The 72,089-nt window shown below is 40.6% G+C and overlaps 1 protein-coding gene and 1 pseudogene across 2 annotated transcripts; both read right to left on the reverse strand.

Moving 5' to 3' along the window:
* Positions 1-6,195: 6,195 nt before the first annotated feature.
* Positions 6,196-39,956, reverse strand: LOC311187523 (protein LSM14 homolog B-like; annotated as a pseudogene). The gene is made up of 3 exons: positions 39,788-39,956; positions 7,352-7,447; positions 6,196-7,159 (listed from the first exon to the last, which is right to left on the reverse strand). The product of its transcript is annotated as a protein LSM14 homolog B-like (transcript).
* Positions 39,957-56,302: 16,346 nt separating this feature from the next.
* On the reverse strand, positions 56,303-58,235 carry GSPT2 (G1 to S phase transition 2; the record flags this gene model as incomplete). The annotated part of the gene is made up of 2 exons (XM_084258701.1): positions 56,303-57,856; positions 57,935-58,235. 2 exons carry the CDS (start codon positions 58,233-58,235, stop codon positions 56,352-56,354), a joined length of 1,806 nt encoding a protein of 601 aa, XP_084114827.1. The 3' UTR covers positions 56,303-56,351.
* Between the last annotated feature and the right edge of the window lie 13,854 nt (positions 58,236-72,089).

The raw sequence follows: 72,089 nt of genomic DNA on the forward strand, positions 1-72,089 counted from the left end.
TATTAAAATGGCCATCCTTCCAAAAGCAATATACAGATTCAATGCTATTCCAATCAAAATTTCAATGTCATTCTTCAAAGAAATAGAACAATTATTGATGAAATTCATATGGAATCACAAAAAACCCCGAATAGCCAAAGCTCTCCTGAAAAAAAAAGAAGGGAATGGAGGCATCACACTCCCAGACTTCAAACTATACTACAAAGCCATAATCATCAAAACTGCATGGTATTGGAACAAGAACAGACATACAGACCAATGGAATCGAATAGAAAATCCAGAAATAAACCCACAGATTTATGGTCAACTAATCTTTGACAAAGGAGCAAAGACTATGCATTGGAGCAAAGAAAGTTTGTTCAATAAATGGTGCTGGGAAAACTGGGTCGCTACATGCAAAAGAATGAAGCTTGACCACCACCTCACACCATACACAAAAATCAACTCAAAATGGATTAAAGAACTAGACATAAGACCTGAAACCATAAAATATATAGAAGGAAATATAGGCAAAACACTACGTGATTTGCACATCAAAGACATCTTTACAGACACATCACCCAAAGCAGTGATAGTGAAGGCAAAGATAAACAGCTGGGACTATATCAAATTAAAGAGCTTTTGCACAGCAAAAGAGACAATAACAAAAACAAAGAGAAACCCCACCAACTGGGAGAACATTTTTGCACCCAACACTAATGATAAAGGACTGATCACAAAAATCTGCAAAGAGCTGATGAGACTCAACAACAACAAAGAAAAGAGTCCAGTCAAAAAATGGGCAGAAGAGCTTAAAAGAAACTTCTCTGAAGAGGAAATGCAAATGGCCAACAGGCATATGAAAAAATGTTCAACATCACTTGTCATCAGGGAAATGCAAATCAAAACTACCATGAGATACCATCTTACACCAGTGAGAATGGCACATATTAAAAAAACTAGCAACAACAAATGTTGGCGAGGGTGTGGAGAAAAAGGAACTCTTCTGCACTGTTGGTGGGAGTGCAAACTGGTCCAACCACTGTGGAAAGCTGTGTGGAGATTTCTGGACCTACTAAACATAGAGCTTCCATATGACCCAGCAATTCCACTCCTAGGTATGTACCCAAAGGACACAGAAACATCAATTCCAAAGAACACCTGCACCCCTATGTTTATAGCAGCACTGTTTACAATAGCTAAGCTTTGGAAACAACCCAAATGCCCAAAAATAGATGACTGGATCAAGAAGATGTGGTACATATATACCATGGAATATTACTCAGCATTCCAAAAAGATAAACACATGCAATTTGCTGCAACATGGATGGCGCTGGAAGGGATCATGCTCAGCAAAATAAGCCAAAAAGAAAAAGAAAAATACCGGATGGTCTCACTCATAGCAGGAATCTAGAAAACTTAAATAATGGACCAGGAAAATGAATAACTATAAGAAAGTGAAAATCAAAATCAACAAAAAACTATGAACCAGAGACACTTTTAGGGGGGCGGGGGCGGGAGGGGAGGGATTGGGGTCAGAATGGGGGGCTGCAATTGTATGGGGAATATAACAATAAAATTTATAAAAAAAAAAATAAAAAAAAAAATAAATAAAAATATGCAAGCAGGAAAAAAAAAAAAAGGGTGAATTGCAATAAAAAAATAAAAATAATTCTTAAAGATAAAAATTCTGAAATTGAAAAGAACAATAAATTAACAAAAATATTCATTTTCTAAAAAACAGCTCAAAGTGCAGGTTTGAGCTGGCATAAGAAGGAGTTACCAAATTTGAAAATAAGAAAATTGAAATCCAGTCTCAAAGAGAATGAAAAAATTAAAAAAAATACTTAAACAAAATTGTGATATACTTCTCATAAAATGATACTTTTTAAAAGAAAATGAAACAGAGTCTCAGAAACCTGTGGGACAACATTAATTATACCAGCACGGGCATAATGTGAGTCCAAGGAAGGGAGGAGAAAAGAATGGAAAGAAATAATACTTAAAAGAAATAAGTGCCAAAAACTTCTCAAATTTGATATAAAATTAATTTTCATATATACAAACCTCAACAAAATCAAAGTAGGATAAAGTCAAAGAGGTGCAAACCTAGACATATCACTGTCAAAATGCATAAAGATCCTCAATAAGATTAACAGCTGATTCTCATAAAGAAACATCAAGCATCTCAAGGCCAGAAGGCAGTGAGATAAGATATTCAAATTAATGAAACAAGAAGATAAGTCAACCAAGAATTCTATATTCATCAAACTATTCTTCATGTATGACAGAGTAAGACACTCCCAGGTAAACAAAAACTGATAGAATTTGTTGCCAGCAGACATGCCCTACAAAAAATACTAAATGGAAAAGCATTTCCATTAAGACCTGGAAAAGACAAGGATGTCCGCTCTCACCACTGCTTTTCAATATAATACTGGAAGTCCTAGCCTGAGCAATAAGACAAGAGAAAGACATACAAGGAATCCAAATAGGGAAGGAAGGAGTCAAACTATCACTATTCGTAGATGATATGATAATATACAGAGAACCCCAAAAACTCCACAGAAAAACTAATCAAACTAATCAATCAGTAAAGTAGCAGGGTACAAAATCAACACGCAAAAGTCAGTAGCCTTCCTACACACAAACAATAAATCTGAAGAAGAAGAAATCAAGAAAACCATCCCTTTTATTTTCGGAACAAAAAAAAAAAATCAAATACTTGGGAACAAACCTAACAAAAGAGGTAAAGGACTTATACAAAGAAAACTATAAAACACTGTTAAAAGAGGGCCTCCCCGGTGGCGCAGCGGTTGAGCTCTGGGTTGCGAAGCTGCCCGCGGCCTCTGCGGCACCAGTTCGATCCTCAGCTGCTCCCCGGCCACCGGAGGAGGGTCCCACATGGCGCGCAGACCTCTCCTGCCGCCCGCTGCTCCCCTCAGCAGTGTACTTCAGTCCTTCTGCCTGCTCTGCCTCCCGCTCTGGCTCTGGTGAATTCTCTCACCCTCCTGCGCTTCTGACTGTACCCAGTGCATGTATAAACAAACAAAACAAACAAATAAAGAAAGAAAGAAAGAAAAACATGCCTCTATTAAAAAAAATTAAAAAAAAAACACTGTTAAAAGAAATAGAAGAAGACAGGAGGAAATGGAAAGACATCCCTTGCTCATGAATTGGAAGAATTAACATTATCAAAATGGCCATCCTACCAAAAGCAATTTACAAATTCAACACTAATCCAGTAAAAATTTCAATGACATTCTTCAAAGAAATAGAACAAATATTGATGAAATTCATATGGTGCCACTAAAAACCCCAAATATCCAAAGCTCTCCCGAAAAAAATAAAAGAAGGGAATGGAAGTATCACATTTCCAGATTCAAACTATACTACAAAGTCATAATATTCAAAACTGCATGGTATTGGAAGAAGAACAGACACACGGACCAATGGCACCAAATAGAAAATTCAGAAATAAACCCATAGATTTACAGTCAACTAATCTTTGACAAAGGAGCAAAGAATATGCAATGGAGCAAAGAAAGTTTGTTCAATAAATGGTGTTGGGAAAACTGGGTTGCTACATGCAAAAGAATGAAGCTTGACCACTACCTCACACCATGCACAAAAACCAACTCAAAATGGATGAAAGAACTAGACATAAGACCTGAAACCATAAAAGATATAGAAGGAAATATAGGCAAAACACTCCATGACATACACCTCAGCAACATCTTTAAAGATTCATCAACCAAATCAGTGATAGTGAAGGCAAAGATAAACAGCTGTGATTACATCAAATTAAGGAGCTTCTGTACAGCAAAAGAGACAGTAACCAAAACAAAGAGACACCCCACCAATTGGGAGAAAACTTTTGCACACAACACTATGATAAATGACTGATCACAAAAATCTACAAAGAGCTGATAAGACTCAAGAAAAACAAAGAAAATAATCCAGTCAAAAAATGGGCAGAAGAGCTAAAAATAAACTTCTCCAAATAGGAAACGCAAATGGCCAACAGGCATATGAAAAAATGTTCAGCATCACTTGTAATCAGGGAAATGCAAATCAAAACTACAATGAGATACCATCTTACACCAGTGAGAATGGCACACATTAAAAAAAATCTAGCAGCAACAAATGTTGGCGATGATGTGGAGAAAAAGGAACTCTCCTGCACTGCTGGCAGGAGTGCAAACTCGTCCAATCACTATGGAGAGCTGTGTGGAGATTCCTCAACCTGCTAAAGATGGAGCTTCCATATGATCCAGCAATTGCACTCCTAGGTATTTACCCAAAGGACACAGAAACATTAATTCAAAGTGGCACCTGCACCACTATGTTTATAGCAGCACTATTTACAATAGCTAAGCTGTGGAAACAACCCAAATGCCCCAAAACAGATGGCTGGATCAAGAAGATGTGGTACATATACACAATGGAATATTACTCAGCAATCAAAAAAAGATAAACACATGCAATTTGCAGCAACATAGATGGCACTGGAAGGGATCATGCTCAGCGAAATAAGCCAGAAAGAAAAAGAAAAATACTGGATGGTCTCACTCATAGCAGGAATTTAGAAAAGCTAAATAAGGTACCAGGAAAAAGACTAATTATAATAAAAAAAAATCAAAATCAACAAACAACTATAAACCAGAGACACACTGGGGGGGAAGGATGAGGGAGTAGGATCAAAATAAGGTGGGTGGGAATTGTATGGGGACTATCACCAAGAATAAAATGCATACATCATGCAAAAATGAAAAATGATGTAAAAATATGTAAAATTAAAATAATAATTAAAAATACTGAATGGATTCCATTGGGCTGAAATAAAAGGCCACTATACACTAATTCAATTTCACATGAAGAAATAATCAGCACCAGTAAAGGTAATTAAAGGTAAATAAACATACAAATAGTATATTTTGTTTATAATATTTTTATCCTATCAAATTAAAGCACAACTGCACTAAACAATTATTATAAAAGTGTTGACGAGTTTATATTACATAATGATGTACGTTTTTGTCTCTTTTAAGTTTTTTGCATGTTTATTTACAATTACAATTTATATTTCTCCAGTAGAGCAGCCCCTGCTGTTACATTTCAATTCTTAGGCATGAAGTCCTACAAGAAAAAAACAAGCTTTTATAGAAACTTAACAGAGAGTTAAAACCTTTCTATCCATTTAAATGGATTTATTGTAGTTACCAAGGTGTTTATGTTGAACATAATGCCCTGCTGACCAGAAAGTAGCAAGCTTCTACTAAAGGTCTGACCCATTAACTCATACAACAAATTTATATTCCACCCTCTTTCCATCTACCTATAAAACAAAAACACAAAACTATTTACAATTGAAAAGAAATATGCTCTTGGTCAATCAACCAACCTTGCAAAAAAAAAAAAAAAAGACTGGCTCGTTTCTAAGTGGATAAGACAGAGAAGAGTATTCGGCCTGATTTCAACTCTGAACAACCCCAGTCAAGGCTGGCAGGGACACCGCACCACAGTGGGTCTTGTCCTGGTCTTTGACCCCTAACATCCTTCCCTATGGAAGCCAGGCTCTGAGCCACAGCTCCAAGCTAATGTTTGTGGCTCTGTCTTATACTTCCGTGAATTCTTCATCCCTTCCATCCCCTCAGCATCAAGGTAATCTGGCTTAATTACACAATACGATCCTCTGTCCTGGGCCCACCCACCTCCCACACACCTCTGGGCTGGCCCAGCCTGACTACAAAGACCCCATCAGTGGTTGTTAGAGTGCTAGGTAGCAGCAAAGTTTCAGCAGAGCAACAGAGATGTGTTTGGTGCTGTATTTGCCAAATGAGATTTGTTTCATTTTAAAAAGCAAAGCTTTCAAAAAAATGTCACAAAGTAAGGATCAAGCTTTTGCTGTGGAAACTGTTTTTGCAAAACACCAAAACCTCAGATTTAGGTTGTGCATAACTAATTAGGAAAGACAGGTGAAACACCTCAAAGAGACTATCTATCCATGAATAATTCCCCCCCAACCAAGTGATTCTAGCTCAGACCATGTTGAAATTCAGCAAAGTACTACACAGAAGTATTAGCAATGGAATTTTTCAAACTCCATAAAACAACAAGACCCACATCTCCCTCAATAAGTACGGTGTCTCCTGATGTCCTCACAGACCCAGCTTCACTTCTGTGCTGCTTCAGCAGGAGCCTTCAGCTGCAGCCTTACAGTCTGCCAGTCCCAGCTCTGTGAGAAGTCAGGTTGCTAAGGGTTGTACTGTTGCCCCTGCCACCTCAAAATCTGCCACAGAAACTACAACTATGAAGAGACCTTTCTGGCACCCCAAAGGTCTCTGTTGAGTTTCCTCTCTTCAACCCACATAGTCTACCTGGAACTGTTCTTGAGTTGAGAGGAGATGTTGTCAAAGAAGGGCTTGGGTTTGAAGCATTTGGGTCCCAGGTGGTCTTCCTTGGCAGGGGCTCACCCTCACTCCACATCTCCACTGCTGGGTCTTTCTCTTCCCTTCTCCCAGCCTTTTTGTCTTTAAAGTTCAGTTTTGTCTTAAAGTCCTTGCCCAGATTCTCTTGGTTGAACAGGGTGTTTCCCTCTCAAAACATCAGTCACCCCTACACTTCACTGTGTTTTCCTTGACATTAGGCAGTTTTGCCCTCTAGAGTGTTTTCTTGGCCATCCACTCCCTGATGTCCTCTTCTGAGGTCTTCTGTTTTTGTCATTCATCTGTCTTTGAGTTTGCACTGCTGCTGGCTGAACTTGATCACTGGCAGTCTTGTTGCTTGGCGAGGCTGGGAGGCAGTTGAACTGCCTCCCTGCATCCTGCAATGCCCTTGCCAGGTAACAGCTTTCTTGCATTCAGGTTATCAGCAGAACTGGTCTGCACAGCCTGCTCCACCATGAGGCTCTTGCCACTTGGGACAGAGGCAAATTAGCTCCCTTGTCAGAGAGCTGATATGGCTCTGAGTACATGTCAAGTTCTGAAACAGGTTGTGGAGATGGAGAAGAACTAGGACTGGAATCTGCAGCTGAGGCTAGAGGGCTTACTAACTTCTTTAGCTCAAAGGGCACGCATACTGCTGGCTAAGCAGGGAGCTGGTGGCCGGCAGGCTGTAGGGCAGCATCCCTCTGAATGGCAGCTCTAAGATACAGAGGGCTGGAAGTAGGAGGCCCAGACTGAGCCCGGGGTAGAATGAATGACATCAGGATCCTGTCAGAGAGCATGTGCTGGGCATTCAGAGGTTCACACGCAGTAGTATCTTTGATATCACGTCACCCCAAAATGAGGTACTCATGAATTTCCTGGGAGGTAGGGGGAAATTCTGTGAGCTGGTCTTCAGTACAAGAGGACCTCACACTGGTGAGTACTAGGAGGAGTCGCTTATGTTGTCAGTGCCAAGGATGCCCTGTAGCAGATCTGCACCTTGGAGACGAAGCTGATCTTGCTGCCCAGGTAAGGAAAGCCTGCAGAGCAGGTTACAGTGGCGGCCACTCTGCAGGGCCTTGCCACTCACTGCTCACTTTAAGCAGTCACGCCACCTACACCAAGATGTAACTTTTTGAAATAAAAATACAAAAGAGGGGTATGAAGCAGAGATGTATTGAGAAAACCTTTTATATACTATGAAAATTAAATTAATATTAATATGAATGACATTGTTTCAGATTAAGATGACAATTATGATGAATACTGCAAACATTAATAAAAAATTCAAAAGCATACCAAGAGAAAAAAAAAGTGAGTTAATATAGTACAATAGAAAAAATAATCCATTCAACACAAAATACGAGATAAATGAAGGAACAGGGTAGTTTTTAAAATACATAACATATACACAGAAAAATAGCAGACATAAATCCTTGAAAGTAAATATATAAAAACGATATATTGGGGGGGGGGGCGGAGCAACATGGCGGCGAGGAGACGCTGCGAGTAAGATCTCCCATTAAAAAAAGTTAATAGGGAGGAAAAGCGGCAGGTCCCAGTGAGAACTGGGACACGGAAGATAAACGGACGACTCCAGCAAACTGCCCGAAGAAGAAAGTTGCCATAAAAGAGGACGAGAAGGGAGGGAAGCGCAGAACCCTGCTCCCCTCCCCCGCCCACAGAGGCGGCACTCTCCGACCGGCAGAGACGAGGGAAACAACAAACCAAAACGCCCAACAAGAAAAACGGATGCAGCAAGTGGGACTGTGAGTGGAAAGGAACTATTTCAGCCACCACACCCCGTGAACGGGAGCTGAGGCGAACCCTGCAGGATCCTCCGCGCAGGTGAGCTCCACGCGCCATTAAAGAGAGCCCCGCCCACCAGGAGGAGACCAGCACCAGCACACAGCTCCGGCCGCCCAGTAAGCTTGCGCGAAAGCGGCACTCGGATTGCAGCTGCCCAGGTCCCCGCACCTGCGACCTAGGCTTGTGGGGAGACGGCGGAGGCCCTCCCTGAGTGAGCAGGAACAAGGCGCCCAGGCAGGGGAGCGGGATTCAAAAGGCGCCATTCCCACGCCACTGATCTGGGCTACAGCCCGCGTCCTGGAACTGAGGGCTTTGGAACTGAGACCCGGGGCACGAAATTAGGGGCGTGGGTTCCCCACGACGGTGGGGCACAAGGCAGACACAGCACCCCAAAGCCGTTGAGGTGTACCCTACCATCCCCGCTCTGCTCCCTGTCCCACGGGGTGGAAAATCAGCTCCCCAAGGGCTCTAGGAGAGATCTCTGGTGCCACCTAGCGACTTGACCCCAGCACAGGCTACTAAAGGAGCTAGTGGCCAGCTGGGGAGTTAGCCCACACCGGGCCCCTTCTGAACAAGTAGTCTGAGCCCACAGGGAGAGCGAGCACCCACAGCCGGGGCAGACCAGGCGCGCAGAAGAGTGTGCCTGAGACCAGAAGCGCAGGGAGTGTGTCCCACATCACCATTTTAGAACAGGGACATTTCTTCAGTAAAGACTACCTGCAGAAGGCTTCCTCAGGAGCCAGAGGTGAGCGGGGGAAGTACGCCCACGCCAGACCCCCTCTGGCCTGCAGTCCAAGCCCAGAGGGGAGCAGGAACCCACCGCCGGGGCAGACCAGGCGCACAGGGGAGTGTGTCCCCACATCGGCATTTTAGAACAGGGACCTTTCTCCAGTAAAGGCTGCTTGAAACTGACAGATGACTCCTGGAAGAACCAGAGGGGAACAGAGAAGCCCACCCAAGATGCCGGCAAGTCCCAACAACACAGTGTCCCAACGCATACAGCAAATTAGAAAACAGACAGTAGGGAGGAGAAGAACCACACGCAACCTAGCAACTCTCCAGAGAAAAAGCACACCACAAAAAGAAAGCCAGCCCCCAGATTGCAACGACAATAACTTGGAAGAATTTCTGAGCCTTCCAGAAAGAGAATTTAAAATTGCCGTGATTAAAAAACTGACAGAAGTCATAAAGGAAAACAATGATAAGGGAAAAATAATCAACGATCAGAAGAATGCAATTGAGTCCCTAGAGAGGGAAAACAATGGTCAGAAGAAAGAAATTGAGTCCCTAAAGAGGGAAGTAAAAGAAATGCAGGAGATCAAAGAATTAATGGAAGAACTAAAGAATTCTGGGAAAAGCAATGAAAGCAGAATAGATGAAATGGAAGAACGAATAAGTAATCTTGAAGACACAGAAATAAAAAGAACCAAAACAGAAAAGGAAAGAGAAGTACGAAGGAAAAAGAACGAAGAAAGACTTCGGGAACTATCTGACTCCATGAGGAAAGGAAATATAAGAGTTATAGGAATACCAGAAGGAGAGGAGAGAGATGTAGGAACAGAGAAAATATTCAAAGAGATAATTGAAGAGAACTTCCCAAATGTGAAGAAGGAGCTGAAAATTGATATACAAGAAGCAAGAAGAACACCAAACTTCCACGACGAAAGGAAAAATACAGCAAGACACATAATAGTAAAGCTCCCAAGAATCCAGGACAAGGAAAAAATAATGAAGCTGGCAAGAGGGAAGAAACAGATAACATTCAAAGGAAAACCAATCAGGCTGACATCAGACTTCTCCGAAGAAACACTACGGGCAAGGAGAGAGTGAGGGACATAGTCAACAGACTCCAAGAAAACAGATGCCAACCAAGAATACTCTATCCCGCAAAGCTCTCCTTCCTCTTTGAAGAAAGAATATGGACCTTCCCAGACAAACAGAAACTCCGGAATTTCATTGCAACTAAACCCCCACTCCAAAAAATACTACAAGGAGTCCTAAAGCCAGAACCTCAGAGCGACGAATAACAATGAAAGAAGGCCAAAAAAAAAAAAGTTATTAAAAGAATAAATAAATAAAATCAAAGGAAAGACAAACACAATGGCAAATACAGATGTTAACATATCAATATTAACTCTAAATGTAAATGGACTAAACTCTTCAATAAAAAGACACAGAGTTGCAGCCTGGATTAAGAAACAAAACCCAACCTTTTGCTGTCTCCAGGAAACACATTTAGCTACAAAAGATAAAAATAGGCTCAAACTTAAAGGATGGAAAACAATCCTACAAGCAAATGGACCAAAAAAGAAAGCAGGAACAGCTATACTTATATCAGATAAAACAGATTTCAAACTCAAAAAGATAAAAAGAGACCCCAATGGTCACTACATTATGATCAAGGGGACAATACTTCAAGAAGAAATAACACTCATTAACATATACTCACCAAACGAAGGAGCACCAAAATATATCAGACAACTGTTGTCCTCTCTGAAAACAGACATCAGAGAAAACACATACGTAGTGGGAGACTTCAACACACCACTATCAACAATGGATAGATCAACAAGACAAAAAATAAGTAAAGAAAGCAAAGCTCTAAATAAAGACCTAGAGCAATTGGGCTTAACAGACATCTATAGAACACTAAACCCCAAAAAAACGGAGTACACATTTTTCTCAAGCGCACACGGATCATTCTCCAGGATCGATCACATACTGGGGCACAAGACAAACATCAACAGATACACCAAGATTGAAATCATATCAACCATCTTTTCTGACCATGAAGGCATCAAACTAGAAATAAACCATAAAAAGAAGGCAAGGAACTTTCCTACCTCATGGAGATTAAAAACCACACTACTGGAAGACCATTGGACTAATGAGGAGATCAAAGAAGAAATTAAAAAATTTTTTGAATTGAACGACAAGGAGGACACCAATATCCTAAATGTATGGGATGCAGCAAAAGCAGTAATAAGAGGAAAATATATAGCAATAGAAGCTCACATCAAGAAACAAGAAAGAACGCAAAGAAACAACCTAATCTCGAAGCTCAAAGATCTAGAAGAAGAAGAACAAAAAAACCCCAAAACCAGTAGAAGAAAAGAAATAATAAAAACCAAAGCAGAAATAAATGAAATTGAAACTAAAAAAACAATCCAAAAGATCAATGAAACCAAGAGCTGGTTCTTTGAAAAAATCAATAAAATAGACAAACCCCTAGCCAGGCTCACAAAGGAAAAAAGGGAGAAAGCACAAATAAACAGGATCATCAATGAAAGAGGAGAAATCACAATGGACACAGCAGAAATCAAAAGAATAATCAGTAACTACTATGAACAGTTATATGGAAACAAGTTTAACAATCTAGAGGAGATGGACAAATTCCTACAACTCTACAATCACCCAAAGCTAGATAAAGAAGAAATAGAACACCTAAACAGACCAATTACAATTAGCGAAATTGAAATGGTAATCAAAAACCTCCCCAAAAACAAAAGCCCAGGACCTGATGGATTTACAAATGAATTCTACCAAACATTCAGAGACGAATTTGTGCCTATCCTTCACAAACTCTTCCAAAAAATTGAGAAGGAAGGGACAATACCAAACACGTTCTATGAAGCCAACATTACACTAATACCAAAACCGAACAAGGACAACACAAAAAAGGAAAACTACAGGCCAATCTCCCTAATGAACACTGATGCAAAAATCCTCAATAAAATTTTAGCTATCAGAATCCAACAATGTATCCATAAGATAATTCACCACGACCAAGTTGGATTCATTCCAGGGGCACAAGGATGGTTTAACATCCGAAAATCAATCAACGTTATCCAACACATCAACAAAAAGAAATATAAAAACCATATGATAATATCAATAGATGCTGAGAAAGCTTTCGACAAAGTGCAACACCCATTCATGATAAAAGCCCTTGAAATTCTTGGGATACAAGGAACATACCTCAACATCATAAAGGCCATCTATGACAAGCCAACAGCCAGTATCATTCTCAATGGTGAAAAGCTGAAAGCAATTCCATTAAGATCTGGAACAAGACAAGGATGTCCACTCTCACCATTGCTTTTCAATATAATACTGGGAGTCCTAGCCAGGGCAATAAGACAAGAGAAAGACATCCAAGGAATCCAAATAGGAAAAGAAGAAGTCAAACTATCACTATTTGCAGACGATATGATATTATACATAGAGAACCCCAAAAACTCCACAGAAAAGCTAATTCAACTCATCAATCAGTTCAGTAAAGTGGCAGGATACAAAATCAACACGCAAAAGTCAGTAGCCTTCCTATACACAAACAATAAATCTGAAGAAGAAGAAATCAAAAAGACCATCCCTTTTGTTATTGAAACAAAAAAAATCAAATATTTGGGAATAAATCTAACAAAAGAGGTAAAGGACCTATACAAAGAAACCTATAAAACACTGTTAAAAGAAATAGAAGAAGACACAAAGAAATGGAGAGACATCCCCTGCTCATGGATTGGAAGAATAAACATTATTAAAATGGCCATCCTTCCAAAAGCAATATACAGATTCAATGCTATTCCAATCAAAATTTCAATGTCATTCTTCAAAGAAATAGAACAATTATTGATGAAATTCATATGGAATCACAAAAAACCCCAAATAGCCAAAGCTCTCCTGAAAAAAAAAGAAGGGAATGGAGGCATCAGACTCCCAGACTTCAAACTATACTACAAAGCCATAATCATCAAAACTGCATGGTATTGGAACAAGAACAGACATACAGACCAATGGAATCGAATAGAAAATCCAGAAATAAACCCACAGATTTATGGTCAACTAATCTTTGACAAAGGAGCAAAGACTATGCATTGGAGCAAAGAAAGTTTGTTCAATAAATGGTGCTGGAAAAACTGGGTCGCTACATGCAAAAGAATGAAGCTTGACCACCACCTCACACCATACACAAAAATCAACTCAAAATGGATTAAAGAACTAGACATAAGACCTGAAACCATAAAATATATAGAAGGAAATATAGGCGAAACACTACGTGATTTGCACATCAAAGACATCTTTACAGACACATCACCCAAAGCAGTGATAGTGAAGGCAAAGATAAACAGCTGGGACTATATCAAATTAAAGAGCTTTTGCACAGCAAAAGAGACAATAACAAAAACAAAGAGAAACCCCACCAACTGGGAGAACATTTTTGCACCCAACACTAATGATAAAGGACTGATCACAAAAATCTGCAAAGAGCTGATGAGACTCAACAACAACAAAGAAAAGAGTCCAGTCAAAAAATGGGCAGAAGAGCTTAAAAGAAACTTCTCTGAAGAGGAAATGCAAATGGCCAACAGGCATATGAAAAAATGTTCAACATCACTTGTCATCAGGGAAATGCAAATCAAAACTACCATGAGATACCATCTTACACCAGTGAGAATGGCACATATTAAAAAAACTAGCAACAACAAATGTTGGCGAGGGTGTGGAGAAAAAGGAACTCTTCTGCACTGTTGGTGGGAGTGCAAACTGGTCCAACCACTGTGGAAAGCTGTGTGGAGATTTCTGGACCTACTAAACATAGAGCTTCCATATGACCCAGCAATTCCACTCCTAGGTATTTACCCAAAGGACACAGAAACATCAATTCCAAAGAACACCTGCACCCCTATGTTTATAGCAGCACTGTTTACAATAGCTAAGCTTTGGAAACAACCCAAATGCCCAAAAATAGATGACTGGATCAAGAAGATGTGGTACATATATACCATGGAATATTACTCAGCATTCAAAAAAGATAAACACATGCAATTTGCAGCAACATGGATGGCGCTGGAAGGGATCATGCTCAGCGAAATAAGCCAAAAAGAAAAAGAAAAATACCGGATGGTCTCACTCATAGCAGGAATCTAGAAAACTTAAATAAGGGACCAGGAAAATGAATAACTATAAGAAAGTGAAAATCAAAATCAACAAAAAACTATGAACCAGAGACACTTTTAGGGGGGCGGGGGCGGGAGGGGAGGGATTGGGGTCAGAATGGGGGGCTGCAATTGTATGGGGAATATAACAATAAAATTTATAAAAAAAAAAAAACGATATATTGTATGAACAGTAAAAATAGGGAAAAAGAAGCAAGAGAACTGGAGTAATTACAGCAGTAGCAGAGAAAATAGACTTTAATAGAGACCAAAAAGGTATTTTATTTTATTTTTTAAAGATTTATTTATTTATTTATACAAGCACTGGGGTACAGTCAGAAGCGCAGGAAGGTGAGAGAATTCACCAGAGCCAGAGCAGAGAGCAGAACAGACAGACTGACGAAATATACTGCTGAGCGGAGCAGCGGGCAGCACAAGAGGTCTGCGAGCCATGTGGGACCCTCACCCGGTGACTGGGGGCTGGGGATTGAACCGGCGCTGCAGAGGCCGCAGGCAGCTTCGCAACCCAGCACTCAACAGCTGTGCCACCAGGGAGGCCCCAAAAAAGGTATTTTATAACAAAAGGCCCAATCCATTATAAAAAATTAACAAAATTAAAATGTATATACCTATGGAAAAGGCCCCAGAATAGACGAAACAAAAACTAATGTAAATACAGGCATAAAATGATAAAAAGTATGTTTCAGACTTTAATATATACATATATATATATATATATATATATATATATATACACATACATATCCATTAATACAATGGATAGAACACAAGGTAGAAGATCAACCAGGGGATAGAAAAATTGAGCAACACTATAAACTGAACTGACCTAACAGATATCCACAGAACACCCCACTCAACAATAGCAGAATAAATATTATTTTTAAATGCACATGGGATATTATCCAAGACAGGTAATATACTAGGTCATGAAACAACTTAAACACATTTAAAAGGATGGGAATCATACAAATTATCTCCTCCAAGCACTATGTAATGAAATTAGAGAAAATAACAAAAGAGAATTTAGGAAAGCCACAAATGTGTGGAAATTAAACAATATACTCTCAAATAATCAATGATTCAAAGAAAAAACTCACAAGGGAAATTAAAGAATACTTTGAGGTGAATAAAAATGAAAGCAAGGCTTAACAGAATACATGGGATATTGCTAAAGGCATGCTCACAGGGAAATTTATAGCTGCAAATGCCTATATTAAAAAAACAAAAGGGAGTTTTGGTGGTGGGGGTATGGTATGGTGACATCTGAGGAGGTGTGAGCTTATTCACCTAAGTTATATGCAGTATTGTGAACCAATATCACTTCAATAAAAATTAACTAATACATTAAAAATTTTTAGTAAAATAAATACCTTAACACAGTAATGTAAACCTCTACCTTAAGAAACTAGGAAAAGGACAATTTCACCCAAAGTGAGCAGAAGGAAGACTAGATTAGTATTAATACTAGAGTGAGAACAAATGACAAGGAAAACCAGTAGAAAAAAATACATGGTACTCAAAAGTTAGTTGGTTGAAAACTCAAAATATTGATAGACCTTTAAGTACACTGGCATAGAAAAAACCAAACACAAATTACTAAAATCAGGAGTGAACGAAAGACCATCAATAAATCTTACAGAAATAAAATATGAATATTATAATGAAATACAATGACCAATTAATTGTATGCCAACAAATTACATAACCTACATTAAATAGACAGATACTTTGGAATACACAAACTATCAAGCTAACTAAAAAAAAAAAAAGAAACACAAAATGTGAATAGATCTCTGATAAGTAGAAAATAAATTAGCAGACAAAACATTTCCCACAGGAAAACCCAAGATCAGTTGGCTTCAGCAATTTTACCCAATTGTTTAAAGAAAAATTAATACTAATCCTTCACAAGCTCTTCCAAAAAACAGAACAGGAAGGAACACTTTGCAATTCATTCTATAAGGCCAGTACTTCTCTGATAAATTTCAGGGCAGGGATATTATTATATATAATACTATAATGGTGGATGCATGCCATCATACCTTTGGAAAACCCATAGACTACAGGATACCAAAAGTGACCCTAATGTAAATTAGCGACTGTGGGTGTTAATGATGAGTCAATATAGGTTCATTAATTGTAATAAATGGACAAACTATTTTGTGGGATGTTGATAAAGGAAGAGGCTATGCATGTGGGGGCAGAGGGCATATGGGAATTCCCTGTACTTTCAGCTAAATTTTGCTGTGAAACTAAAACTGCTTTTAAAAAATTCTAGTTTTAAAATGTAGTGCAATATTTTGCACACCAAAAAATACCAAAATGTTGAAAGAAATTAAAGATTTAAATAAATTCAAAGGTACCCCATTTTCAATGAACTTTCAAAAGACTTAATAATAAGATAATAATACTCCTCAAAGTGATAAAACGATTCAAAGCAATCCCTATCAAATATTATCTGGCTTTTAAAAAAAATTGATCCTAAAATTCATATATAACAAACTGATCCTAAATTCATATAGGAATGCAAGAGACAAAGAAGAACCAAAATAATTTTGAAAAAGAAGAGTAGAGTTGGAGGACTAATTCAAGCTATCTGATTTCATAACTTACTACAATACAAAGCTATAGTAATCAAAACAATGTTGCACTGGCATAAGATAGGCATACAGATCAATGGAATAGAGTCAAAGGTCCAGAAATAAATCCTTACATTTATGGTCAATTGATTTCTAACAAGGGTACCAAGAACAATCAATAAGAAAAGAATAGCTTTTTCAACAAACAAGGGACAGCTGGATTCCCACAAGCAAAATAATGAATTGGATTCCTACCTATTACCACATGCAAAAATTAACTGAAAATTGATCAAAGACTTAAATAAGTGCTAAAACTACAAAACTCTCAGATGAAAACATCTGAGTAAATCTTTGTAAAGGCTTCTTACCTATGATTCCAAAGCACAAACAAGAGAAGAAAAAACAAAATAAACTGGATTTTATCAAAATTGAAAACCTTTGTGCTTCAAAGCACAAAATCAAGAAAGTGAAGACAATGCACAGAATATATATATATATATGATTTGGAAATCGTATATCTGACAGTAGGTGCACCAGAAAACATAATGAACTCTTATAACTAAGAAAAAGACAACTTAATTTTTTTTTATTTTTTTAAAGATTTATTTATTTATTTATACAAGCACTGGGTACAGTCAGAGGCGCGGGAGGGTGAGAGAATTCACCAGAGCCAGAGCGGGGAACAGAACAGGCAGACTGACGAAATACACTGCTAAGGGGAGCAGCGGGTGCAGCAGGAGAGGTCTGTTGCACCATGTGGGATCCTTGCCGGCGGCTGGGGATGGAACTGGCACTGCAGAGGCTGTGGGCAGCTTCGCAGCCCAGTGTTCAACTGCTGCACCACCAGGGGAGGCCCCATTAATTATTTTTAATTAAGGTAGTATTTGGATACCCCCACCACATATTATCACCATAGTGCAACCACCACCAAATCACCCACACTGCACCATCATAGATCTTTGTGTTTCTTTCCCTCTTTGTTCTTACTCTTTCCCCCATTCCCTCCTCCACATGGTGCTTCAGTTCTGTAGTCAGCTATCAAGGGTTATTTTTTCAGCTTGTTTTTAATCTGGCTCTTAATTTACTTACCTTATATTCTGCATATTAGTTGCACCATCCAGTATTTATCTTTCTCCTTCTGATGTAATTTCACTTAGTATTATCCCTTCCAGTTCCATCCATGTTGCTGCAAATGGCATGAGTTTTCTTTTTTCATTGCTAGGTAGTATTCCATTGTGTATATGTACCACATATTCTTTTTTTATTTTTTTTTTTGATCCACTCAGCTGTTCTGGTGCACTTAGCTTGTTTCCATAGTTTAACTATAGTAAATGATGCTACGATAAACGTGGAGTGCAAGTTTCCTTTTGAATTAGTGTTTTTGTATTTTTGGGGTAGATGCCTAGGAGTACTATTACTGAGTTGAATGCAGATCCTTGTTTAATGTTTTGAGACACCTCCACACTGCTTTCCCCAAGGGCTGGGCCAGTTTGCATTCCCACCAGCAGTGCAGGAGGGTTCTCTTCACATCCTCACCAGCACTTGTTGTTTCAGATCTTTTCAATATCGGCCCTTCCCACAGGTTTGATATGGCATCGCATTGTGGTCTTGATTTGCATATCTTAAAAGAGTAAATTTTTAAGAATGTATTGAAGCTCTATGTCATTCTTTTTTGTCCTAAGAGAGAACAGTGTTCAAGATGTTTGTGACACAGTACTAGTGTAAGTGCAATCATTTTGGAGTTAAAATTGGGTTCAAGTCCTGCCTCTCACAAACTGTGAAAGTACAGAAAAGTGACTGAAATTCTCAGTTTCAGTTGCTTCATCTCTGCAAAACTGGGATAATATTACATCCGTGGATGGCTGTCCTCAGAACAAGAGATTTGAAGTATAAATCTGTCTGATCATCTCTCATTTTTACATTTTCCTTTTTTAACACCCCCTTCTGTTCTTTCTAAAAATGCTTTTAAGTATTTCCCACACCCTAAGTCACCTTCCCTTGCATTTTCCCCTCCAATTACCAAACTCTTTTCCTCTTTTTTTTTTCAAATCAAGTACCATCAAACAAAATAAACTTCCTTGATTCACACTTCAATTTAATTCAGTCTGGCTTCATTCCCTATGAACCACCAGCTGCCTCAACTAACAGAGCTCTCAGTAAGGTAACAATGATGTCCTAATTAGTGAATCCCAAAAGAGACATCTCTCTGGTCTCATCTGACCTTACCTCTCTAAAGAACCACGTCTCTCCTTCCTTTGTGTCTGTGATTCTATTTTTTTCTCCTGGTGACTTTCCAATGCCTCTGAAATGTCTTTCTCAGTCTCTTTCCTGACTAGGTTTCTTCTGTGCCTTTAAATGTTAGCATCCCCTAGGTCCCACCCTAGACCATAGGCTCATCATCTTCATGTAATAATTGAAGCTCATGGCTTCACCTGATACTAATAGTTGAGGTGGCTCCCACATATATATTTCCTGACTGGAGCTAATTCCTAACCACTAAACTAAAATGTTCAATTTTCACAAGCACCTCTAACTCATATCTCATCTCAGTGCACTCCCCTCATCTGCAAATGTGTGTACACCTATGTATTCAATTCTTTTTTTCTCCCACATTATGTTTATTGAAATAAAGTAGTTTTATGTCTTTGTATCTGCTTTGGGGGTTATAGGTTCAAACTTCTACAAATGTGTACTTTCACACCCTGCCCATCACTAGTGCCCCCAACAGTCCTCCAACATGTTTCACTGGGCCCCTTCACTCCCTATATTCAATTCTTAATTTACTATACAAGCATTACTGAGCCAATCGACACATAAACTTCCCCATATCAAAGTCTGGATGAACCCATGCCTGAAGTCAAGAAGCAGCAGGATTCTGGTGAAAAATCAAATTAGGAGAGATCAGTAGCACTTACAATCATAGGCATCAGCTTCAACTAAGTCCCAGATAGTATCCAGTACACTTACGATATTTACTATTTTGAAACTCTCTCTTCAATTACTGTAATGATAATTTATAACTTTAAAATTCCTTGAACACCTCATCTCCTTGCCTCTCACTCTCAGAAGTTGGCCATACCTTCTATTTCACTGAGAAAATAAAAACCATAAGGAGGGAATTTCATCCAAACTACCACATCTAAAAACATGCCTTCATCTAAATCCACAATTGTCACTTTCCCTCAATTACGACAGAAATGTCCTTGACCACTTGACACTGCTATTTGGTTGATCTGAAGGCATCTCAAAGTCGGCATGACATGATATTCACTGCCCCACTCCCTCCGTGGTCCTTCTTTAGTCATACCACTATCTATCCGTTTGCACAGGCCAGCCCTGGCAGTCACGTCTGACATTCTCTACAATGTTAAGTTCTACCCACATCAGCCCTGTTCTTCCATCAGTCATTTATAATGCAGACAGAATGTTCAGCAAAACTGATATCATATATCACAATGATTTAATACTTAGAAAACACACAAGCACACAATCTCCTTACTATAATTTAAACATATAAATGTTTCATCCTTTGAACTATTATTTCATTCATTGAATAAAATTAGAGCTGTCCTAGATGTTAGAGAAAGAGCAGTAAACAAAAGAGGCACAAGCGTTATTTTTGAATAATGTGTGTGCACCCTCCTGGCTGTAAGATAACATGAAGGCAGTCTTGGCAGACAGATGCCAGTTCTCAGTCTACCAGAGAGGACTTGCTAAATGTAGGCTCATAGGGCATTGGGAGATACATTCTAGAAGCCACCTTCAGGAACGCCATCTGGACAGATGTCCACACCTCTAAGTACAGCTCAGAAAAACCCGGGCCAGGGACTACAAACAATGAACTCCCCCATCATCTGTACCCCCTTTTGAAGAGAATAAACCTGTGAAGAAATCTACCTGTTATACAAAAACAGTGTGATTCTATCTCTGAGCTTGTCGACAAGGAGTTAGGAAAAGTCGCCTGAAAAAACCTCCACACATCCACCCCTCCTCCGCACTCCCAATCCCACGCTTGCACCCTGCCCACCATCCACGATCTATCTCAGAATTCAGGACACGTTGCCATCCTCTGTCCCAGGTGTTTAAAAACTCTGGCAGGAGCAGCCCAAACCCACCAGCACTTGAGAGAAAGGGCACACACCCCCGGAAGTGTTGCCCCTAATTCCCACAACTTCCACTGCTAAGCACTTTAGTTGCCCCTCTAGGAAGCTGGGAGGTCTGTTTTTTTAGGTGTTCCCTTGGTTACCTTGAGTAATTTAGAAAGTACACACGGAATTGAAGGAATCGAGTAAATGAAGTTCAAGGGAAACAATGTGGATTACTGCAATGGTTAGGTACGTAGTCTTTGGTACCACACTGGCATGGGGATCTTACCTTGCCACTTAGGTGCCCTGTGCCTTTAGGTAAGTTACTTAAACTCTCCAAGCCTCTGCTTTTTCATTCTTAGAATGGAGATCATAATCTCTTTATCATTAGATTACCGTGAAAATTAAATATCATGTAAAGCATTTAGCACAATACCTCGCCACAGAGCAAATTCTTTTAAAACAAGTTAAAAAATTAAATTTTGCTTGAGGGCGAAGCAGTACTCTCCTTACACAAACCATTGCACTCAATCATTATACTTCTTTGCCTCTCCATCTCACACCACTCTCCTACTTGGACTTCATACTTCAGTCATAAAAAATCCTTTTCAGTTCCTTGAACCTGTTGCAGTTACTCTAACCTTAAGTTCTATGTACATTCTCTACCTGCAGTCAGGACCAAAAAGTCATTAGTGTCCTGCTCATCCTTCAGACTTCAGGGTTAGAGCCACTCAACTGTCTTTGACTCCCAAGTCTCGATTAGACTCCTATTATCATGAACTCACAAGAAGTGTGCTCTTATCAGAGCAATTAAGTCATTCTAGAATTAGAATATTAGATTACATTATGTTAGATCAATTTTATTTTCTCTACTTAACTGTAAGCAGAAAGAAATATAGGATGCTATCTAGTTCTGCTCACGTCTGTATTATTTGTAACTAACATGGACACACACAGTAAATGTATGATACTGTGTGGATCTGATTAATTGTGGGTATTACAGAGGTGAGCAGTAAGAGGAAAGGTAGACAGAACACTAGGTGCATGTTACCATGGTAAGACAGAAAATAGCATGTTTGATGAAATCATAGAAAAACTGACATTGTATATGTCAATATCCAGTTAAAGAGCAGCAGAAATACTCAGGTAGTTAAATAATTGGGGTTATTATTCATTATAGAGAAGAAACTCACAATATGAGAAATAAACTATGGATGTGTTTCAGGAAGACATGTTAGAAATAACCATTATAAGAATTAAATTTTGGTTGGGTGATTTAACTGGATTGCCAACGGGAAAGTAACACTGTATAGCACCATGTTATCAGCAACACTGAGGCCTAGTTCAACATGTCAGGCAAATGCCAGATGTCTGGCCCTACTTTTCTGTGATGATAAACAGAAAAATATTTGAGGGAAAGTACCACAAGAGCCTGTAGGTAGGCAGGGTGAGGCCATGAGTGGCCTAGAAGACCATGTTAGAAAGTTGACCTTGACCTTTATCCTAAAATCAAAGGGAAATAAAGGAGTGAAATCTGTGTATAAAGGAATGGAAGGTCTGAGATTTTATCCTGCTTACAAGATAATTTGACACAGGCTGATGGATGCTGACACCTGGGTGAAAGACAAAGACTCACAGTAAGAGCAGTAGCCAGAGCTTTATGTTTATGCTGAATTCCATGGAGGCAGTGCAGATGGATTTACCTGGATGTCTATATATGAAGAGGCCTGTTCTTGGGGAGAAACCCTGAACTTGTGAGAGTTATTGTTTTTATAGTGAAAAATAGCAATCCTGCCCTTTGGAGCTATTACTTCACCCCTCAGGATTGCTCAATACAAATACAGCTGAGAAATCTCTTGGGTAAAGAGCAGTTAAGGCTTTCAATTCTTCGAAAGCCCTGCCAAAACATGAATGAATATTCAGGACCAATAGTCGCATTTTTCTCTCAACACAATGTTTCTTAAAAGGTCAACATTTGGAGAAACTGACTCATTACATGGAGAAAATTGACACCAAATTGCTGTGTTATGTCATATTAATATATGATTCTCTGCCATCAGCCTATATATATGCTGTGCTTTCACACTCCCCCCACCAACTACCACCCACCCCATCACCCTACTAATGTGGAAGGGGAATGTAACACACCCTGGAATAACTGATGAGAAGAGTGTGTTCAGGGATGGTAGCACATTGATGAGGGAAAAGGAGAAGTACCCAATTTTATAAGGAAGGAAGAATAGGTGGAGGCAAAGAGGAGGGTGTTCTGAGCAGGTGACATGGATGATGCCTGAACCTGTGGGCACTGGTGCCCCATGAAAGCATGAAAATCACACTCTAAGAGGTAGTTTTTATGTAGACAGGGTGTGGACCTGGGTGTGAAGAGCATATTACCCAGAAGAGAGGAACCAAACCATTCATGAACATTCAGGTTTGCGTCTGACAGATTGCCATACCCTGCATAGGAGCCTGCTCACTCTGAGATACTGGGTTGCCATGGGAACTCAGGTATTTGACCCAGCTTTTGTGAACGGAGTGTGCCTCACCAGGATAAACATTTCCCAAGACGATTCACCATTCAAATAGTTTGTTCTGAACTTGCTGATATTATCTGCAGAGGAAGGGACAGCAGGCATATTTGGGTTTTAGGGATGGACTGGGAAACATTACTTAATATAAAAGGAAGAATACTATAGTTTAATTTGGTGTGGTCCTTGGTTGTGTCGGTTGTGATGCTAGCATGTATGATAAAATACATTCACTATTTTAATAAGTGGTTAATAATTATAAATTCTGATATAATAGCATACATGAATTAGATCAATAAAAATGTAGTGATTATACTCAATATGTAATGTTTTATTACTATGTACCAGACACTATCCCAAGGATTTTAATATCAAATCACACTGAATAATCACAAAGGAAGCTATGTGTGTTTGTTTGCATTTGACAAGCACCTAACGAATGAATAGAATAAATCCCCAGAGAAGTCAATTAATGGAAGACAGTAATGACCTGGTAGCAGGACCAGCTTCAAGGGACTAAAGCCAGTGTACTCACACCCATAAAACCTTTTTTTTTTTCTAAAGATTTATTTATTTATTTATACAAGCACTGGGTACAGTCAGAAGAGTAGAACTGTGAGAGAATTCACCAGAGCAAGAGCGGGAAACAGAACAGATAGACTGACAAGATACACTGCTGAGGGTAGCAGCAGACATGGGAGGAGAGGTCTGTCGTGCCATGTGGGACCCTTGCCCGCGGCCCACAGGGACTGAACCGGTGCTGCAGAGGCTGCAGGCAGCTTCGCAGCTCAGTGCCCAAGCGCTGTGCCACCAGGGGAGGCCCAACCCATCAAACCTTTGCCAAGACTAGGTAACTGGTTTTGTTGAAAAGTGTTGCATTCTTGAAATTCTGTACATTTTACATGGGATATGTGATCTCCAATGATGTCTGATGGACCAGTGAATCCTGTGCTGCCCTCCCACAGTCCAGCCCCACCGCCTGCTGAACTCACTGGACAGGGTCTCAGCGGCCCTCTACCCAGACTCTCACTCCATTTCTTGCACAAGCCACTGTGCTGCACTCCTCCCTCTCAGGACCAGCCTGGGTGTGGGTAGGAGGGTCAGGGTGGAGAGTGCCAGGTCACAAGATGGTCCCCTTACCACCTGCCAGGACCTTCAGGATATTAAATTGACAGCAAACAGAAATCACAATGACAGGTCAAAAGGGAAACTTTGGGGAGAAAAGAGAGAAGCTTTTCCCTGCTTTTTGAGTGAGAAAAGGCACTTTTCATTTTGCACTAATCCTAATAGCTGGACCCATGTGGACAGAAGTGGACACATTCAGGATTGCACAGCTCCAGAGCCTGTGCATGGGGGTTTTCTATTCTGCTCTTGCCTTTGACAAGCAGAAAAGAAAAAAAAATGAGTAGGAGGCACATACACACATGGCATAAAATCCCAAGGTTTCACAAACATGTGATCCAAGGTATTCCTCTCACGCCAGTTGCAGAAGAATCTAGGTGTCCTCCCCAGAGGCAACCGCTCTTCCCCACCAGCTTGTTGGATGTCCTTCCTCTCAGACTCACAAGACTCAGACAGACACTTCAACCTCTGCTGGCACATATGAGTGTTACTACCACAGTGTTCTGAGCCTGCATTATTTCATGCCTGATGTATCTTGGAGAACTCTCTGTGTGCTCCTGGAAGGGCAAAGGTTGCAGAGTGCTGGCATGCCATTGTTTTAGTGCCTTAAGCCATTAATTAAATGAGTCCTATCAAACCCGAAGAAGGAGCCACTGCCCTCATTTAATGACAAAGAATCCTAAACACAGAATTCAAGTGACTTGCCGCAGGTAGGAAGCCTATAAGGGGAAAGAGCCAGGTTGGACCCAAGCGGTGTAGCTCCAGAATGGGCAAGAGCAGTAAGCTAAACAATATTCTCATTTTTTAACCATGACTGGTCGCCACATGGTCTCCCGGTGTCTGGGTGCGTGTCTGTTCTCTTTTCTGGAGCTGGAAGTGTGCTACCGCGGGCCACTTCCGTCCTTCCCATCCTGTGTGGTTGCCGGCGGTGCTGCATTGAAAGCGCTTGTAAGCAGCAGCATCCCGCACGCGGGTAAGTACAGCGAGTGGATGAATTCACAGAAGTGGGGGTTCTGGAAAAAGAGCAAATTCACACATAATCCCGACGGGTGTTGCTAACTGGCCCTTTCCAGGCGTCAGTCAGCTGACACCTGCACTAACAATGCCGGCGAGTTTCAGTTGCCCACATCCTCACCAGACGCTGTGTTCCAAAGTTTTCATCTGTGGTGATGTGATTAGTGATGGATGGCACCTGCTGCGGTCACAACACAGTCGTCTTCTCACTATCGAGGCTGGGAGTGTTTAGAACAAGTACAGGCGTGTTGCATCGTCCCTCCTGTGAGCCTTGTGTCACGTCAGTAATAGTCCAGACAGACTGGCTTTCTCCAGTCGGGTCCCTTTTCCTCCCGAAGTTCCCCAGGCCTCAGCAGGTAATCGTGACTGCTGGACCGAGTCCTGGCCAGGGAAAGTGGGCCTAAGTGACGTCCCACGCTGCCCAGCACGGCTCCTCACGGTCTCCCGTGAGCGCCTCCGATTCTTTCTGCCACATCTGCTGGCAAGGTGTTCACACCGAGCAACCCACGCTGCCGGGCCGCAAGGAGGCAGAGCTGCTGCCGCCCTGCTCCCTGCATTAGTTCAGAAAGCAGGGCAGAGCCAACCCCCGAGCCGCGCGTCCCTTTGAGCTTCACTGGGCAAGGATCATGTCAAGTGCCAGCCACTAAGGTTCCGGAGTTCATCTGTTACAGCAGCTGGTGTCACCCCAAACGGTAGGTTCTCACGGCTCCTCCTTGCAAAGGTGGATCAGTAAGACACTATTTCCCTTTAGGGAAATCGTCCCTTTGAGAAGTGGGGAACACATACTTGTCAAAACCTTGCCATTGAGTGTTCACTGTATTTTATGGAGATTTAGGTCGCTGAATACATTTTCAATTTTCATGTACTCAAATTTATCATCCTTTTTATTATTTTTATTTTTTTGGTTTTCACTTGCTTTTTTAATATTTTATTTTATATAATTCTTACATCAGTTTTCATCTTTGTACAATGTATGCATTTTCATTTTGGTTATATTCCCCACACAATTGCATCTCCCCCCTTATTTTGACTCTACTTCTTCCTCTCCCCACCCCTCCCTAATCCCCCTCCACCCCAGTGTGTCTCTGGTTTATAGTTGCTTGTTGATTTTGATTATTACTTTGCATGGATTAGTTTTTTTCCTGGTCTCTTATTTAGGTTTTCTAAATTCCTGCTATGAGTGAGAACATCCGGTATTTTTCTTTTTCTTTCTGGCTTATTTCGCTGAGCATGATCCCTTCCAGCGCCATCCATGTTGTTGTAGACTGCATGTGTTTATCTTTTTTGATTGCTGAGTAATATTCCATTCTGTATATGTACCACATCTTCTTGATCCAGTCATCTGTTTTTGGGCATTTGGGTTGTTTCCATATCTTAGCTATGACATTCTTCAAAGAAATAGAACAATTATTGATGAAATTCATATGGAATCACCAAAAACCCCGAAGAGCCAAAGCTCTCCTGAAAAAAAAAAAAAGAGAAGAGAATGGAGGCATCACACTCCCAGACTTCAGACTATCCTACAAAGCCATAATCATCAAAACTGCCTGGTATTGGAACAAGAACAGACACACAGACCAATGGAATCGAATAGAAAATCCAGAAATAAACCCATAGACTTATGGTCAACTGATGTTTGACAAAGGAGCAAAGAATATGCACTGGAGCAAAGAAAGTTTGTTCAATCAATGGTGCTGGGAAAACTGGGTCTCTACATTGAAAAGAATGAAGCTCAACTACTACCTCACCCCATGCACAAAAACCAACTCAAAATGGATTGAAGAACTAGACATAAGACCTGACACCATAAAATACATAGAAGGAAATATAGGCGAAACACTACATGACATGCACCTCAAAGACATCTTTACAGACACATCACCCAAAGCAGTGATAGTGAAGGCAAAGATCAACAGCTGGGACAACATCAAATTAAAGAGCTTCTGCACAGCAAAAGAGACAATAACCAAAACAAAGAGAAACCCCACCGACTGGGAGAACGTTTTTGCACATGACACTATCATCCTTTTTAAAAATACAATTCTCCTTCGTCAACTACCTAAAAAGATCCTGTTCATTCCAAGAGTTATCTAAAAATCTCTCCGTCTCTTCCACTCTTTTTCTTATCTTCTTAGAAAGTTGTTTCATTCCAAATGAACATTGACTTTTAACAGCATACGTTTCTACATCTGTTGGGGCGATGATATTTTTTACTTGCTTGTCTCCTTACTCTGTGAAGTAGGTGAAGGGCATTCTTCCATTTTCTTAGGTGAGCCAAATCCTGCTTTCCTGGGTAAACCCAAGTTGGTCAGGATATGCCATCAATTGCATGTTGGTGGCTTTTCGGCCAGTATGCTGCTTAGGATACTTTCATCTATGTTGATGGGAAAATTGGTTTGCGATTTAATCTCTTCTAGTTTGGACCCACATGTGTTTCATAAAACACAGGTGTGTGGGTGCCCTGTATCTGTGTTCTCTCAAACTCACATCACAGTGGACAATTCGCATCACAGAGATAATTAAATAATTATCTCTTATTTAAGTGTGGACGGGATTTCTTTATGAAGGTATTGGGCCACATTTCCCCTGGTTATTAAGTTACACGTTACTGTCCACATCCTCTAAATTTTCAAGTTTATCCATTTTTAGCCTCTAGTGATGTGACCAGCCTCTCAATCCTGGAATCAGTAATTTGTGACTTTACTCCTTTTACCCACTTTCACAGCACCACTGCAACACTTTGATAAAATGATTCATTGTGTGTTTCCTTCTTCACTGTTTCTGCTTCTATTTCTGCAGCCTACGCTTAAAGACTTACCACTTGGATTCCATAGGCCACGGGTTACGGTGACTCACATGGACGTGATTTGGTTCGACAGGGTGTACAGAAGTCTGTCCAGGGAAAGGGACTTCACGGTGTGTCCATGAGTTCACTGTAGGATCATCCACTCTGCAGCATTTAGCTAAGTGTGTCCTTTTAAGTGTTTATCTTTCACATTTATGAACCATTGGCTATAGATCTGTCTTGGGAGTCAGCATGCACTCGATTTTCTTTGTAATCCAATGAGAACTCAGTGTTATTGATTCCTGATGATAGAGTCTCCAGTTTCCAAGTATAATTGTGATTTTTCCATTACTCCTTTCAGCTCTGTCGTATTTAGTTTGATGTGGTTCCAAGACTGGCTCTGGCCACATACACATTTATGACGGCTGAGACTTCTTGCTGGATTTGTCCTGGTGCTTTGAAGTAACCTGGCCACCTGTGCCTAGTATAACTTCATTGCTTCGAACTACACATTCTCTTGCACCAATAAAGCCAACCCTTTAAAAAAAATTGTTAATGTTAACATCTCATTTTCCCCATAAAGCTATTTTCATCAAACTATGTAGTTGTCATTGGAATACATTTCTTATATTATATAAGATATAGATATATTTCTTATATAAGAAATATATAAGATATATTTCTTATATAATAAATATATATATTTATATCTTATATAAGATTTATTATATAAGAAATATGTATATTTCTTATATACATTTCTTATATTTCTTACATTTCTTATATCATCAATTCTGTCCACCTCTGTCTTGAATTGGTGTGTCTACAGAATTTACAGCTAAGGTAAATATTCATTGGTTAGGTCTTCAACTACCATTTTACTTTTTACCTTCTTTTGCTTTTTGTTTCTTTCCTGTATTCCTTTGTTTGCATTCCCCAGCTTACATGGGTACTTTCTAGTGTTCGTTTCTGATTCCCTTCTGTTGATTTGGGGTATATCAACTTGTAATTGCTTTAGTGGTTCCCCAGGGGTTATAATGAATAACAGAGCACTCCTGTCCTTTACACATCACTGTCATTCATCTCCCTCATCCCCCCGCTGTCATCAACAGACATGTTGTTGCTCATTTGTTGAAGCAGTTATTTTTACATCAATTAAGATTCTGAAAATTAAAAGATTAATTAATTTTACTTTTATTAATTCCTTCACTGACCCACATCCTTACTTTAGGTCCATTCGCATTCTGACCTAAGTCATTTTCTTTCCTCCTGAATAAAATCTTTTCCCATCTAACTTGATTATACTTCCTCATTTTTTTAAAATATCATTGAGAAAGTATTGACTGCATTTCTTAAGGATAATTTTGTTAGATAGGTGCTGATTGCATGTTGACTAAATGGTTCAGTTTTACTTTTTTACCCTAGCGCTGTCCTGGGTACTCATGTTTTGCTACTCTGGTGATGGGTAAAAAGTCCACTAGTTTTTTCTCCTTTTTCCTGTGAAACTGTGGAGGGTTTCTTTTCTCATCATCTTGTTTTCTGGGCTCTATGAAGATTGCCCTTGTCTTTTCTCTTCCGCACATTGAAAGTGATACCACCTGAGGAAGCTTTTGGGGTTAATATCATGGTATCCTGTGACCATTCTGGATGGTTGAGCATGGCCTATCACTAGCTTTGGAAATTTCACAGTCACTGTGCATTTAAATATTTTCTCTGCTCTGTTGTCTCTGACTTCTCCAATTTTGTGTACCTCAGATCTTTTGAAGTTGTCCCACGGTTCTCAGATGTTCTAATCTGGATGTTTTTCTTCTTTTCCTCTTTGAGCTTCACTTGGGAAGTTTCTGTTGGCCCAACCAGGTTACTGACTTTGTCCTTGGGCAGGACACATCTACCGATAACCCCATCAAGGACACGTGTCACAGCTCCTAAGGTCGTGTGAATTCTGGCATTCCCTTTGTATTCTCTCTTAGTTTCCATCTAACTGCCTACACCACCTATGTATCCTTACCTGCTACCAATTTTTCCACTAAAATCTTAATGTACTAATCAGAGCTTTTCTAATCACCTGCCTGATAATTCCAAATTTCATGTTATATCTGAATTGGATATTACTGATTTTGAGGCTCTTTCTGGAACCCTGATGATCAAAATGTTAGGCCATTTGTTTTCTCCCCACAGCTCACAAAGTCTCTGTCAGCTTTTTTGTTTGCTTGTGATCCCCTGTTTTCCAGATGAGCACATCACATCCTGTTCATCTATGCTAGAGCTCATTGGCTCTATCTTCTCTCATCTGCTTTCCATTAAGGACCTCAGGTCACTTTTCCTTTTGTTATTGCAGTTTTTAGCCTCGTAATTTCCACTTGATCCTTTCTACAATATCTGTAGCTTGGCAGAGGTGTTCAACTTTTTATTTATTACACGGTAATGAATCTATAATGACTTGTTCAAGCAGTTTTACAGTGTCCACGTCAAAATCTGAGCATCATCTCAACATCTGATACATCTCTCTTTGTGTTGTTGATTGCTTTTTCTCATTCAAGTTGTAATCTTCCAGACTGCAGTCACAAAGAATGATTTTTTTAGTAGTGTGCTACATATTTTGATTATTATGTAAAGAGACCCTGTGTCCTTTTACAGGAAGTTACCTTGTGTCAATGTTTGCCCTGTCACTTCTGGCCTCTCACAGTTTGTCCTCCTGATGACATTTACTTAATGAGCCTCTGCAATGCATTCCTGGCATCCTCTGTCCTTGTGTCTCCAATGGAGTTCCTGCTAGGTTGTTGCTAGAGGTGACTGCAGGGGCAGGGAGGGCTTCCACAGGCCACCTGCTGTCCTCAGGTGGGGGTGTGAGGTTCAGGACCCACAGAACACAGAGCATCTCTTTCTGGACAATTCACCCAGTACCACTGGCTTCCCCGTTCTCTATATGCCAGTATGTCCAAGGGAAGGAAGCAGCCACGTGAGGAACCTGCTACTGCTGGGAGCATTTAGGAGCTCTAGGCCAGGGTGTCTGTCTGCCACTGGGTGCAGTGTTGAGAGACACCCACAGGATTCGCTTCTGGTGCGGGATGAGGATCTCAGAAAAGCCAGACCAGAGTGTTCTCGTGTTGAGCAGAATGTCACGAGCCTCGTGTCAGTTGGCCGTCTTCTGGTGGATGACAGAGGTACAGTGGTCTTGGGTCACCTTCCACACTGAGTGGACCCTGAGGACACAGGTGGCCTGTTGCAGTCGCCTGCACCGGTTAGTGGTGCACCTGTGGTCATGCTGAAAAGGGCATAGATGGTCAGCACTTGAGGAACAACTATAGTGATGCTTTGTGGGTGTGGAGCCGGCTGTGACTTTGATTTTGGGTGTGACTGGGTGTTCCTGCCACACGGTACTGGGTTACCTCTTGTGCTGCCCAGGGACTGCAGCTTGCTACTTCCATGTGGTATTCATCTCTCCCTGTGGCACCACTGGGTTTCCACTTTTGCACACCTATACACACTGACAGCAGCCCTTTTTCTTTAGGTTACATTTATTTCATATTTTCTCATTTTCTTACTTTTTTTCCCTTTTTTTTGACTGTGATTTGGTGTTCCTTGTTGCACCTTGATTTTCTCCATGTGAGTGTTAAAACAAAAATTCAACAAATTAACCAGTCCGTGGGTCTTTATATTTTTTATTTCTTTTTAAATTAAATTTATTAATTTATATTGTTACCTTGTTGATAGTTTTTGAACAGTATTTGATTTCTCCCCTCAGGTGTAGTTCTTGTACTTCTACCACCATTGCACCCATGATCCATCACCAGAGTCTCTTGTGCTCTTCCCTCCCATTTTTGATCCCTCTCCCTCCCCTTCCCCTGCTGGATGCCTCAGATCTAGGGCCAGATTGCAGCTTTTATCTTTTTCCTGACCCTTTGTTCAGCTTCATGTATTCCAAATATAAGAGAGACCATCCACTGTTTATCTTTTCCTTCTGCCTTTTTTCGCTGAGCATAATCCTTTCTAGCTCCATCCATGTTGCTGCAAATGGCATGAGTTTATCTTTTCTGATTGCTGTGTAGTACTCCATTGTGTATCTATACCATGTCTTCTTGAGCCATTCATTTGCTTGGGGGCATTTGGGTTGTTTCCATAGTCTGGTTATTGTTAATAATGTTGCAATAAACATAGGAGTGCAGGTTTCCTTTCCAATTAGTGTTTTTGTGTCCTTTGGATAGATTTCTAGGAGTGGAAACACTGGATCATATGTTAGATTCATTTTTATCATTTTGAGGAACCTCCATACAGCTTTCTATAGTGGCTGGACCACTTTACATTCAGTGTGGGTCTTTAAGTCCCCTACATGCCTCACCTGGTCTTTAAGTCCCCTACATGCCTACTTCTTTCTGTCTTTTCCTCTCGTGTTATGTTTGTTTGTTCATATAATCCCGAGGCGATTATTTGAATTTGGGGAGGATTTCAGGTACAAGTGAGTCTTACTCCACTTACCCTATAAATCAACCCCTTCCAAGATTTTTTAGAATTGCAATGTCATACCATAATCTTAATTTTCGGTTCCTTTAGATAGTCTTATATTTTTGTGGTAAAATATACATGACATAAAATTTACTGTTGTAGCCAATTGTGCTTTTATAATTTGGTTGCATTAAGCATGTTCCCATTGTCGTACAACCATCACCACTACCCAAACATGATTTTTCAATAATATTATCGACTATAGTTTCCAGCTGTACATTACATTCCTGTGAACCATTTATGTTAACACTGAAAGCTTGTAACCTTTATTCCTGTTCATCTTTTTCTCCCACTTCTCATCCCCACCCTTCTAACAAACATAATTTGTTTCTGCACCTATGAGTTTTGGATTTTTTTCATTTGTGTATTTGTGTTATTTCCTAACCTACACATATAAATAAATGAAATCATACTATATTTGTCTTTTGCTATTTTACTTATCATAATACTCTCAAGTTCCATTCATGTTGTCACAAATGTTAAGATTTTATTCTTTATTAATGGGGTTCAGTCTTCAAGTGTGTGTGTGTGTGTGTTACAATAGATAAAGACATGAAATATCATATCTTTCATCTTCTGATGGAGACATGTTATGTTCATGTCTTTGCTTTTTATTGTAAAGTACGCAGCTGTGAAATTCAGGGTGCATATATCTTTTCAAATTAGTGTTTTCATCTCTTCAGAAAAATCCCCAGAAGGGGAATTGCTGATCCTGTGGTGGTTCTACTGTGGATATTTTTAGGCTCCTCCATAAATTCTCTACTAATGCTTAGCATGGGAAACCTCAAATTTGGAAATCCCTCATCATTTTCCAACCCTCTATGTTTACCTTAATGATGTTGATTGTATTGATGACTCTTTCACTTGACTTTCAAGGTTTGTGCAGATTTAGCTTACAAGCCCAGTGCATTTGCCTTTGATTTTCTGTTTTTGGTTGACTGAAGCTCACATCCAATCAAACTCTCTAAAATAGCCATTAAACTTCCCTAGTTAGCTCATGTGCAAAATGATTCACCTACTGTTTTTATTCTTTATGTCAGATTGTTATGTGAAAATTTCAGGGTTGCATGACCTTCCAATGGTGATTTTCTGCCTTAGTTTCACCAAAATGTATTCTGATATATATCTGGCAGAACAAGCAACAGAGAGCAAAATACAAGTTTAGTGAGAAAGAGTAAGAAGGAGATGAAGAAGAAGAAGAGGAGAAGGAAGAAGGAGAGGAGGAAGTGGAGAATGAGGAAGAAGATGAGTTGGAGGGCAACGAGGAGGAGGACAAGAAGATACACAAAAGATCCCGTTATTGGGATGATCAGACATAGAATATTGTTGTAGCCCCCTATGGCGTACAGTGCTGAGACATGGAAAACAGCAGGGTCATGGCTGGAAGACTGGGCATGGCTTAAAGACTGATCGACATGGGTGGGAGGACTGGCCCGTGTGCAGATCAGGGTGTTCTTTCTTGTGTCTACAAAAACTATGTCTGGGGGACAAACTAGATGAGAAAAGAAACAGAATAACCCGATAGCGTAGAACCTTGGTGGCACATGTGTGTCTGGACAAGGCCAAATGCTAAGGGGATGATTCATTGTCTAGTAACTAACCAGGAGGGAGGGTGGTGGTTTGTATCAATAAAAATGAGTTGCACCGGGCCCTCTGGAAGCTTGAGCATGAATGAGAGGCCTTGCGTCCCCTGGCTCCTGCTTCTCTTAAACTCTATTTTGTGTCTGTCATTTCTTTATTTCCTCGGTTCAATCAGATTCGTCTCTCAAGTCTGTTCACCGGAGCTGGAGTCTGGCAGAGTAAGATGAAATTATGACCTTAGGTCAAAAGTATGGAAGACATCCTACCCAAAGCAACTTACAGATCAATTCAATCCCAATGAGAATCCTAATGCATTCTTCAAAGTAGTACTACAGTTATTACTGAAATGCATGTGGAGCCACAAGAAACCCTGAATATCCACAGATCTCCTGACTCAAAAGGGGGAAAATGGTGCTTCCAGACTTCAAACTATACCGTAATCCTATAATAATTAAAACAGCATCGTACTGGAACAAAAATACACTTACCAAACAATGGAGTAGAACTGAGTGCCTGGAAACAAAACCACACATACATGGAAACTAATCTATGAGAAAGGAGCAAAAACCATATGCACTGGAATAAGGGAAGCCTCTTTAATACATGGTGCTGGGAAAATTGGACTGCCACACGCAGAAGAATGAAACTAGACCACTCTCTTTCATACCATACGTGAAAATTGCTTCAAAATGGATAAAAGACTTTGATGTAGAACCTGAACCATAAAATACATAGAAGTAAACAGAGGCAAAATGCTCTTTGTTATAAACTAAAACATATTTGAGGATCCACCTCTAGCAACAAGGAAAACAAAGGAGAATGCAAACATCTAGGATTACATTGAACAGAGAAGGCTTTGCACAGTGAAAGTGACAGTACCACAATGAAGAGAAATAACCCGATGGGAGAAAATATTTGCTCACCATACATCCCAAAGGGGACTGATATCAAAAACCTGCAAGGAGCTCAAACAACTCAACAACAAAACAAACAAACAAACAAACAACTCATCAAAATTAAGCAGAAGAGTTAAAGAGACATTTTTCCAAAGAAGACATACAGATGGTCAACAGACATATGAAAAAATGTTCATCATCACTTACCACCAGGGAAATGCAAATCAAAAGCACACAATGAGATGCCAACTCACAACGGTGAGAATGACTGATAATAATAACAATAATAATAATATAAAAACCAGAAACAAGTGCTGGTAGATTGCGGAGTAAAAGGACTCTTCTTACACTGTTGCTGGGAATGTAGACTAATCCAGCCCCTATAGAAAGCAGCATGGAAATGCCTCAAAAGAATAAAAATGGATCTACCGTAGGACCCAGAAATTCCCATCCTACATACCTACCCAAGGAACACAAAAACACTAATTCAGAAGGCAACCTGCATTCCTATGATTATTGCAGCACTATTCACTGTAGCCAAATATGAAAACAAACTTAATGCCCCCAAACAGAAGAGTGATGAAGATGCAATATATATACACAATGGGATACACTCAACAATCAAAAAAAGATAAACTCATGCCACTTGCAGCAACATGGATGGAGCTGGAAGGGATTATGCTCAGCGAAATAAGTCAAAAGGAAAAAGACAAATTCCAGCTGGTTTCACTTATACACGGAATATAGAGAAACCAAACAAAGTCTAAGACAAAGACAAATCTTAAAACAAACCCTTGAAAGCTGACCATAGATCTGAGTCATCCAGGAGGGAAGGGGGAGGGGAAAACATTAATGGCAGGCAGGGACTGGGAAGGGACATAATGGACTACAGTGGAGGTTTATGAGTGCTTTGATGGTAGGAGAACTACAGTGACTACATCTCAGCAGAGAAATCCTACACTCAAAAAATTAACAACAATGTAAGAAAATGATTATGTCATTCAAAAACACACCTATATATGCATTGCATAATGAATATGCTTGATGACTCTAAGGAGTCATACATGATTACTGGTGATATTGTTTTGGGTTCTTTATATTTTATTTGAATGTGTCTGTAGAATGTAGAGATAAAGGCTAAAACAAATTTATACAGAAGATACTTACTAGAAAAAGAATAGGGATGACAAAATGGATATCATCCGAATTCTGTAACTTCTTATCAATCTAATAGGTAGATTCTGAAATGAAAAATTCAGTCACACAATCAAGGATTCAGCATTTGAACACAGGAGCAGTTTGGAAGAGCAGAAGATGAGGGGGAAATAGAGAGAAGGGTCAGGCTTAGGGCAAGCAGAAAGCTGAGAGATATTTAGGGTTTGTCCCCAGACCTCAGAGATACACCTGCATGTAGTAGGGACAAGGACAGACTAAGGCATTAAGTGCCATTTCATAACTGTGCCGCCCTTGCTGTGTGTCGGCCAGTTGGCCTGGTCTCTAAAATCATGGTCTAGGGACCGATTTGGTAGCCTTTCTAGTTGGCACATCTGACCAGGTTCCCTTCAGAAATCAGTGTCTCCTGATTAAAAATAATAATAATAATAAGATTTTTAAGAATGTTGAATCATGGTAAAATATATACAGCGTGAAATTTGCCATTTTATCCATGTTCAAGCATACAACTCAGTGGCATCCAATCAACTGACAACATTATGCAACCATCAACATTACTTCCACCACTTTTTTCAACACCTGACCAGAAATTCCATACAGCTGGACATGAACTGCCCCTTTCCCCTCCCATCCTGCCCTTGGTATCCTCTCATCTACATTCTCTCTCTATGGATTTGCTTATTGTAGGCATTTTACATAACTGGAAGCATACAATATTGGTCTTTTTTTTTTTTTTTTTTTGGTCTCAGTTCATTCCCTTGGCACTATGTTTTCAAGGATAACCACCCAGCTTTTGTAAAGGACAGAAATAGCAAGAAAGATCAAGGTCTCCATGTTCCTCCAAATGTTGGTAAGAAATATTTGGAGCTCACCACAGTAGCCTGCTGTAGGTGTGGATGTGCATAATTTGTTGTATGTCTCTTTAATCACATATCCCATATCTTAGGAAAATGTCGTGGCAAAGATCACAGATTCCCCCACCCACCTCTGCACAAGCCTACAAAGTAATAGAGGTGGTGTTTAAATACAGGAGTGAGATGTCTGCATTCCACAGAACAGAAAAGATTAGGGGGTGATTTCATCCAAACCATTCACTTTCTACTCAGGATTAAATTAAGAGAGATAAGAAACGTTTTTGCCTGGTGTCTCAAACCTTTAATAGTGAAGGTTTTTTCCTTAATGGTAAATTGCTTCAGGATCAGAGCAGAGAAGCTGTATGCTCCCCTGAGCCCTTACCAAAGAAACTCAGCCACCTCCGGAGGGGAAGGAAAAAAAAAAAAGTTCTTTTTCCCCCACCAGTCCATCTCTGTGGACACTCATACTCGCCATTTCTATCCCTGAGGTGACCCCTTTCTGATATACACGAAGGTGATTTCCAACAATAGCCCCAGGCCACTCTTTCACTCGTCCTTTCTCAACTGGGTATCTAAAGGGTTTGCTTCACCTATTGCAAAATAGAGTTTATAACTAGTTTATGACTAGTAGAGCTCATAACAAGCAACGATCAACAAGATAAAAGAGTTAATATAGAAAGAAACCCACTATCAGTTCTCTGCCCTGGCCCTTTTTTATCTAGTATCCATTATGTGCAGAACAGTGTTTCTTGAAACACTTGAAGCTTTTCATATGTTTTCAAGGTTAAACACCCCGCCCCGCATTGTAAAGGACAGAAACAGCAAGGAAGATCAAGGTTTCCATGTTCATCTGAATGAACGCGTAGTGAACTATAGGTGGAACATGAAGTATCCACCGAGCAGAGCCGTGGTTCCCTAGAGAAAGTTTCCTACAACCACAGTAAGTTTTCAGAGGAAGGAGGAAAAGTTACATGTTGACTGGCGCGTGTGCAGGATTATGATGTCTCTGTGATGTGACATGCAAAATCATCCGTTAAACAATGAGTGGTATCTTTTTAAAACATACAGACTTCGATCCTGAGTTGTTTGAGGACCGAGATCTCTCCCCGTGCACGTGTTCTTCAGAACATTCTCACACTTCAGTCAAGCCCAGGTGAGGAGCCACGTGCATCCACTGCACTAGGGGGCGGGGAGCTGTCACCCGGCAGGACCCACGCCTCTGGACCCGAAATCTTAAAGGGTGGCGATGAAGGACAATTGGGGCATTGAATCACAAAATTCTGGTGTTTGGTGAAAATGGTGGGAGGGCAAATGTGCCACATGAGAGAGCAGTTCTCAGCCTCCATGAATGGAAACTCCATGGTGTGGAGAGAAGGGGAAAAGGAAGGTCTTCTGGGAACTTTGATGTTCTGGCAGGGCCTGACGTGGGTTCCCAGGTGCTCATGGGACCAAATGCACCCCAGCCTCATTCCTTGCAAGTAGGGCCAGACCTGCTGGCAGACCCACCCCCTTGGCAGCCACCGCTGAGAATGGATGGTTTGTCCCTCAGGCCTCACACAGCTTCCCTGAAGAGAGGAAGTCCCTGCACACCTTGCCCCTGCAAGCTCGAGTGACTGGTCCCACAACCACATTCAGTCCGGCTGTGCAGAACCGCTGTGGTGCAGGGGGCGGCTTGGGGCAGTGGCTCACTTCGCAAGGACTACCACACCAAAATACCACAGGCTGGAGACTTGAACCACACATGTTTATCTTCTCGCCCCTGTTGAGTAAAGAAGTCCAAGGTGACGGTGCCAGCAGTGCTGGTTTCTCTCGAGGCTTCTCTCCTTGACTTGCAGGTGGGCACCCTCCGCCGCCCCCTCACTTGCCGGGCTCTCTGTGCTCCCGGGACCCTGGTTTCTTCCAGGTGTCCTCATCACCTGTTCCTCTAAGGACACTGGTCAGATTGGAGTAGGGCCCACCTACCTGCCTCATATCAACGTAATCAGGCTTTCAAGACCAAATATCCAGAGCAGTCATAGTCTGAGGTACCATGTTTCAGGGAACACAATTCAGCTACAAACAGGTAGCATGGGCCCTGCACCTCTGTCGGCCCCATTTCTGCGACCACTTCCACTATCTTTCTCTCATGGAAAATCCGAGTGCCATGCTGAGCAAAGAGTGGACTTCTTCTCCTCCTCTGGTTCTGCTGCCCTGGTCAGTTGGGCAGCCAGACACAGGGCTCTGACTCTCCGCTGGGAAAAGAATGTGCCTTCGAGCCCCCACTGCAGCTCCGATCACGCCACCTCACCCCTCCTCTGGGAGCCTCTGGTCCCTGCTGCCTAACAGGAAGACAACGCGGTCAGCTCCTCTAGAGGCCTGTGTGAGCACCGAACACGGTAGCAGCCGGAAGTACTGGAAACAGTCTGTGGCTCAGTCCTCGTGAGCTCCCTGCCTCAGTGCATGCTCACTCCTTAGCCTTGACTGTTTGGAACCTTGGGGACCCTGCCTCTCTTACCCACTGGAATTGTTGATTTCGGACCCAACCGCCTTTCGTAACTGTGCGTGATGGTGAGAAAAATGGTCACTTTGTAGGACTGACATGCCCAACCCCAGGTGGGGCTCAGGATTGCTCCAATGCAGTCAAGGCCAGCACGTTCCCCAAATGTCAGGGGGTGGTTGTCCATTCCCTCCTGTGCCTGGCAGTGGCCCGTGCCACCCCGCTCTGCCCGGTGAGCTGGATGGGAAACTGGCAGGTGTCCTCAAGGACATGCATGCAGTGCAGGAGTCCTCAGCCACCACAGCGAAGTGAGCCCTGCCATGCACGCAGGGAGTTTGATGTACATTCTCCTTCTCGTCCAGTCCTCACTTTTTGGCAAGAACATCCCAAAGATAGTGTTGCCTTAGCCCATCAGGAATCCACACCGCGTGGTTGTCCTTGGTATCTGTAAGGGGAGCAGACATCGGTGCTCAGTGCCTAGAGCGCTCCTCTCACTGAAGTTTCAGTGCAGATGTCTGAGTTCTATCTGCCTCCCTGCATTTATTAGAAGGAGTTCTTCTTCAATGAGAAACTTCCCTCTCCTCCTATTTGGTAACCAACGCTACAATTCACATGCCCAACACAGGAAAATTATTTCATTATTTGCCTCTGCCTGCCCAACTTCAAAACAACAAATTTATTTCCTCCCCTCGCCTCTGGTGACCATGAGGTACTGTTCCTCTAGACCCACGATGAACCCAACGTCTACTCACAGCCGATGTCTTCAAATCCATTTTTGTTATTGTTGACATTCAATTTGTGCCCGTGTCATGCAGATTTAACACTTGGGTCTACCTACACAGGGACAGGAGCCAAGCGGGTCTCAGTAAATGCAGGCTGAAAATAAGTCAAATAACTGAGTGAAGTATGTTGCCATCACCCTGAACTTCCCCTGTAACATTGCATTATCCTTCTCTTCCCTCCACCAGATGTTTCATACCGACATTTCCCCTTTGCTCTCTTTGGTGTTATTAGAGTGTTACTACAATTGGAGACAGAGAAATTTTCTAGGAACTACTTTAGCTAGGGGGACAGGTGATGGCAGCTAGGCTCATGAATGGGATTGTCTTGTGGCTGTTTTGAAAATTCATTTTCTGGCAATACCGTGCATTGTCCACAGTGTTTCTTTGGTGGTGCTCTATGCCGTCACCTGCTGTTGGCTACTGCCCAGACTCGTGCACAGCTCCAACCTCCTTTCCCTAAAGCATCCCCCTCATCCCTGGACCAGCACTCCCAGGGGAGCAGTTTCTCAGTAAATCACCAAGGGTCTTTACTGGGCTTCGCAGATTCCGTGGTTTTTCCAATTATGGGTGTGCATTTGAGGACTGGGTGTTTGGGCCTCGGTCACATCCAAGACCCCTTGGTGACCAGCCTCCTTCCCCCTAACTTGCGTTTTCTGATTTCTAACATGTGGCTAACAACTGCCTCTCTTGTGTTGTTATCAAGTGAGCCCCACAAAAGATCGTTTGAACATTATGGGGCATACACATTCTGGGCTGGGTGGAGCATTTGTACCCAGGTTTGCTTGGGTACGCACCGCTGTGTAAGTTGCAGTAAGTGCTCGGGGAACTAGACACCCCTAGAAATTATCCCATTGCTCTGAGACCTCACGGGAGTATTTTCACAGGGCTGTTAGGATATGCACAGCCATTGATTCCCCGTAGTGTGAACCTACAGAGGTGTTTTTCCACCTTTCATCCCCAAATGACACTACTCTCTGACTGGGCTCCTCCCACACCTGTGTGTCAGTCAATATGAAGGGCACAGGGCTGGCGTGACAACTTTGGTTTTGTCTTCTGTCTCACCTAGCATGTGAAGCAGTGGACAAGAATCTTTCCCAGTGTGGTGTGGTGTGGACACTGCAAGTCAAAGGAAACTATGTTAGAATGGAGATGCATGTTTTTCTTCTTTAGCCTCAGCATTAGGCTTTTTTTCCTCTGTGGGTAATCTTAGGGCTTGGCTATCTGGAATGTGTCAGCGACATGGGGTTGCTGTCCCACATGTTACTATCCTAGTGGTGTCTGAGTGATGATGAAGCTGTTGAAGTTTCTTGTAATGTTTGCCTCTTTGTTTCCTTGGGCCTTTTTGTACCCTTGCAACTAGCACCCCATGATCTAGCTTGGATGTTGATTCAAACAAGGCTTAACAGTGAGAGAAAGCTTTTTCTCAGTCAGCAGGCCCCCTCAATGCAGTTGCTATGGGAGATGATTCATCCTGATTGTGCTATTGCCATGGTAACTCATGCACTTGACCCAATCTTGCTCAGACTTGACACACCAAAAGCAGCTTTTCCTCTGCTGCCAGCACCCTCTCCTTTGTCACTGAGTCCTTTGGACTTAGAATATAGAGCAAAGAGAATTATTTCCCCAAATATGTGTACTACTGTATAAATTATTTGGCCCATAATTGGCAAATGATTTCTTCTGGAAATTTTACTATGTTTGCAGGTATGTTCACACATATATCATTTTTAAAATGGAAATATACTGAATGGAGCAAGCCAATTGTTCAAGAAACTGTTGGTGGTGCACCCAGAGCATATATGATTGGAATAATGTAAAATAAAGACAATGTTTACTGAGAACACTCCATCTACCTGATTATACTCCTTGCCCGTTATAAGTAACTTATTAGCACCAGCTTATTACACAATGTATTAAAAAACCTAAAATAATAAATGCAGTAAATAATGGCCCATGAATCACAGCAGATAGAAACAGAGACCAGATGACCTGACATATGAGAAATGTTTTTTTAAAATACATTCAATTTACATTTCTGTAACTGAGTAGACTTGACCATGTTTCATATAATTAAGGGTCATTTATATGTCTTTTCCTAACCTTTTTGTTTAGATATTTTGCCATTTTGTGTAATGAATTTATGCTCTTTTTTACTTGACTTTAAAGAATAAATTTACATCTTTTGGGATAATAGCTATTTATCCTTTATATATTTTGGAGATATTTTCTCCAAGTTTGTTATTTAATTTTTTTTTTTTGCTAGATCAAAACAATTTTTTTTCTTCTTTCTTGGCAGGTTAGTCATTTATTAGTTTTTCCTCTCATTATTCTTGAATTTCATGATTGGAATCATATAAAATAAACTGTATAAATTATGTGGCTCCATAGTTGATTTTGATAGATGTCCTTTTCACACATCCAGGTTATTATAGAATCTATTTGTCTTCTGGTATTAAAGAGCTTCATTTTTTATACACAGATGGTGGAACTATTTATTGACTATTATTATTTTTTTTTTTAATAGAGGCATGCTTTTATTTCTTTCTTTGTTTGTTTGTTTTGTTTATACATGCATTGGGTACAGTCAGAAGCACGGGAGGGTGGGAGAATTCACCAGAGCCAGAGCGGGGAGCAGAGCAGGCAGAAGGACCGAAGTACACTGCTGAGGGGAGCAGCGGGCGGCAGGAGAGATCTGCGCGCCATGTGGGACCCTCCTCCGGTGGCCGGGGAGCAGCCGGGGATCGAACAGGCACTGCAGAGGCCGCGGGCAGCTTCGCAACCCAGCGCTCAACCGCTGCGCCACAGGGGAGGCCCTATTGACTATTATTTTAATGGATGAATCATGGATCAAATTGTATCTTTTATCAAATGGCTATCCAGTTGATTCAACAGAATTTATTAAAATGTTTTAATAAAACATTTCTCAAGTCATATTTTACATCACTTTTATTATATATTAAATTTTAATGAGTGCATTTCAAAACTTTTGATTTTTTTAACTTTTTTTTTAACGATTTATTTATTCACTTATTTATTTATACAAGCACTGGGTACAGTCAGAAGCACCGGAGGGTGAGAGAATTCACCAAAGCCAGAGCGGGGAGCAGAGCAGGCAGAAGGACTGAAGCACACTGCTGAGGGGAGCAGCCGGCGGCAGGTGAGGTCTGCGCGCCATGTGGGATCCTCCTCCTGTGGCCAGGGAGCAGCCAGGGATCGAACCAGCGCTGCAGAGGCTGCAGGCAGCTTCACAACCCAGCGCTCAACTGCTGCGCCACCAGGGAGGCCCTCAAAACTTTTGATTTTGTTGCTCTAGTTAGTACACTCAAGTGCCAGTACCATATGGTTTTAATTATTGAGGCTTAATCTTCCCTCATTGCCATTTTTTAATAGTGTTTATAGCTATTCTTGCATTTTTTTCTCTAGAAGAGCTTTAAAATCACCTTGTCATTCTTTAGGAAAAAAACAATTTGCTGGTTCGTTTTTATAAAGTGACTTAAATTTGTGAAATAATTATATCTAAATAATGTTGAATCTTCCCACCCAAGACCAAAAGATATTTTCCCTATTTTTATAGCTTACAGGACTCTTTAAAGTTTTTAATATAGCTTTCCATATTTCTTGTCAAGTTTATTCTTAAAAATGTCACAATGTTTTCTTATTTTCACAAATAAAAATGCGATTTTTTATTCCATTATACCTTGTTTCTTGCATGTACTCATATATAATTACTTATATATTATAATTTATTTTATATATTTATTTACTCCTAATTTAGCAAATATTTTATTTTTTGTGTTATTTTCACTGCATTTCTCTTGTAATTTTTTTTGGTGTTTGATGGTATTGGCTAGTAACTCCACTACACATTTGAATAATAGAGAGAATGGACAACATTTATTTGTTCTTGGCATTAATAGTCATGGCCTTTTGTATTTTCCATTAGGAATTTCAATATCACTTTAGTAATCTGGAATTCAAACTTAAATAAGACAAACTATAAAAGCCTTGTTTTTCCACACAACTCTATGCTTTTCATTTGTACAACACATTCTTCACCTTCAATATATTTGTATTGGTGCATGAGAGGCAGTGAACTGCTATCTCAAACTGTAGTCAAGAAAGTCTTCGAGTTTAGACCTAAGTCTGTATAGGCAAATCAATATTAATTTTTCAAAGATGTTATGAGACTCAAAAGAAAGCATGTGGAAAACACTTAGCACAGATGTCCTGGCCCAATGAAGATTATTGTTGTTCTTCTATTCTTTTAATTACTTTACCATTTGTCTACAAAACTATTTAAGTTTCAGTGGGATAGTGTCACACTCCATAAATGTATATACCACATCATACCCATTACCAAAGTTTTAGTACCACTCATCACCTTCAAATTGACTCTTTCTCCCTGCTCCTCCCACCCCTGTACACTTCCCCTCTGGTAACCACTATCTTGTCAGAGTCTAAAAGTTATTTTTGTTGGGTTTTGTTAGTTCATTTACTTTGCTTCTTTATATTCTTTTTTTAAAAGAGTATGTTCACTGAGGTGATGTTGATTGACAACACTATATATGTATTAGTTATATAGGATCACAATCTACAGATTTATTTTATCATACCACGTGCACCAACCAAGCACCACTAACCTTCCACCATAGTCCACGGAGATCCTTCCCCCTTTACAACCACCCCTCTTTCCCCTTCTGGTAGCCTATATTCCACTGAGAAACTTCCCAGTATTTTTCTTTTTCTCTTATTTCACTTAACATAATCACCTCAAATTTCATCCAGGCTGTCACCAAAAGGGCAAGATTTCATCTTTGTTAAGGACTGAGTATTCTATTGAGTCATTATACCACGTCTTACGGTGATGGTATTTAGTTTGTTTTCCGTGTTTTAACTATTGTGAATATTGCTGCAGTAAATATAAGGATGTATATATATTTTTCAAATTAGTATTTTCATATTCTTCAGGTAAATATCTATAAGAAGATAAGTATTTGCATTACATCGTAATTCAATTCTTAATTTTTTTGAGGGATCCCCATATTATTTTCCATAGAAGCTGCACCAAATTACATTCCCACCAGCAGTGCACAAGGGCTCCTTTTTCTTCAAATGAAATCATATTCAACAAATTTTTCCCTAGGAAATCATGTTTCTGATTTTAGGTTTTCAATTTATTATGCAAAGAAGTTTTGATTATTATGCAATTTTTTTTGTTTTAATGGATATTTTCTCTTTTCAGTTCTTATTTTATATATCTGTGTTTTCTACTTATTCCTCATTTTAAAAATTCAGTCTACTTACTTCCACTATTTTTCCATTTCCTATACCTTTAATGCTTTCTTTTATCTTTATTATTGCCTCCTGGTGGTTTCGTTTATTTTGTTGTTTTTTGCCTAACTTTAAGAGATGAATATTTAATTCTTTAATTTCATTTAATAATTGTATTAATATAAGTAATATAAGTAATATAAGTAATTAAGACTATTACATTTTTTGTAAGAACTGCTAAAATATATTCCATATATTTTGATATGGAGGGTTTCTATGACCATTTTTTAAATGCTGCAATTTTGATTTGTATCTCCCATTCACTTAAGAACTTTCAAAATAGTGTCATGGGCGCAGCAAGCTTCTGTTCTACTCTGCTACACTTAATAGACAGTTAAAAAATTCCCTTGTGGAAAGACTGAAACCATCTTTTACCCTCATTGCATTATGATAAAAGGATGCTGGTTCTCTAATTTCTACTTTTCTGAATTTTATGATACTTTTTTTATAACCTGGCATATGGTTAAGGGTAAAGTTTTATGAATACATTTGTTCTTGAGAAGGTAGATTTATCTAGTTGTAAAGTTTTTATACATATTCAGAATATCTACCGTATTGCGTATGTGAAATGAAGTGCAGTTTTTCCCAGGCAGACTTTTTTTGGGCCACCTTATGTGGATTGAAAGGGAGGAGCTTAACACACAGGAATAGGGAGAAGTGTTTTAATCTGCAGACTGGTACATAGCCTGAGACATGAGTTTCTTTTAGTAAATATAAGTAAGTATTCATTTACTCAATAGATTTAAAAAAATGGATTCAATGAAAGGTCACCTTTCATTTAAGCGGGTTCCTTCTTAAAAGGCACAGGCAGGTCTAAACACAGCTAAACTCCTTGTTAGTCTCATTGCTACATTGCTTTTTCTTCTTAACATTGAGTGTTCCTCATATTTAACTCTTATTTTCTTTAATCTCTCTCTCCCTACTAAAATATAAACCCCTTGGGACATAAATTTTTGCCTGTTTTGCTTTTCTAGTCTATCTATAGCACCTAGAACACTGCTAATCACATGGTATGCTCTAAATAAATGTTGCTACATAATGAATGAATTATTCCCACTCCAGGCCTTCAGACAATGAAACATCTGATTTGTAGAAGCAGGCACAGTAGCTGATTTATAAGAAATCAATCAAATATGATGTCACTACACATCACCACTACATTCAATATTCAATAAACACTTAATAAGTACCTGCTTTTTTCTAGCCCCTGTGCTCGCCTCTGTAGACATATAGATGAATGCAGCACAGATCCTGGTCTCTACAAGTGTTAGATCTAGTAATAACTTCTCAATTATGAATTGTGCACTTAACTCCAATAATAACAGAAAAACCTTAAAACAAATAAAATAATAACAATAAAAAACAGTAACCACTGACTTAAACCTGTGGCTCTCAACTCTTACAACCACAGAATCACTGGGAAGTTGGCTGAAAATACAAACTACTTACAAAATGGTGAAGTTCTTATGGAGAGGAATTTGGCAATATTTAGCATAAATCCCAATTCTCAAAATCAAAGAAACATGGGGAAACTATGAAAATGTTGATTGTAGCAATAGGGTTTATAACAAACATTGGAATAGTTAAATGTGTAAGAATAGATGATTTGTAAAGTAAAAAAATTCAAAACAATTCATTTTTAAAAAGAAAAATAACTATTACTATATCTTGACTTGGAACACCCTTCAGGGTATACTGACACATGAAAAAATCAAGATAGGGAAAAGTGTATAGCACATTATTACTTATCACACATGTTGAGTATGACTATATATGGGAAGATAATCAACAAATTAAAAAACATATATGAGAAAGAAGTTATACATAGACTGGGAGGAATAAATTGGATGTTGTTAAAATATGTTTTGTAGGTTTAACTTTGGTATTAGGTAAGTTTTGTACATGTTTATTAAAACAAAGTAAGACAAAAGCAATGAAAAGAAAAAGGAACTTGATAAACTTTATTCAGCATCCAGTTGAACAGAGAAACTATTTTAAATTATTTAAAAACATAATCATTTGTTCTGTATATTTCTAGTGAGATACAACCTGAGGACCAAAAAATCTAGTGAGAATTTTAAACTGTTTTCAGAATCAGTATTTTTATTGGTAGTGTTATCATGTTTTTTTTTTTAATACCACTGGGTATGAATTGTGGAATAACACTAATGAGTACTTTTGTTGGAGATATTGGAAGTTAGCACTTGTGGCTTCAGGGAAAGGATATACTGATGTAGAATCAATGACATAAAGTATACGTTCTGGAATTTGAATAGAAATGTCATAATAGGCTCATGATATATAGCTGACCCTTGAGCAATGTGGGGAATAGGGATGCCAACCCCATGTGCAGTTGAAAATTCAAGTATAATGTATAAGCCCTCCATAGAGGTGGATTCTACATCTGTGGCTTCAACCAACTTAAATCCATGATTAGTTGAATCTGTGAATGTGGCACCTAGGGATAAAAAAAAAATCCTTCATGTATAGGAGGGCCCATAGGGTCAAATCCGTGTTGCTCAAGGGACAACTGCATTTTGCTCTTAAAAAGGGGCATATTTCTTAACTCTGTACCCTACAAAGCACTAGAAACCATGTTGACTCAGTAGCATGCAGCCAAGCACCAACATTTTACTCTTTAAAAATAATTTTCCACTAAAAAATGAGTCAAGAACATAATGAATTAGTTGATTGATGGAAATGTATAAGGTAAGTGTTGAACTTAATGTACCAGAAAAAAAGAAAGGTGAGTGCTATAAAAAGAATTCAGGAGCTAATCTGAAGAGCCTGAATACCTAAAAATGGGACCTTGTTAGCATCTGAAAGAATAATAATTAGGTCGATTTAAACACTAAGTGTGTTTAAATATTATATTCATTGTGATTCTAAAATATGCCTGTGGTGTGTGGTCACCCATTAAAAGTGCTAGAGAATAAATTAATAATTTTAGAACTGGTAAATAGAAGAATCAAATAATTACCCTTCCATTTGCACATCTACTGTGTTACCAAATAATTAATGAGGGAAAGATTCTCTTTAGAGAGAAATATTCTCCTAATAAATAGGAAGGATAAATGGAATACTTTCATTTTACAATCTGTAATAAAACATTGGATCTAGGCTATAATCACCAGTATCTGCTGACACCATAAAAATAAGAGAACCAGACATTTTGTGTCTCCAGATGGAAGTATGCAGCTTTACACATGAGGTATTCTTGTTCAAGAAAAGAAAAAAACACTTGAATCTAATGAAGCCTCTCTTACAATCCTTTTCCAGAGACAGAGGAACATGTTAAATAATGACAGAGAGGATGCTAGCAAATCCAGGCTGTATAAAACTTTAGAGAATAAAGGACCCAAATTCTTCAACACACATTTTATTTTTTTAAATATTTTATTTTATATAATTCTTACATCATTTTTCATCTTTGCACAATGTATGCATTTTCATTATGGTTATATTCCCCATAGAATTGCACCCCCCCTTAGTTTGACTCTAGTCCTTCCTCTGCCCGCTCCCCTCCCTGGTTTATAGTTGCTTCAACACACAATTTATAAGAAAAACAAAAGAGAAGGGACAAACTACAGATTGAAAGAGACTTAAGAGGAGGAAGATTACCAATTTATAATGCATGTAAGTAAACTGAAGCTTGAGTAAAAAGTTAAATTTCAAATAAATAAATATTTGTGAAACAATAGGAAAACTTAAAGGAGAAATGAATAGTTAGAAATTATACTTACTTTTTACATGTGATAATTTATTGTGCTTATATTTTTAAAGTATCAGTGTTTTTTAGCGATCAATACTAAAATATTTTTAAGTAATAAGACGTTTAGGATCACTTTCAAAATAACCTGTGGGTGGAGAGAAGTGGGTGGGTACGTAGATGAAATATTAATCCCGAGTTCTTAATTGTTGAAGCTGTGTGAGAACTACGTGAGTTCTTCACAAAATTACATCTTGTCATGTTATCAGATGCTATAACAGAAAGCTTTTCTTTTTTAAATTGTTCCAAGTCATAGTAGAGACTAACTAATCAGGATTTCTGGATATGGTATAAGGTTTTTCATATTTCCCTGGCTACTTATTTGAAATTCATTTGAAATTACTTTCAAAATGACTCTACTGTGCGGCTAAGGTTTAGAGATAGTGGTATATTTTTTGTTCTTTTGTGGTAAATCTTTTATTTTAAGATTTATTTATTTATACAAGAACCGGGGTACAGGCCAGATGCATGGGAGGGGGAGAGGATTCACCAGTGACTGAGCGGGGAATAGAACAGGCAGACTGATGAAGGACACTCCTGAGGGGAGCAGGGAACGAGACAGGAGAGGTCTGCCTCGCCATGTGGGATTCTCGCTGGCCGGCCGGGATGAAACCCGCGCTGCAGAGGCTGCGACAGCTTCACAGTGTGGCGCTCAACGCCTGTGCCACCAGGGAGTCCCTCTTGTGATAAATCTTAAAGCAGGCTTGAGTTGGTTCAGCTGCTTGAAGATACCACAGCTTCCATCTTCCTGCTCAACCATTTTCAGTAGGTTGACTCTGTGACCACAAGTGTGTCACAATATAGTGGCAAATGCTCTAGACATCTCTATCACATTCCAAAACCATCATCCTCTTCTCTAACAGATAGCCTTCTAAGAAACAGCTTTTCCTATAGAAGTCCCCAACATATTTCCTATATACATCATGGGCAGAACTGGGTCACATGGCCATTAGGTGCAGAAGAGACTGGAAAGACCGTCATGTGACAAAGAGGAATGTGATAGCCATGAACGAATTGGAGAAATTCTGGGTCTCCCTCCCCTCCCAGATTGGAAATGTTGCTTCTTTCAAAAAATCTTTTTTTTTTTTTAACCATTTGTAGGAAGGACATTGATAGAAAGGGTGTCCTATGGTCAGATAGCAACAAATTCAGTGAGTAGGAGAAGCAGGGCTCATGGGGTCAAAAACACAGTCAGAGCCTCCCTTGGTGGCACAGGCAGTTGAGCGCAGCGCTGTGAAGCTGTCCGCAGCTTCTGCAGCGCCGGTTCAATCCTGGCCGGCCAGCGAGGGTCCCACATGGCGCGGCAGACCTCTCCTGTCTCGCTCGCTGCTCCCCTCAGCAGTGTATTTCAGTCAGTCTGCCTGTTTTGTTCCCCACTCTGTCTCTGGTGAATCCTCTCACCCTCCCACGCATCTGGCCTGTACCCTGGTTCTTGTATAAAATAAATAAATAAATCTTAAAAAAAAAAAAGGTCAAAGGCTAATAAGGAGTAAGCAAGCACTGAGGGGAGTAAGCTCTCTAGGACTGAGCCACAGACTGTTTCCACCACTTTCATGTCCACTGCTATTTTCAGTGCTCACACAGGCCTCTAAAGGAGGTAACTGTATTTATCTCCATGTTATGCAGCAGAGACTAGAGACTCAGAGACCGAGTGAGGTGACTTATTCAGAGTTCTGATTGGTGGCTTCACAGTGCATTACTATATCCCTCTGTGATGGCCTAGAGCCTCTCTTCTGACTTAACCAAAATCACTGTTGGAAACATAAGCATGGGAAGAGAAAGAAGTCCACACTAACATTTTTTTTTCATTAACATTGCATGTGATTTAGGGGAATAGGTTCACCTTCCTCAGTTCACATCACACCTGCCACCAAAGCACCTATAGTCCTTTACCACAGGCCATTGACCGCATCCTTTGTTTCCACCCTACTCATCCTCCCCCTATAGTAGTCTCAATTCCGCTGTCATATTTCTAGAGTTTGTTTTGCTTTATTTTTGTTGGTTCCTTCATTTTGATTCTCTGTATTCCACAGGAGTGAAATCTTGCTCACCACTATGCTAGGTATATTGTATGTCAAGGTAGGGACATATTTTGATTATGACCACTGCTCTGATAATGGGATATTCTGGCAGAGTTTGGGGTCCTAGAGTGACCCAGAGCAGAACTTGCCCTTCATTTTATCTCCAACCAGTCTCCAGTACCCTGGATCCCACTAACTCAGTAGGCACTGGTAGACAGCGTGGCGCTGACACTCAATATTCAGGGGGTCTGCACGACTTGACAATGTCAACATCCTCAGAGTTGCCTGCCTTGCTGCCATTATTGTCAGCAGTTTTGATCTCTTTGTCTTACAAAATTAATCTGCTGTGTATTTGTCCCCCAGTTACCTGCGAGCCCAGCTCAGATTCTCCTAGGAAATTGATATGACCTTTCTCATGCCCCCAGCTTCCCTTCAGAGTTTGAATAATGTGTCGTTCATGGAGGCAAACATTTTTTCTTCAGTTATGTCAACTTTTGGTCACTATGTTTTACTCACCACCAGGATCTTTTGAAGTCACCTCTCATCTGTACTGAATTACCATCATTTAAATTTAGGACTTCCTTAGATATATCTTCTTCCCTTCAATTCCCTGTATTTTCTTCTTAAGTGTATTAAGTACATGTTCGTGGCTCATCTGCCTTCTTAAAGCAGATTTCTTTTCAGGTCAAAATGCATTGAAAAACAAATGGAGCATTCTGTCATTAGCACCACACAGGAGCTAGATGTTTTTTTTTAAATGTATTAAAACCTTTTATTTGATCTATTCGTTTATACCCTTCCAAATTGGCAAAAGAATTTAAAGCAGTTTAGGAAGCTAAATAATGTATGTCATCTGAGCATCAATTAAAACAAGGTGCAAAAAGAAATATAAAAGTGGAAAGCAAACACTAACCTTTAATCCTGGGACTGTCAGATAAACCTGCAGAAGCCATTTGGAGTTTTGCTTAGTCAAGTGCTATATGATGATGTATTCTTCTGCAAATTTATTAATGTAGCAGAAGGTAACTGATAGGCTAGTAAACTAGCAAAAAAAGGTCTCAGGAGATAATTCATCTATGTCTCTATTAAAGACTAGAGAAAGCCTTTTACTCAGAGCCTCATATGTGAAGGAAAAGCTATAATTGGATACATATTGGATATATACCACAGCCTGTGAGAGATATAGTGACAGGATTGCCTGATAATGGTGGACAAATATTTTGTTTTTTTTTTTTTGCCCTCTCATGCTAAAACTGGGGAATAGTATTCAATATTTTCTTGCTTGGACTTTTCAAGTTCAGCAATCAGAGAGGTGTCTTCTTTAGAGGGCTTGAGATATGTCTGCAAATTATCTGTGCATATAAGTTCTGATTGCTTAATATTAATGTGAGTAGAAAATAAGAGGCATTGCTGAAGCCCCTTTTGCATTCTTTTTAAGGGTAAGTGAATAAAAAGAGAATCCCTCCAAATTAAGACAAATTTCCTGTAAAACAATCTGGTATTGTCAAGTCAGGAGAGTACTGTCAGGGAAGCCAATATTAAATAATCTATAGGGCTTAGAGTAAAATCCTAAGCTGTGCTCTTGTGTGTAAGGCATTTTTTTCTCCTTTTTCTGCTCATATGTGGCATGTTCATTTACAGGGTCTTCTTTTTTCCTTTTCCCTTGTTGATTTTGGTGATATGTCAACAATTATTAACATATTGGGTGTTTGAAAAGGCCTCTCCCAAATTGTAAGACAAGTCACTCTCCCCACTCCATGGAAATAGTGATGTCCCTGGTGAGAAATGTTGGATCAAGTTTCCTTCCCCACACTGGCCAACCATGAGCAGATATCATAAACAATTGGGACAAATGAGAATAGGCCAATAGTCTTAACAAAAACTAGAAAAAAACATATCGAACATGAAAACAGGTCAATGTGGACATGTTCAGTGCTCAGGTTTTGGCAGAATATCTGTGATTCTTAGTTTCCTTAATGGCCACGAAAAGGTAAGTGATCATTCCCCTACTGCTAAACTGTACATTTTAACCAGAATGAATGAATTGAATATTTGTACTGCAAAATGTTTATAAACAAACTTTTAAAAGAGCAAGTTCTTGCACTATAGTAAAGCAGAAGCATGCTATTATGAAAAGAGGATCTATTTTGAGAAAAGATAAGTCTTTGGAAGATAGGAACAGTAACTGCAGTGGATATTAAAAGCACTGACAATTGTCCTGGGTATCAGAGAAAGATGCTCAAAGTGAGCATTGTGGACATCTGCTAGCTTCTACCCAACCCAAGCTTTCCCTTTTTTTTCCCTTCTTGGGTCTTTGCTAATGTACAACATAAATTGGCCCTTTTCCCTAAATTTCAGATTTGTCATGCAATGTAAAGGAAAAGCCTCAGCAGAAAAGCTGCTAAGAGTCAGTGGATAGCCACTTAATTGAGAAAGTCTGAAATAGGAAGTTCATAATGTATGCAGTCAGACATGGGGAGATTCTACACCATCTCGGTTGCTAGGAATTTGAGATGAAGCTCTCACCACAGTTAAACTGGTCTGAATTGGAGGTAATAGAGAACATCTGAAAGTACAATGCTCTGTATGCCCTGGGGAAACTCATTCTATATTTGTGAGTGGTCCCAATTTGCAGTTTTGGAGACCACCACCAGACATTAAGAACTATAACAGGTGTCGAGGAAGTGAGAAAAAAATGTTACCATGAGTTTATATTTAATTTCCTAAAGACCCTGTGTCTACAACCAGTCACCTGGATGATCCGCTTGTCACTGAGAACTGGTTTTTAAAATCTGCTTCCAAAGATTTATGTTCTACTCTCCGAGGGTTTTCTTTTAATAGTTAAGAGTTCCTGGTAGAGAAATTGCTGTACAACTGGCTAATGAGTAAGAAGACATTTAGGAGCCAGGGTTCGATGGGAAATTACCTAAATTGGATTAGAAAAGTGCTCTGTCCTGGCTTGTGGCCTGTTAGTGGAAGACATACACAACCATCTTACTGGTATATGACTAAAATTGCAAAAACAATGAGATTGATGAATCAAAAAAAAAAAATAAGTGCTGCCAGGGCAAAACTTATAGTAAGCACATTATTGTTCTGTATTTTGTACAAAGTTCAGAGCATAGAGGTAAGATGAAACATTCCACTGGTAAGAGTCTAATTATTAAAGGACTGAGTCCAAGGCAATATGAGGTACATCCCTGTGGATCAGGTTAGCTGATATATGACAAGTAAAATTCATTTCCCATGTGGATGCACTGAAGAAATCTATGGATGACTCACAGAAGTAGGCTTTTGATGCTGTGACAAGCCCAGGGCTATCTCTGACAGGTTAGACATCCTGGAGGTACAGGGCTACATAGACAAGGGGATCTTAGAGGAGGACACTGCCTTTACTCAAGCATGGCCCCAGGGTGTTCTGGCAGCAGCCTTCAATCCTGTTCAATAAGCCCAGGAGTGTGAGGTATTGTCTCTGCCTGCCAGTGCGCAGGTGTTTATATTAGGCCTCTACCCACTTACCAAGACATTAAGTACTTGCAGCTGCCAATAGTGCAGGTGACAAGGTGGCTCTCCCAGCCATCAGTGGCCACTTCAGGATCCACAGTTGGTGTTTTCTTCGAGTTCGCCTGATCTCAAGAGTGGGTGGTTATCTATGTAAATGCCATTCCACCTCTCCTAACCCCAAGCACTGAACAGAAGGGCCGAATGGTCTCATTTCCCAGCTCAGGTCCCTCCCTTGTCCTTACTTTTCAATAGATGACTTAAAGCCGCTTGAAAGTATTTATTGTTTTAATAGCCATGCACCCCTTACTGTGCTGTAGCCCATGTCATCTCATGATGAACAAAATAAAGGGGTGTATGTATTAAGATGATGGAGTACAGAGGTGACTCCAATTACCACATGGTCTAGATCCCCAGGTATATCTGTAATTGACCATCCTCAACATTAGGCCTGGCAGGCAGCATGAGCCTTTCTTTTTCAAACCACAACTGGGGAAGCAGAAGATTTCTTTTATTGACTGAACCTGGGACACAAAAAACAAAGTTCAGTGGGAAGAGCCCTAAAATAAGTTGTTTTTCAAAATTAAAATTCTTCCTTTAATTCACACTTGTGCATTGTTTGTGAAAGCCTCCAGTGAGTGGAGGGCACTCTTTAAAAGCCCAAGTAATGAAAGGTATGCAATATCTTGAGAAAGTTAAAAAAACTAATTGAAAAATATTAAATGCAAATTGAAGGGATTATGCAAAAGCATTTACAATACCAGTAAGTTTCAAATGGAATATTTTATTCACGTTAGTTGTCTTTTTAACATGTACACACACACGGACACACTCAGTTTGGTCTGCATGGAACAGGGTTTGTCTAAATATCCTAAGGAAAATGAAAAATTAAAAAATATATTAATTTTTCATTGTTGTATCAATTACATCCACATCACTTACAAAGCTATTACTGGGTCTGTCCACAGAAGCAGAATGGTATAGGAAGAGGGAACTTGTAAGGTAAATTCAACAGTGACATAACTGAGATCTCAACATGAGAAAGCTCACAAAACATAGATTTTTGCTATTAAATTTGTTTGCAAAAGATGGAAAAGTCAATGGGCACTAAATAAGAGAAGATGAACTTTATTGTAGCCAATTCTCACAGTATTGTGCAGTAACATCAGGAGAAATGCTTAGTCCTTCTCCGGGACTAGTTTCAGAACTTTTCCAATTGCGATGGTCTTACCCTCATCTCTTAAAGTAAAACGACCCATTTGAGGAAAATCTTTGAATGTCTCAAGGCAGATAGTTCCTGCAGTCCTTAAACGGGCAATGCACACTTGGTCTTGTTTCACAAAGCGGGGTCGTGTCTTACTTTTTTCTCCTGATTTTTTGTCTACCAAGGAGATTAAGGCTGTTATTTCAACTTCCTCAATACATGTATGAATGTGCAGCACCGCATTATAACCCGGGCAGATGATGGACTTGTGCTCAATGATCACTATCTGAACATCAAATGTGCGTCCAGAGTGGCACAGATTACTCGGGTCACAAAGTATGAATCCTGGAAGAATCTCTTCTTCTTCAATTCCTTTCAGTCTGATTTTAAGGTTCTCACCTGGGGCTACATAGTCAGTTTCAGCATCATCGGAAAGGATTCCAAGAACTTCCACATTGTGCTTGTTTGGCATCATCACAAGCTGCTGACCTTTAAAAATGGATCCTGATTCCAGCTTTCCCAGGACTACGGTGCCCATATCTTTGTACTTATCCACAATTGGCAGTCTAATCGGTCCATCAATTGATCTGTTGAAATTTGGCAAATTATCCAAATATGGAATAAATGGCAATCCAGTGTACCAAGGGCAGAAATCTGACTGCTCTTTAATATTTGCCCCGGTCAGCCCTGAGCAGGGCATGAAGTGAATGTCCTTTTTGGGACTGAAGCCAACTTTTTTCAAAAAGGGCACCAGTTTCTCTTTACATTCTTCATATCTCTCGCTGCTCCAACTGACTGTGGGGTCATCCATCTTATTAATAAGCACTATTAAATGCTTTACCCCTGCCGTTTTTGCCAGCATCGCATGTTCTCTGGTCTGCCCACCTTTTTCAAATCCAGTTTCAAATTCTCCTTTCCTGGCAGAAATTACCAGTACAGCCAAATCAGCTTGAGAAGCACCACCAATCATATTTGGGACAAAACTCTTGTGACCAGGGGCATCTAAAATTGTGAAATGCTTCTTTTCAGTTTCAAAATAGGCACGACCCACTTCTACTGTTTTCCCCTTGTCTCGTTCTTCCTGATTTGTATCTAAGGCCCAGGACAGATACCAAGTTTCTCTGTTTTTTTCTTTAGCTTCTCTTTCATATTTCTCAAGTGTCCTTTTGTCAACCATCCCTGTCAGAAACATTATTTGTCCTCCAATGGTGGACTTGCCAGCGTCTACATGCCCAATGAATACCACATTTACGTGTTCTTTCTTGGGAGCACCTACGGGTACCGCCACAGACTTAGGTTTTTTCATTTCCTCCTTCTCCATCATTTCCTGGCCACTTTCTTCTGGGGGCCCTGAATCCCCTAAGGAGCTACCCCCGGGTTCGGCTTCACTTACTTCGTTATTATGCTCCCATGACTCTTCCAGGACCATCTCCACCTCTCCATTTTCTACAACAGGTTCTGAAAGTTCCATGGTAACCGCTGAATTGGAACCTTCACGCAACACTAACTGCTCCTCCTTGGAATGTTCCACAGGTGCCCCCCGTAAAAGACTTTTACCTTGAGGGCCTCCCGCGCCGGTGCAGGTCTCATCCATGCCGGTGGTGTCGGTCGGGGGTCTCTGCGGCTGGGCTGGGCCCCGCAGGAAGGACGGCACGAACTCCGCGGCGTGTACATTAGGCACGAAGGGTTTGGCGTTGACGTTGAGCTGCCGGCTGAAGGCTGAGCTGAGGTGCTCGCGCTGGGCCGCGGCCACCACAGAGGAGGCTCGGTCCCCGCTCGGGGCCGGACCCGGGATTTCCATGTCCACCTGGTCCCAGCAGTCGGGTGCCGAATCGCTGCTGCTGCTGCCGGGATCCATGGTCTGGGGACCTGATGGGCGGCGGGAAGGGAGCGGGGTCAGCGGGCCAGAAAGAGCGCGCAGGGCCGGAGGGGCTAAGGTAGCAAGAGCGAGGGGCCGAGGGGGAGAGACACGAACCTTAGCAGCAGCGCCGAGGCAGCGAAATCCCGACACTGCATTCGCAGCTGCGGCGGCAGCGGCAGATATGGCGGCTCAGCCCTCTCCTCTTGTGTGTAAGCGGATCTCCTCCCCCAAACCCCAACCACTTCCGACTCCTCCACCGCCGACCCTGCGCGTGGCGCGGATTGACCCCTCGCTGCCACCCGTATGCTTGGCCCCCTTAGCGCTCAGGCATGGGCAAAGTCCAAAAGCATGATTTTTTTTTTTTTTGGAATGACAATTTCCATTCATTTTTGTTCACACTTTCTGGGAACGCAATTTGGGCATAATCTAATGATAAAATCTAGATAGGCACACCTGATTTACAGGTCTTCAAGATTCAAGTAAAAATGAAAATTCCTATTGAATGAATGGAGGCAGGATAGGATTACAGGCCCAGAAACCCAACAACCCAAGGAAGAAATTAGTGACTAAGGAGGCACTCATGAAATACGTGAAGGTGTAGCTGGATTTAGGGAATGTGACTTAAGTTCACTCATTAATTTGAAACCCGGAGGCCTTTTGAGTTTCCCTTTTCCAACAGGTCCCTGTAAGGCTGTAACTTTTGCTGATGGATTCTGTGATGTAAGGATAGGGTTCTCACTTCTTTCCTGGTTAGGCACTCTGGCTGTCTGCCTAGAGGAAATTCCCAAGGAGAGCTCCGTCCCAATGGAGCTGTGCAGCCTACAACATTTTCAGTTACTTCATATGCAGGTGCCTGGACAATGGCTGGTCTGTGACGCTGGTGTGGGTCACACAGACGAGCACTGAACTCAGATCACTTGTGTTATTCTAACCAACTATACTCTGGGTTTACCGGCTCCCTTGACCAGCACCTCTCCAGGATAAACCCTGGGTTCACAGGCTTTCCTACCTCATTCTGGGGACCTGGGACCCTGCTCACATATAGTAGTCTCAGTACCACCACCATCAATATTATTGGAGAAAACATGTTTGTTTTATTGTTTGTTTAAACTCTCCATATCCTCTGTCTGTATGTCCTAGTTGAACTGCATCTGTCTAATGATAACTCACTTTTGTTGAATGTTACCTAGGTATGGGTCATATTTCAATTATTTTCCATGGATTCTCTAATTTCCCATATTCTGTGAGGAAGGTAGTCTTACAGCTTTACTTTACAAATAAGAAGTAGAGGTTTAGAGAGGCTCAGTGAACATCACATACTTAGTAAAAAATGGACTTGGTGCACAAACAGTAGGATTCTAAGGCCATATTAACTTGTAATATCTATTTTATATAAGTATTATATATAAAGTAATAGAGAGACTTAAGAGGTTTAAATCACAAATAGGAAAATAGGGCAAAGTCTTAGATTATTTGGACAGAAAGAATATATGGATGGATTGAAGAGAGAAAGGATAATTCAGCAGAATTCTTTTTGAGGATTTATCTTTTCCTCCTAAAGTAGGAGATGATCATGTGGAGATTCTGAGGGAGGATTGCAATAAAACAAATGAGGACTAGAGAAAGATTTAGAATAAACTTTTAAGGTGTGGGGTAGGTGGTTGACTTGGGAGAAGTAGTATTATTTTCTTAAGAATTCCAATTAAAGGACCTCCCGGGTGGCACTGTGGTTGAGCTCTGGGCTGCGAAGTTGCCCCCAGCCTCTGCAGTGCTGGTTCGATCCCCGGCTGCGGGGCGAGGGTCCCACATGGCGCACAGACCTCTCCTGCCACGCCCGCTCCTCCCTTCAGACAATTTTCTGCAATTGATCTCCTCTCCTCTCCTCTCCTCTCCTCTCCTCTCCTCTCCTCTCCTCTCCTCTCCTCTCCTCTCCTCTCCTCTCCTCTCCTCTCCTCTCCTCTCCTCTCCTCGGTCCTCCTGCCTGTTCTGCTCCCGGCTCTGGCTCTGGTGAATTCTCTCACCCTCCCACACTTCTGACTGTGCTCAGTGCTCGCATAAATAAATAAATAAATAAATAAATAAATACATCTTTAAAAAAAAAGAATTCCAATTAAAAAGGAAGGCTTCTACACCATTTATGGGCATGTAGACCAGTCAGTACCTATAGAAAACCATATGGCGGTTTCTTAAAATATTAAAAATAAGTCTACCATATGATGCAGCAATACCATTCCTAGGTATCTACATGAAGAATGCAAAAACAGTAATTAAGAAGGATATATGTGCTCCTATGTTCATTGCAGTCCTATTTACAATATCTAAATTATGGATACAACTTATGTCTCCAAGGACAGGAATAGAAGGATATATGTGTTCCTATGTTCATTGCAGCCCTATTTACAATATCCAAATTATGGATGCAACTCATGTGTCCAATGACAGATATAGATTAGATAAATGTGGTGTGTATATAAACAATTTAATACTAATCTGTTATAAAAATGAATTATTGTCATTTGCAACAAAACAGATGAAATTGGAGGAGATAATACTAAGTGATAAATCAGGAGAAAGATGAATACTGGATGGTTTTACTTTTATGTGTAATATAGTAAAATAACAAAGGGTCAGAAAACACCAAACAATAACAAACCCTAGCAAACTGACTGTGGACTTGAAGCTTAAAGGAGGGGAGAAGGAAAAACACAGTGTTGAAAGGGAAAAATGGACTATGGTGGGGGACAATAGGTACCTTGATGGTAGGTGCTGCATGGTGAAATGCATCTGAAGAGGTGTGATCCTATGCCTGTGACTCACATACAGAGTTGTAAGCCAATGTTATCCCAATAAAAAGTATCACTTAAAAAAGAATTCTATTAAAAAATATTGCAATACATTAGAAGAATCAACACTGTCAAAAGGGCTACCCTACCCAAAGCAATATACAGATTCAATGCAATCCCAATAAAAATGTCAATATCATTCTTCAAAGAACTGGAAGAAACACTACTAAAATTCATGTGGAATCACAAAGACCACAATAACCAAAGAAATTCTGACAAAAGGGAAAATAATGGCCCCATCACACTTCCAGATGATAAAATATACCATAGACCATAATAATTAAAACAGCATCGCTGGTAAATAAAATAAAATAAAATAAAATAAAACAAAACAAAAAATACATACCACAGACACACAAATCAATGACACAGAATTGAGCGCCTAGAAATAAATGCACACTTATACAAACAGCAAATATATGACTAAGGGGACAAGAAAATACATTGGAATAAAGAAAAACTTTTCAGTAAATGGTGTTGTGAAAACTGGACAGCAGTATGCAAAAAAAATTAGAAGAAATTAGACTACTATCTCACACCACACACAAAAATCAATTGATTTGGAGTTTCTGGCTATAATTGGGCAAATGTCTTCCTTGGACTACCAGTACTAATAGAATTTCCTGCTTGCCAAAAGGCAACAAAGTCACTCTAACTAAAGCCAACACTCGCCCATGAAGTACCATGATTTCCCAAATTCCTCATCTGTGGCAGACACAGAAGTGTCCTGTGAGGACCAATTCTGTTATATGACAATGAAAATCACTCTGAGATACCAGGAATAGACCTATATCTCCAAGTCCTTAAAGGATGTATTTATGAACCTCTAAAACCTCTAACTCCCCAATGGATCCCTGTGTAAACTATATAGAAATTTTCTGTTAACAGCAACCAAATTCTTGCTAGTACAGGTAGTGAAAGTCTGGGGTTAAAACACAACACATCTTTTTTCGATTTATTTTCTTTGATTTCCATAAACATTCTTAAAACAGTTTCCTTATCTGATAGTAGAAATGAAGAACAGAGATGAATTCACCTCTACCAGCAGTGTTAGTTACAGGGATACAAAAAGGCCCAAGGAAACAAAGAGGCAAACATTACAAGAAACTTCAACAGCTTCATCATCACTCAGACACCACTAGGATAGTAACATGTGGGACAGCAACCCCATGTCGCTGACACATTCCAGATAGCCAAGCCCTAAGATTACCCACAGAGGAAAAAAAGCCTAATGCTGAGGCTAAAGAGGAAAAACATGCATCTCCATTCTAACATAGTTTCCTTTGACTTGCAGTGTCCACACCACACCACACTGGGAAAGATTCTTGTCCACTGCTTCACATGCTAGGTGAGACAGAAGACAAAACCAAAGTTGTCACGCCAGCCCTGTGCCCTTCATATTGACTGACACACAGGTGTGGGAGGAGCCCAGTCAGAGAGTAGTGTCATTTGGGGATGAAAGGTGGAAAAACACCTCTGTAGGTTCACACTACGGGGAATCAATGGCTGTGCATATCCTAACAGCCCTGTGAAAATACTCCCGTGAGGTCTCAGAGCAATGGGATAATTTCTAGGGGTGTCTAGTTCCCCGAGCACTTACTGCAACTTACACAGCGGTGCGTACCCAAGCAAACCTGGGTACAAATGCTCCACCCAGCCCAGAATGTGTATGCCCCATAATGTTCAAACGATCTTTTGTGGGGCTCACTTGACAACAACACAAGAGAGGCAGTTGTTAGCCACATGTTAGAAATCAGAAAACGCAAGTTAGGGGGAAGGAGGCTGGTCACCAAGGGGTCTTGGATGTGACCGAGGCCCAAACACCCAGTCCTCAAATGCACACCCATAATTGGAAAAACCACGGAATCTGCGAAGCCCAGTAAAGACCCTTGGTGATTTACTGAGAAACTGCTCCCCTGGGAGTGCTGGTCCAGGGATGAGGGGGATGCTTTAGGGAAAGGAGGTTGGAGCTGTGCACGAGTCTGGGCAGTAGCCAACAGCAGGTGACGGCATAGAGCACCACCAAAGAAACACTGTGGACAATGCACGGTATTGCCAGAAAATGAATTTTCAAAACAGCCACAAGACAATCCCATTCATGAGCCTAGCTGCCATCACCTGTCCCCCTAGCTAAAGTAGTTCCTAGAAAATTTCTCTGTCTCCAATTGTAGTAACACTCTAATAACACCAAAGAGAGCAAAGGGGAAATGTCGGTATGAAACATCTGGTGGAGGGAAGAGAAGGATAATGCAATGTTACAGGGGAAGTTCAGGGTGATGGCAACATACTTCACTCAGTTATTTGACTTATTTTCAGCCTGCATTTACTGAGACCCGCTTGGCTCCTGTCCCTGTGTAGGTAGACCCAAGTGTTAAATCTGCATGACACGGGCACAAATTGAATGTCAACAATAACAAAAATGGATTTGAAGACATCGGCTGTGAGTAGACGTTGGGTTCATCGTGGGTCTAGAGGAACAGTACCTCATGGTCACCAGAGGCGAGGGGAGGAAATAAATTTGTTGTTTTGAAGTTGGGCAGGCAGAGGCAAATAATGAAATAATTTTCCTGTGTTGGGCATGTGAATTGTAGCGTTGGTTACCAAATAGGAGGAGAGGGAAGTTTCTCATTGAAGAAGAACTCCTTCTAATAAATGCAGGGAGGCAGATAGAACTCAGACATCTGCACTGAAACTTCAGTGAGAGGAGCGCTCTAGGCACTGAGCACCGATGTCTGCTCCCCTTACAGATACCAAGGACAACCACGCGGTGTGGATTCCTGATGGGCTAAGGCAACACTATCTTTGGGATGTTCTTGCCAAAAAGTGAGGACTGGACGAGAAGGAGAATGTACATCAAACTCCCTGCGTGCATGGCAGGGCTCACTTCGCTGTGGTGGCTGAGGACTCCTGCACTGCATGCATGTCCTTGAGGACACCTGCCAGTTTCCCATCCAGCTCACCGGGCAGAGCGGGGTGGCACGGGCCACTGCCAGGCACAGGAGGGAATGGACAACCACCCCCTGACATTTGGGGAACGTGCTGGCCTTGACTGCATTGGAGCAATCCTGAGCCCCACCTGGGGTTGGGCATGTCAGTCCTACAAAGTGACCATTTTTCTCACCATCACGCACAGTTACGAAAGGCGGTTGGGTCCGAAATCAACAATTCCAGTGGGTAAGAGAGGCAGGGTCCCCAAGGTTCCAAACAGTCAAGGCTAAGGAGTGAGCATGCACTGAGGCAGGGAGCTCACGAGGACTGAGCCACAGACTGTTTCCAGTACTTCCGGCTGCTACCGTGTTCGGTGCTCACACAGGCCTCTAGAGGAGCTGACCGCGTTGTCTTCCTGTTAGGCAGCAGGGACCAGAGGCTCCCAGAGGAGGGGTGAGGTGGCGTGATCGGAGCTGCAGTGGGGGCTCGAAGGCACATTCTTTTCCCAGCGGAGAGTCAGAGCCCTGTGTCTGGCTGCCCAACTGACCAGGGCAGCAGAACCAGAGGAGGAGAAGAAGTCCACTCTTTGCTCAGCATGGCACTCGGATTTTCCATGAGAGAAAGATAGTGGAAGTGGTCGCAGAAATGGGGCCGACAGAGGTGCAGGGCCCATGCTACCTGTTTGTAGCTGAATTGTGTTCCCTGAAACATGGTACCTCAGACTATGACTGCTCTGGATATTTGGTCTTGAAAGCCTGATTACGTTGATATGAGGCAGGTAGGTGGGCCCTACTCCAATCTGACCAGTGTCCTTAGAGGAACAGGTGATGAGGACACCTGGAAGAAACCAGGGTCCCGGGAGCACAGAGAGCCCGGCAAGTGAGGGGGCGGCGGAGGGTGCCCACCTGCAAGTCAAGGAGAGAAGCCTCGAGAGAAACCAGCACTGCTGGCACCGTCACCTTGGACTTCTTTACTCAACAGGGGCGAGAAGATAAACATGTGTGGTTCAAGTCTCCAGCCTGTGGTATTTTGGTGTGGTAGTCCTTGCGAAGTGAGCCACTGCCCCAAGCCGCCCCCTGCACCACAGCGGTTCTGCACAGCCGGACTGAATGTGGTTGTGGGACCAGTCACTCGAGCTTGCAGGGGCAAGGTGTGCAGGGACTTCCTCTCTTCAGGGAAGCTGTGTGAGGCCTGAGGGACAAACCATCCATTCTCAGCGGTGGCTGCCAAGGGGGTGGGTCTGCCAGCAGGTCTGGCCCTACTTGCAAGGAATGAGGCTGGGGTGCATTTGGTCCCATGAGCACCTGGGAACCCACGTCAGGCCCTGCCAGAACATCAAAGTTCCCAGAAGACCTTCCTTTTCCCCTTCTCTCCACACCATGGAGTTTCCATTCATGGAGGCTGAGAACTGCTCTCTCATGTGGCACATTTGCCCTCCCACCATTTTCACCAAACACCAGAATTTTGTGATTCAATGCCCCAATTGTCCTTCATCGCCACCCTTTAAGATTTCGGGTCCAGAGGCGTGGGTCCTGCCGGGTGACAGCTCCCCGCCCCCTAGTGCAGTGGATGCACGTGGCTCCTCACCTGGGCTTGACTGAAGTGTGAGAATGTTCTGAAGAACACGTGCACGGGGAGAGATCTCGGTCCTCAAACAACTCAGGATCGAAGTCTGTATGTTTTAAAAAGATACCACTCATTGTTTAACGGATGATTTTGCATGTCACATCACAGAGACATCATAATCCTGCACACGCGCCAGTCAACATGTAACTTTTCCTCCTTCCTCTGAAAACTTACTGTGGTTGTAGGAAACTTTCTCTAGGGAACCACGGCTCTGCTCGGTGGATACTTCATGTTCCACCTATAGTTCACTACGCGTTCATTCAGATGAACATGGAAACCTTGATCTTCCTTGCTGTTTCTGTCCTTTACAATGCGGGGCGGGGTGTTTAACCTTGAAAACATATGAAAAGCTTCAAGTGTTTCAAGAAACACTGTTCTGCACATAATGGATACTAGATAAAAAAGGGCCAGGGCAGAGAACTGATAGTGGGTTTCTTTCTATATTAACTCTTTTATCTTGTTGATCGTTGCTTGTTATGAGCTCTACTAGTCATAAACTAGTTATAAACTCTATTTTGCAATAGGTGAAGCAAACCCTTTAGATACCCAGTTGAGAAAGGACGAGTGAAAGAGTGGCCTGGGGCTATTGTTGGAAATCACCTTCGTGTATATCAGAAAGGGGTCACCTCAGGGATAGAAATGGCGAGTATGAGTGTCCACAGAGATGGACTGGTGGGGGAAAAAGAACTTTTTTTTTTTTCCTTCCCCTCCGGAGGTGGCTGAGTTTCTTTGGTAAGGGCTCAGGGGAGCATACAGCTTCTCTGCTCTGATCCTGAAGCAATTTACCATTAAGGAAAAAACCTTCACTATTAAAGGTTTGAGACACCAGGCAAAAACGTTTCTTATCTCTCTTAATTTAATCCTGAGTAGAAAGTGAATGGTTTGGATGAAATCACCCCCTAATCTTTTCTGTTCTGTGGAATGCAGACATCTCACTCCTGTATTTAAACACCACCTCTATTACTTTGTAGGCTTGTGCAGAGGTGGGTGGGGGAATCTGTGATCTTTGCCACGACATTTTCCTAAGATATGGGATATGTGATTAAAGAGACATACAACAAATTATGCACATCCACACCTACAGCAGGCTACTGTGGTGAGCTCCAAATATTTCTTACCAACATTTGGAGGAACATGGAGACCTTGATCTTTCTTGCTATTTCTGTCCTTTACAAAAGCTGGGTGGTTATCCTTGAAAACATAGTGCCAAGGGAATGAACTGAGACCAAAAAAAAAAAAAAAAAAAGACCAATATTGTATGCTTCCAGTTATGTAAAATGCCTACAATAAGCAAATCCATAGAGAGAGAATGTAGATGAGAGGATACCAAGGGCAGGATGGGAGGGGAAAGGGGCAGTTCATGTCCAGCTGTATGGAATTTCTGGTCAGGTGTTGAAAAAAGTGGTGGAAGTAATGTTGATGGTTGCATAATGTTGTCAGTTGATTGGATGCCACTGAGTTGTATGCTTGAACATGGATAAAATGGCAAATTTCACGCTGTATATATTTTACCATGATTCAACATTCTTAAAAATCTTATTATTATTATTATTTTTAATCAGGAGACACTGATTTCTGAAGGGAACCTGGTCAGATGTGCCAACTAGAAAGGCTACCAAATCGGTCCCTAGACCATGATTTTAGAGACCAGGCCAACTGGCCGACACACAGCAAGGGCGGCACAGTTATGAAATGGCACTTAATGCCTTAGTCTGTCCTTGTCCCTACTACATGCAGGTGTATCTCTGAGGTCTGGGGACAAACCCTAAATATCTCTCAGCTTTCTGCTTGCCCTAAGCCTGACCCTTCTCTCTATTTCCCCCTCATCTTCTGCTCTTCCAAACTGCTCCTGTGTTCAAATGCTGAATCCTTGATTGTGTGACTGAATTTTTCATTTCAGAATCTACCTATTAGATTGATAAGAAGTTACAGAATTCGGATGATATCCATTTTGTCATCCCTATTCTTTTTCTAGTAAGTATCTTCTGTATAAATTTGTTTTAGCCTTTATCTCTACATTCTACAGACACATTCAAATAAAATATAAAGAACCCAAAACAATATCACCAGTAATCATGTATGACTCCTTAGAGTCATCAAGCATATTCATTATGCAATGCATATATAGGTGTGTTTTTGAATGACATAATCATTTTCTTACATTGTTGTTAATTTTTTGAGTGTAGGATTTCTCTGCTGAGATGTAGTCACTGTAGTTCTCCTACCATCAAAGCACTCATAAACCTCCACTGTAGTCCATTATGTCCCTTCCCAGTCCCTGCCTGCCATTAATGTTTTCCCCTCCCCCTTCCCTCCTGGATGACTCAGATCTATGGTCAGCTTTCAAGGGTTTGTTTTAAGATTTGTCTTTGTCTTAGACTTTGTTTGGTTTCTCTATATTCCGTGTATAAGTGAAACCAGCTGGAATTTGTCTTTTTCCTTTTGACTTATTTCGCTGAGCATAATCCCTTCCAGCTCCATCCATGTTGCTGCAAGTGGCATGAGTTTATCTTTTTTTGATTGTTGAGTGTATCCCATTGTGTATATATATTGCATCTTCATCACTCTTCTGTTTGGGGGCATTAAGTTTGTTTTCATATTTGGCTACAGTGAATAGTGCTGCAATAATCATAGGAATGCAGGTTGCCTTCTGAATTAGTGTTTTTGTGTTCCTTGGGTAGGTATGTAGGATGGGAATTTCTGGGTCCTACGGTAGATCCATTTTTATTCTTTTGAGGCATTTCCATGCTGCTTTCTATAGGGGCTGGATTAGTCTACATTCCCAGCAACAGTGTAAGAAGAGTCCTTTTACTCCGCAATCTACCAGCACTTGTTTCTGGTTTTTATATTATTATTATTGTTATTATTATCAGTCATTCTCACCGTTGTGAGTTGGCATCTCATTGTGTGCTTTTGATTTGCATTTCCCTGGTGGTAAGTGATGATGAACATTTTTTCATATGTCTGTTGACCATCTGTATGTCTTCTTTGGAAAAATGTCTCTTTAACTCTTCTGCTTAATTTTGATGAGTTGTTTGTTTGTTTGTTTGTTTTGTTGTTGAGTTGTTTGAGCTCCTTGCAGGTTTTTGATATCAGTCCCCTTTGGGATGTATGGTGAGCAAATATTTTCTCCCATCGGGTTATTTCTCTTCATTGTGGTACTGTCACTTTCACTGTGCAAAGCCTTCTCTGTTCAATGTAATCCTAGATGTTTGCATTCTCCTTTGTTTTCCTTGTTGCTAGAGGTGGATCCTCAAATATGTTTTAGTTTATAACAAAGAGCATTTTGCCTCTGTTTACTTCTATGTATTTTATGGTTCAGGTTCTACATCAAAGTCTTTTATCCATTTTGAAGCAATTTTCACGTATGGTATGAAAGAGAGTGGTCTAGTTTCATTCTTCTGCGTGTGGCAGTCCAATTTTCCCAGCACCATGTATTAAAGAGGCTTCCCTTATTCCAGTGCATATGGTTTTTGCTCCTTTCTCATAGATTAGTTTCCATGTATGTGTGGTTTTGTTTCCAGGCACTCAGTTCTACTCCATTGTTTGGTAAGTGTATTTTTGTTCCAGTACGATGCTGTTTTAATTATTATAGGATTACGGTATAGTTTGAAGTCTGGAAGCACCATTTTCCCCCTTTTGAGTCAGGAGATCTGTGGATATTCAGGGTTTCTTGTGGCTCCACATGCATTTCAGTAATAACTGTAGTACTACTTTGAAGAATGCATTAGGATTCTCATTGGGATTGAATTGATCTGTAAGTTGCTTTGGGTAGGATGTCTTCCATACTTTTGACCTAAGGTCATAATTTCATCTTACTCTGCCAGACTCCAGCTCCGGTGAACAGACTTGAGAGACGAATCTGATTGAACCGAGGAAATAAAGAAATGACAGACACAAAATAGAGTTTAAGAGAAGCAGGAGCCAGGGGACGCAAGGCCTCTCATTCATGCTCAAGCTTCCAGAGGGCCCGGTGCAACTCATTTTTATTGATACAAACCACCACCCTCCCTCCTGGTTAGTTACTAGACAATGAATCATCCCCTTAGCATTTGGCCTTGTCCAGACACACATGTGCCACCAAGGTTCTACGCTATCGGGTTATTCTGTTTCTTTTCTCATCTAGTTTGTCCCCCAGACATAGTTTTTGTAGACACAAGAAAGAACACCCTGATCTGCACACGGGCCAGTCCTCCCACCCATGTCGATCAGTCTTTAAGCCATGCCCAGTCTTCCAGCCATGACCCTGCTGTTTTCCATGTCTCAGCACTGTACGCCATAGGGGGCTACAACAATATTCTATGTCTGATCATCCCAATAACGGGATCTTTTGTGTATCTTCTTGTCCTCCTCCTCGTTGCCCTCCAACTCATCTTCTTCCTCATTCTCCACTTCCTCCTCTCCTTCTTCCTTCTCCTCTTCTTCTTCTTCATCTCCTTCTTACTCTTTCTCACTAAACTTGTATTTTGCTCTCTGTTGCTTGTTCTGCCAGATATATATCAGAATACATTTTGGTGAAACTAAGGCAGAAAATCACCATTGGAAGGTCATGCAACCCTGAAATTTTCACATAACAATCTGACATAAAGAATAAAAACAGTAGGTGAATCATTTTGCACATGAGCTAACTAGGGAAGTTTAATGGCTATTTTAGAGAGTTTGATTGGATGTGAGCTTCAGTCAACCAAAAACAGAAAATCAAAGGCAAATGCACTGGGCTTGTAAGCTAAATCTGCACAAACCTTGAAAGTCAAGTGAAAGAGTCATCAATACAATCAACATCATTAAGGTAAACATAGAGGGTTGGAAAATGATGAGGGATTTCCAAATTTGAGGTTTCCCATGCTAAGCATTAGTAGAGAATTTATGGAGGAGCCTAAAAATATCCACAGTAGAACCACCACAGGATCAGCAATTCCCCTTCTGGGGATTTTTCTGAAGAGATGAAAACACTAATTTGAAAAGATATATGCACCCTGAATTTCACAGCTGCGTACTTTACAATAAAAAGCAAAGACATGAACATAACATGTCTCCATCAGAAGATGAAAGATATGATATTTCATGTCTTTATCTATTGTAACACACACACACACACACTTGAAGACTGAACCCCATTAATAAAGAATAAAATCTTAACATTTGTGACAACATGAATGGAACTTGAGAGTATTATGATAAGTAAAATAGCAAAAGACAAATATAGTATGATTTCATTTATTTATATGTGTAGGTTAGGAAATAACACAAATACACAAATGAAAAAAATCCAAAACTCATAGGTGCAGAAACAAATTATGTTTGTTAGAAGGGTGGGGATGAGAAGTGGGAGAAAAAGATGAACAGGAATAAAGGTTACAAGCTTTCAGTGTTAACATAAATGGTTCACAGGAATGTAATGTACAGCTGGAAACTATAGTCGATAATATTATTGAAAAATCATGTTTGGGTAGTGGTGATGGTTGTACGACAATGGGAACATGCTTAATGCAACCAAATTATAAAAGCACAATTGGCTACAACAGTAAATTTTATGTCATGTATATTTTACCACAAAAATATAAGACTATCTAAAGGAACCGAAAATTAAGATTATGGTATGACATTGCAATTCTAAAAAATCTTGGAAGGGGTTGATTTATAGGGTAAGTGGAGTAAGACTCACTTGTACCTGAAATCCTCCCCAAATTCAAATAATCGCCTCGGGATTATATGAACAAACAAACATAACACGAGAGGAAAAGACAGAAAGAAGTAGGCATGTAGGGGACTTAAAGACCAGGTGAGGCATGTAGGGGACTTAAAGACCCACACTGAATGTAAAGTGGTCCAGCCACTATAGAAAGCTGTATGGAGGTTCCTCAAAATGATAAAAATGAATCTAACATATGATCCAGTGTTTCCACTCCTAGAAATCTATCCAAAGGACACAAAAACACTAATTGGAAAGGAAACCTGCACTCCTATGTTTATTGCAACATTATTAACAATAACCAGACTATGGAAACAACCCAAATGCCCCCAAGCAAATGAATGGCTCAAGAAGACATGGTATAGATACACAATGGAGTACTACACAGCAATCAGAAAAGATAAACTCATGCCATTTGCAGCAACATGGATGGAGCTAGAAAGGATTATGCTCAGCGAAAAAAGGCAGAAGGAAAAGATAAACAGTGGATGGTCTCTCTTATATTTGGAATACATGAAGCTGAACAAAGGGTCAGGAAAAAGATAAAAGCTGCAATCTGGCCCTAGATCTGAGGCATCCAGCAGGGGAAGGGGAGGGAGAGGGATCAAAAATGGGAGGGAAGAGCACAAGAGACTCTGGTGATGGATCATGGGTGCAATGGTGGTAGAAGTACAAGAACTACACCTGAGGGGAGAAATCAAATACTGTTCAAAAACTATCAACAAGGTAACAATATAAATTAATAAATTTAATTTAAAAAGA

The sequence above is a fragment of the Talpa europaea genome, assembly GCF_964194135.1.
Source record: "Talpa europaea genome assembly, chromosome: X".
Taxonomy (NCBI): domain Eukaryota; kingdom Metazoa; phylum Chordata; class Mammalia; order Eulipotyphla; family Talpidae; genus Talpa; species Talpa europaea.